At 36.0% G+C, this 62,421-nt stretch overlaps 1 protein-coding gene across 4 annotated transcripts; it reads left to right on the plus strand.

Moving 5' to 3' along the window:
- Window positions 1-26,810: 26,810 nt before the first annotated feature.
- RAD21 (RAD21 cohesin complex component) lies at window positions 26,811-53,555 on the plus strand. Of its 4 annotated transcripts, none has more exons than XM_036876323.2 (14): window positions 26,811-26,832; window positions 33,592-33,766; window positions 38,274-38,403; window positions 39,485-39,584; window positions 41,407-41,513; window positions 42,181-42,387; window positions 42,857-42,982; window positions 43,309-43,431; window positions 44,753-44,976; window positions 46,158-46,311; window positions 46,692-46,840; window positions 49,740-49,889; window positions 51,164-51,247; window positions 51,862-53,555. In XM_036876323.2, exons 2-14 carry the CDS (start codon window positions 33,623-33,625, stop codon window positions 52,051-52,053), a joined length of 1,890 nt encoding a protein of 629 aa, XP_036732218.1. In that variant the 5' UTR covers window positions 26,811-26,832; window positions 33,592-33,622; the 3' UTR covers window positions 52,054-53,555. The 4 variants fall into 4 exon arrangements, with proteins under 4 accessions (XP_036732218.1, XP_036732216.1, XP_036732217.1 ...); XM_036876321.2 differs by lacking the exon at window positions 26,811-26,832 and adding an exon at window positions 26,926-27,076; XM_036876322.2 differs by lacking the exon at window positions 26,811-26,832 and adding an exon at window positions 27,172-27,427.
- Window positions 53,556-62,421: the final 8,866 nt, after the last annotated feature.

The following is a 62,421-nucleotide window of genomic DNA, read 5'->3' on the forward strand; positions in this document are numbered from 1 at the left end:
CAGGTCCATTTCATACTCAAATGCTAATCATTTTTAGGTATCAAGGGAGAAAAGACACAATTCACAATACAAGAAATAGGAAGACAGTTCTAAAACTTAGGGGTATAAAAGAAGGCTAATAAATGGTTGTCAGCCCTCCCTAAATTAATCCATAAAGTCAATATAATCCAATTAAAATATATGAATAGTTGGGTTGGTTTTTTTTTAACGGAACCAGTTTTCAAGTTCAAATGGAATCATAAATCTGTAAAAGTATCCATAAAAATTAAAACAAAGGTAAGACTAGCCTCACCAATACTAAATGTACACCATATTCCATTTTATAAAGGTGGGGGGAGCTGAAGCCCCACTGGCTAGTCGTGGATTTTTATGCACTGACTTGGTTGTCTTGATAAATCTTTAGTCCTCCTCCTTTGTTTTTTCTTTTCAACCTGGGAGCATTGCAATGTAGTGTGATCTGGGATAGTTGAAATATATTCCTCTCTTTCTCTTCCTCCTCTTTCACCTCTTACTCCTGCTTCTAATGTAGAAGCGGTATTTTAAACTTGGGCATGTTATCCAACAGACTGGTTTCATCAGATCAGATCTGGAAACTGACCACCAAAGGTATACGTAATTGTTCGAAGACTGTTTAAGCTACATGAAAAAGGGACTGCTGTGCCAAGCAAAGGGGTTTTCAAATTATACCACAGCCAGGGTTGCAAAATTCCCACACTATTGACATTTTGGAAAATTTGGGGAAATTCTTGTTGGGACGAGGTCTACCTGGGCAGTGAAGTGAAAACTGTTTAACTGCATTGTGGGCCTTTAACCACTAGATGGAACTAGCACCCCCCCTCACCCCACCTCCCTGCCACCAAAATGCTGCAGATACTGCCAAATTTCCTCAGGGCACACAATCACCCCTTGTTGAGCACCACTGCCCTAGACCAAGTTAAGTCAGTGAAGGATCTGAAGCAATAACAATCAAAATCGCAAGACTATTTTTATTGCATTCAGAGCAATTGCAACATTAAAGTAGGGAAAGCCCTCATAAACTTTTTAAAGAACTGGTAGGAATGTTTGGGGATGTTTCCCTGACCAATATCAAAACATATAGTAAAGCTTTGTTATTTAAACTGTGGTACTGATGCAGGAATTGATAAAGAGATCTAAAAGAATAGAAGAAACAGTCCAAAAGTAGATTGCGAAGAGAATGGTAAAATAAGCACTCACACAATGCGATATCATAATGGTGTAAATCAGTACAGTCCTCGGAAAGCTAAAGCTATTTGTCTATATGTGTCAAGTTAAAATACATCTTTTGAGACTGTATACACTTGTTAACATAATGTGAAGCTGTTAAGAATTATTTTTATGGGGAGTATAACATGCAAACATGCTTATGGTACATTGATAAGTGAATAAAATACAGAATACAATATGTATGTACATACTGAATGCAATACAGAATGCAATATACCTTTTGAATGTATATTCAGTGTGAGCACAATGAAGTTAAAAAGTGATAAAAGTTAGGAGAGCATGGACTAACAGGGTGATCTTTAAGTAAGTATTTGCTATGTTCTGCTTTTGGTTTCCCTTTATTTGAAGATTTTTTCTACAATGAGCATATCAAGGAAAAAATTTGCAAAAAAATTGTAAATAAATTATGATTTTAAAATTGAATGGAAAACATTTAAATAGAAATAACCCAGTTTTTTGTGTTGGTTTGTTTTGCCCTCATTGACTGTTTCTCTTGGTAATTGACCATTACTACCAAAGCCTTCTTGGAAAGAGATTTTTTATTGGGAAAGCCTCATGCTTATTGATTAACCCAGAAGAAATTGAAAACTGAAGAATATATAACAAAGTATAGCAAAGGGTTTATTTGGCCTGAATATGAGAAGGTGTTTTGGGACAATGGTGATAGGCATTAATTTTAAACTTAATTTGTCTTCTTTCCCTTCTCAAGGATAGCATGCCATTCTAGGTGTTGCTTCACAATGGTTTACTCAACTTCCATTGTCATTCTTGACAGTGTTCATCATGAAATGGAGATATATTGCTGCAGTTCAGGGTAAGACTAAATTGAAATTTTTTGGTTTGCAGTTGTCTAGTTATAGTTATGAATTTGCATCTTTCTTTATCTGGAACTCAACTCTACCCATCCACCTTGCCTTAGATTTAGAATGCAATTCCTCCTTTTTATTTGACATTCACATTTTTCTTCAACTCATGTAATTTATTTTTATGATTGGCATCTTGGTTAGATTAACTTTTGTCATTTACTCTCAGATCTGTTAACACTTACAATTAACTTTATAATTTCCTGCCTTGACAGAGTACAATTTATACTTAATGAAATATCCTCCTGAGGCTAAGTGATATTAATTCAGAAGTATAATAATAGTATCAGAGAAATGAAATATATCAAGAGTTATTTTTAGAAAGTAAATCAGGATAAATTTTAGTCATGAATAACATTATTTTACCTATCCACCACCTCCCTAATAATACTGTCTGATTCCTATTACTATTACAGATGTCACTGTAGTGTTTCTTAATTAATATAATAAATTATTTCTACTGGATTTCATAATCTCGACTAGTTATTAGCAAGACAAAATTTGATTCCATAGTCTAAGAATCATAAATATCTATTGAGAGATGCTTAATAATTAAAATAACTCTTGGAAGAATATCTTTGTCTTTCAGCTTTCCTATTTAAGTAGAAATGTTCCCATTCTGGTGAGAATTGTTTAAGATAGAGGCTATTTATAATGCTTTGTGTATTTATGTATTATTAAACTTTACATATTATGTCTAGAGAGACACTGACCTGTGGAAGTTTGAGTCTCAAACCAATTCCACGAAATGGGAGCCCACAGTTTTGCTTTCTGATTTGGTAAATCAGAAGAGCCGCCTATTAATTTCTAATAAGAAATACAACTATCAAGCCAATCAGAATGTTCTGAAAAGTTAACATGTCATCTTGCAAGAAGAAGATCTAATTAGGACACCAGACTATTAGATTTTTCTACCACACATGGCAGCCCTGGGTGTAAGTGAGGTTTTGAGAGCCCAACAAGTAACACTACTTTCTTCCTCTCAAGTGTGGCACCCACCAAGAGACAGGGTTACTGACGAAAACTATTGGCAGGCGAGGCTGGGAAGCACAGCCACGGTGATCTTCCTTGCACTGCTCTTTCTATGGCCATAAGCACCCCTGTGGAGAAGTTACTCCTACCTTCCCATTTTACAGATGAGGAAACTGAAGGGGAGAGAAATCAAGTAACCTGCTCACGTTTGAAGATACACTAGATGGTGAGGCTAGAAATGTGACCAGGTAGTCTAACTCTACAGCCTACACACAAAAGTACTGTCTGCCTCACTTCACAATCCTGTTAATCCTGTTTTGATGTCAAGGGGATTATAAAAGCTTGAGAACAGAGGTAGAAGCAGTAAGCTCTTCTAATGCACTGCTGGTCTCAGTCATTTTGACAGTTGACAGTTCCTGTGAGAAAGTCACTTCCATTCAGTGATAGCAACTCCAGTGAAGGCAGAAATTGGGAGGGCCCCCAAGTCTAACTGACCACATACCCTCCGTGGCCATCTGTGATACAGCTACCTGTTTGTACAGGTACCTTTCCATTTACCTGGGCTGAGCCCTCCTGCATCATTTACTTCACAACTCTCAACCTTTCAAAACTCAGTTTGAGAGGAGTCAGTTGCCTATTTTAAAAAGCATGTTCTGATCCTCCAGGCAGTGCAGTGAGCCATGTTCTTGACTCCATAGCATTTGGGGATTTTACTCATCTAGCTCTACTACATGTATTTTGGATGATTTAGGTACCTGCCTGCATGCAAGCCCCATGGAGACAGGACTGGCATTCTATTTATCATGTTCTTCCTAGGACAGAGCACACCAATAATGGGCCTTTAAAAAATGTAGGCTGATGATCAATGTTGTGGAAGCATAAAATCTGAGTGCAGTCTGGTTCTGGCTTTTTTGAATTCATTCTACAACTCTGCAATTCCTCTAGTGTATCTGTTGCAGGCTTTGTGAGTGTGGGCCTAGGACTTGGAGGTTATGTGAGTATTTAGCTCTGGGTATGAGAAAGCTCAGGAACTGAGAAGAAACTAAGTAAACTTTAGATGTAAGATATTTCTACAAATGTTTATATAAATAGTAAACATACTAGTTTTAGAAAAATATAAAAATCATAAAACACAACTTTGATGTCATCACTTTAACACTGATGTATTCCTTCTAGTCTTTTTAATAGCTGTTTTTATTTTTTAAAAAATAGAAAAGAGAGTAATGAAGTTTTTTGAATAAGTAAAATATTTTAGTTAAAATGATGTGTTAAAAAGAGAAAAGGAAATATGAGATGATATGACACCCAAAACAGGGATAAGAAAGGTTCATTTAAGTCAGCAAATAAGTATTAAGTGGTTATGAAAGACAGACAAAAATGGTGATAGTAATAGAACCACCTTTGTGACTTAAGAATCCTCAGCTGTCAGATGGTGATCAATAGATAATTCCATTCATTCGTTCATTCATTCATCAGAGGACTGTGACTCCTCATAGTATCACATACTGGCTAGCCCATAATGGATTAAAAAGAACTGCAGAAAACATTTTATCTCCTTTATCCAGTAAATTCACTCAACGAAAGTTTCCAATTGCATTCTGAGCAAAAACAAAATAAGTCCCATCCCCACCTTTGGAGAATTTAGGTGGATTTATGTAGTAATCTCTTGTCATCCTTTGGGGTCTACCTTCCTGAGAAGGCTTACATTCATCAGACTTTGCACTGGCACAAATCAAGGTCTCATATAAAATAAGGAGCTAACAATTATTCACATGACATTAAAAACATTTTTAAAAGGATACCTAAATATACGAAAAAAGATCTGCTTCCAAAACAAACCAGATTCATGGCATTCAAATACAGTTATGTAGATAATGCTTAAATAACTCTTCTCATTAATCACCTTCTATTGTCAGGATACATTGCTGTGGTATCATTTTGTGAAGGCAAAATTGATTTCCCCACAATTTTTATATCTTGCAGGTCTTTCAGGTCTTCGTATTTTTAAATTAGTCCTTACTGGCTTGAAACGTAATGCTGTTAACACTTGCATTCTACCTGTTTTGTTCCAACATGCTCTGCAATACCTGCTTTGTCATAAATGATCACAGTGCTTGAGGGCACAGTTTTCCTGATCTTAAATCTGTAGAGAAAGAGGGTGGAGCACACACACACATAAATTCTCTCTAATATCATCATAAATACACACCTGTGATATCCAAGAGTGAAGAGCTAAATTTGGATTCATTAACAAGACTGAACTGAACCGCGTATTTTCTTAAAATCAGGGTTTTTTATATATGCAAGACCCCACCATCTCTGAAAAAAAAAAATTCCAAAATCTGGTATGGGACAGAACCAACCCTACTTTGGAATATTCCAGACCTCCCTCCAGGAAGAAATTGGCCCTTGAGTCTTAATGGATTTAAGGCTTGTTCTGAGACACCTGTCATCCACCTTCCCAGCTGACTGTCACTCAAGGACGGCTATGAAACATTATTTTTTATATTCCAACAGAGATTGAATAACCATTCTCTTTTTCCCATAAGTGTCCTTACCAAGAGTGAATCTTTGAATTGGCTTTCTAGAGGCCTTTTTGCTTGCATCATGCTGACAATTAAATCCTCCAAAAACTTTTTAACATCTCAAAATCTCCATTAGCAAGACATAGTTTACAAAAGACTCTTCTAGTAAAGAAGACAGCAAAATAACTCAATAATTACAGTGCAGTGTAATAATTGCTACATTACAGACACACCCAATGTGTCATGAGGATGGAGGAAAAGTGTTGAAAGCAAACTGGGGCCACTAGCTTAACACAAGAGAAATTGAAGGTGGGAGAATTTTTGTAACTATTTTATGAACCACTTTTCAGACAATGTGTTTGTTTCATTTAATAATTAGTTTTAAGAAAGCTAGCATTTCCGACCTATTTTTGCTAAAAGTACACTGTTTTATCCACATTTCTAGCTCACAAAAGCTTTTTCTGGAATACTGGGAATTTAACCACCATGGTAATATCATTACTAGAAAATGTTACAAATTCTAACCCAAAAAATCTTGCTAATCTGTATGGGAGAATACAAAGGATAATTCTTAGGTGAATTCAATTTGAATTTGTTCTGCAGAATCATTCTCAGAAAGCAACTTTCTGTCTATTAAGTTGGAATCTTGAAAATAGGAAGGAGAATTTGAGCTGGTGGACATGAAGATAACATTATTATTAGCAGGTAAATCTTATGTTACATAGCAATCCTTTGCCATTCTGGAGTCTGAATTAGTATTTTGTAAATTAGAAAGTATATGTCAATGCTAAAGTTGAGTCTATACTATATATGGACACATGGTTACAGAACCAAACTGCTTCAAATACATATTGGCTCTGTCCCTTGTGCTGCCCATTTAATATTATTTTGCTTTGTTATTTATGATTAATGACTCGAATAAAGTTTTACCCAAAAAATTTGCAGGAGAACACTGTTGAAAAAATCAAAACTGAAAAAGGCCTGCATGAACTAAGATGAACCAAAAAGCCACCAATAAGAAATTAACTAAGGATAAATGTAAGAAACCGTTGCACAAATACAAGATGTGACTTAGCAGCAGCAGGTATAATAATAATTTTTGAAAATCAGAGGGGTTTTAATTGACAATAAGCTTAGTATGAGTTAAAGGTAAGAAACAGCAAAAAAAAAAAAAAACTAATATGAACTCAGCCTATTTTCAAATGCAGTCAATATTAAATAAGTTCTTATTTTGCATGTTTGGATCTTCCATGTCATCATCATTAAATGTTTATAATGAGAGGGGATCAATTAGTTTTATTCTGTGATGGTTGGACACCATTTGGAGAACAATGCTATATTTAGAACAAAAGGTAAAAGTTTATATGTTGGAATTGCATGTTTGGGCTTGCAAGTTTTTAGGGAAGTTAGTTCTCCACACAAAGTATTTAATGGAGTATTTATTATAGAAAGTATTTAATAGAGAACTTCATGTTGACCATTCGTCTTAAGTTCTAAAAGGTGAAATTGTTATATAAAAGGAAGAACTGGTATGAAACAGTGTTCAGATTTTACCATCTAATGAGTGCTCTTGAAAAATATCTCTTAATTTCAGGTCACTTCAGCCTGACAGTCTATTGAGTGAGTCAACAATCTCTAATATCACCTGATAACTAATCCTTGTCTGCCTCATATCTCTGTTATAAAATAATCACTTAATCCCATAGAGACATCTTCCTAAAGTAAAATAGAATATGAATCACCTAATTAAGTCAATAAGCAAACTGCAATCTTAGGCAAAACCAATCTCAGCATAGCAGTGAAGGTTTTGTCCATCAGGGAAAAGGACTTTAATTTTACTCTGAATTTAGGACAAACTCTACAGAACTGGAGTTCCAAGAACTAGTAATTTAACAGATAAGAACTAACTCCCAGATGTTTCATGCTATTTAAAGTAAAAGATTCATTTGCCTCTGAGCTACACTCAGGAAATTTCAGATAGTAAAAGGCTTCTCAACATAAATGAACTAAGAAAATTACATGAAAGTCAATTTGGTTTCCTACTTGGAAACTTTGGACTTCTAGGATGAAGAAAATGAGTATAATTTTCTATAGGTTTATGGATTCAACTATATGAATGCAAGCACCAATAATATATCTTAACAGAAACATGAGAAATTATTGCTGGCATCCTCTACTTTCTCATTAGAAAGCCAAAAGACTTCTCCTGCTACCCATATTTCATGAAGCAAACTACTTGGTCTCTGTGGCCTGTATTTGTAAAAGGGGTAACAAATGCAATCTGGGATGAGTTGCAAAACCACACCAGGTGTGCTGGAATTGCACAATTTAAAGGAGACACTGGGTTTTTTTAATCTCATCTTTGGGATTATAATTATTTGCAAGAATTACCAACAATAGCCCAATGGTTAAAAGCACAGGCTATGAAGCTAGACTTTCAGGGTTTCCATACAACCTCTACCCTCTCCCAGTGCTCTTGGATGGCTTACTGGGCCTCTCAACTGTTCATTTCCTTGTCTGTAAAATGGGGATGATGATGGCACTTAATTCATAAGGATTAAATAAATGAACACCTAAAATACTCCTAGATTTTCAAAATTGGTGCTGGAACAACTGAACATCCACATGCAAATAAACAAAAAATGAAGCTACACACAGACCTTTTACTATTCACAAAACATTAACTCAAAATAGATCACAAGTGTGCATTGGTGGTATAGTGGTGAGCATATCTGCCTTTCAAAATAGATCACAAACCTGCATATAAAAGACAAACCTATAAAATTCCTAGATGATAACAAAGAAGAAAGTCTAAATGACCTTGGATTTGGTGATGACTTTTTGGATAAAGCAACAATGACACCATACACAAAAGAAATAACTGATAAGCTGGACTTCATTAAAATTAAAATTTTCTCCTCTGCAAAAGATGTTATTAAGAAAATAGACAAACCACAGACTAGGAGCAAATATTTGCAAAATGCATACCTGATAAAGGATTGTTATCCAAAATATACAAAGAACTATTAACAATTTAAAAAGACTACCTGATTAAAATATAGCCCAAAGACCTTAACAGACACCCACCAAAGATATACAGATGGCAAATAAGCATATAAAAAGTTGTTCCATATCATATGTTATCTGGGAAATGCAAATTAAAACTCCAAGCTTCCACTATGCACGTATTAAAATGGCCAGAATCCAAAACATTGACAACACCAAATGCTGGTAAGCAACAAGAATTTTCATTGTTGGTAGAAATGCAAAATGGTACAACAACCTTGGAGGACAGTTTAGTGGCTTCTCACAAAACTAAACATGTTCTTACCAATACAATCCAGTAGCCATGCTCCTTGGTATTTATCCAAAGGAGTTAAAAATGTGTGTCCTCACAAAAATCTGTAAACAGATGCTTATAGCAGATTCATTTGTAATCACCAAAACTCTAAAGCAACCAAGATTTCCTTCAATAGAAGAAAGGATAACTAAACTGTGGAACATCCGAACAATGGAGTATTATTCAGCACTAAAAGGAAATAAGCTATCAAGCCATGAAAAGACATTGAGGAAACTTAAATGCATATTGCTAAGTGAAAGAAGTCAACCTGAAAAGGCTATATATACTGTATGATTCCAACTATATGATATTCTGGAAAAGGCAAAAATTATGAAACCAGTAAAAACAGCGATTTCCAGGGTTGAGGGGAGAGGAGGGATGAATAAGCAGAGCACAAACAATTTTTAGGGCAGTGAAAATACTCTGCATGATAACATAATGGTGGATACATGAGAGCACACATTTCTGTTGCTCTAGCTTATCGTTATGTTGGACATGTTTAGAGAACTTTGTTATTGATCCATGTCAGATCCCTTTGTCCATTGAACACATCTTGTCCTCCTACACTGGCCTTTCTGCAGCACTTAATTCTATCAATTTAGTTATTTTTCTATAAAGTGATTCAAAAAGTGTAAACCATCCATGTTATAGCCACAAATAGAAATACAAGCTACAGAGTAATTTAACCTTCTCCTGTGATGTTTTAGAGCCATGGGAACTGAAGAGCGAAACTGAGCTCTTCATTCCCTTGTTGGATTTACTCAGCCTGATGACTTCAGGGACTCCTCAGACGGGCTGTGTCTCCTTTGTATGTCATAGGGCAGTAGGAAAATCCTAAGCATAAAGCATCATTCCTAAACATTTTATGATCTTGCGCTTTCTTGGTTCTCCTCCTTCCTCTTTGATTTCTTCCTGTCTGACCCATTTTGCTGTCTTTTCTTCATTGTCCTGTGCACTAACACCTGGAGTCTCCAAGGCTCTGGCCTCAGCAAGGAGCTCTTCTCTTGATTAATTCCTTTGCTAGTAGTCTAATTCGCTATCTTGGAAGATGATTTCCAAAAATACATTCTTCACCTGTATCTTCTCATGAGGGTTTCTGGTGTCATATACACAGAGCGTAGCTCCTTTTGGTTCTTTGATTGCCACACTCATATGTGGCATCACCTTCCTTTTCTAGCTTTAAAATGCTCAAAGCAAAGTCTTTCTAGGATAAAGCAAACTCCTATTAGCAGTAAACACTAACCATTCCATTGGTTAAACTTTGCTTATGCTTTTCACTATATCTCATAAGCCCTCACTCTTGTTTCTTGAACCCACTGGAAAACTTGTCCATCCATCAGGAGGCAGCTCCATTTCTACCCACTTCCTGAGAGTCCAGTTCATATTCTTTTGTCTCTTCTTTGAATAAGGGTCCTTAGTACCATGGATTTTATGGCTTATTCTATAAAGGGAAGGAAGATGTTCTTAGCATCCTGTAGGCAGAGGCAAGAGATACAGCTGAAGATCCTGGCACTGGACAGCTGCCCCAACAAAGAACTATCCAGCCCAAAATGACAGCAGTGCCGAGGTTGGGAAACCCTGCTCTAATGCCTTCCTTCTCTGATATGTCTTCTGTGTAGTTTTCTCCTCAGCCCACCTCCTGTGTGGTCCTTTTAATCCCTGGACTAATATGTCATTATAATGACAAGGCAATGATTCTTACAATAAGATCACCTTTGTTTCAGACAGAAACTAACATTGTTAGATTATGTGTATTACTTGTGAGGCTGAAGTATTTTATCAAAGGAAGATACATGTAAGTTTCTCTCTTCGATAGTAACTAGTTTATTTTCTCACTTTCAGTTTTTAGTTGGAAAGGTAGTGTGTCAAAGCCAGTCTTATTCTCCATTCTTAAGACATGTTTCAATGGTACATTTGATAACTTATACTCAGATTACCTCCAGATATAATAGCTGTACTATAATAAAGAGGAAGCCTACTGTAAGAATCATCCAAAAGGCAGAATTAAATCATGTAACGAATTAATTCTTCACACAAAAATGTCACATCAAAGACAGATATGAATCTTTAAATTTATGATGATAGCATCTAAAAAATTCTTTTGAAAAACACCAAACTAGACTGACATCTTTAATAGCACAAATTATTATTTAAAAGCACAATGTCTTTATTAATAGATCTGTTCTTTCATTTCAAGACATATATATTAGTTTGAATTCTGTCCAAATCTTTAAATATCAAAACACATGCAATGAATAGGCTCTAGCAACCAAGCAGAGAATTACTTAGGAACTCTGAAGAAATTTCTACTTTGCAATTAGTGTGAATCTCTGGCAGAGGGCTCATCACCTCCCTGCACTCCAGCCACGCTGGTCTCCTTATATATTCTCTAATATATGTTTTACTTATTTGTGTAGTAAGTATCCAATAAATATGTGCTGCATTCATTGTGTAAATAAAAAGGCAGGAAAGGTGGGGATGCCAGCAACATTTCTGTTGCCAGAGTGCATGTAGTAGGCAGTCTGACGCTGAAGCCCTAATGCTGGTGGCAGCCTCTAACTCCAGTGCATAGCTAAGGTGGTGTGACTCTGGAACCAAGTGCTCGGACAGTGCCTTGCTGATTTCCCCGCTTCCTGACAGGGGCAGAGGTACTCTTGGGAGTCACTCCTGGCCACAGAACCGGAAGCAGCTCTTCTCTGCAATCCAACTGACACATCTTACATTATCCAAATGTTTCATATCATCTACAACTGAGCCCTGATTAATATTATATCCCCATTTTCCAACAAGAAAACCAGAATTCAGAAATGCTAAATAATAAACTCAAGTCTTACTGAGACAGGGACCGTGGGTGTAGTCAGAGTAGGGTGAGGGCCTCCGGAAAAAAACAAGGCAGGATATTTGCAGTCAGAGAGCAATGTAACTAGAAGCAAGGAAACCCCCTACTGAAGCTCTGTGTTAAATATTCAGCTCTAGAGTCATTCTTCAGTGAGATCAGTTAATATACCACAGATAAAAAAAGAGTAGCACATGCTTTTATTATACTAATCATTTATAATAATGTGTAAGATTCACTTTAACACGCTAAAAGGGCCAGGCCTATGTGCTGTCTTTCCTCCTTCAGATCTGATGAAGTGATTTTGCAAACTGAGCAAACTAATTTAGCATGCAAGCCCAGCCATAACACAGTAAAAGGCAAGAAGGATTCCACCCTTAAAGATAAGATTGCACTTAACTTACTCTTTAGCAAACAATGCCTTAGCCCACCTTGGAGGCTGAGCAGGTGGCCTTGTTTCCTGTGCCTCCACAACAGGATGCTGATATCTCAGGGAGAAATCAACGAGCAGGAGGTTACTTGTATCAATTTAATTGTAAATATCCTGGGACCACTTAGTAAGTCCACACCCCTAGCACCCCCAGGGGCTGTCTTGTCTGCTCCTGGCAGGAGCCAGGAGCTCTGTCTGTTCTCTCACTGTATCTCTCAATAAGTCTCCCTGACTCTCCTACCTTAACTGTTTGCTAAGTTGATTCTTCGACTCTGCAAACAAGAACCCCAGCATCATTATGATCTCACAAACAGAATGAACACTCCTAGATTTCTCTTCCAATGACTCAGAATAGTTCAAACGTACTCAGCCCCAAAAATTTCTCCTAATCCCTCAGAAACATGAATTCTGGAACTAATGAATAAATATATTCTTTCTAGCCCAGCCCTCAGTCTGGAATAGTTTGCACCTGCTACTGATGCCTGTTTAGACTGCTCCCAAGAGGCAAGAAAATCTTACATCTCGATATTTGAGCATTTTATATAATGAATCCTGTGTGATATTTTTGTGGAATTTTCAAGATATGTTGTTTTAGGAAACTCAAAGTCAGTCACAAAAATCAGCTTGGTTTGGTTATGAAACATCCATTGTGGGATTACAGTGCATATTATGGATTCAAATCTTCCAACTAAAAACGACTTGTTTTTTCTTTTCTAATTACTCAGTTGATGACTTGTGTGATTTGGGACAATCAGCGACTGAAAATCTGGCTGTGGCTTCCTGTGTTTTATGTGTTCTGTTGAAGCAGCTACACTCTTTCTGTATCTGTTATTTGTGTGTGTGTGTATCTGTGGAGTTTGTTTTTGAAACTGGAAACATTTTTTGGAGAGAAAAACCACCTCAGGAAAACATCATGGGGGAAAAATCCTCTCCATTATTATATAACATTACACAAATAAGCCAAGGACAGCCTACTCCTCTGAAGAAACAAATTGTTAAGAGGAGAGTCCATAATCTAGAAAGCAAATGAAGCAGGAAGGATCAAAGGGTGAGTAGGGCCAACGTATTTTTTCAGGGGTATTTGAAAGTTACCAATACAAAGTTATCAAATAATGTGGGTTTTTTTCTGTTTATTTAAAGAGTTATTCCATGCGTTTTTAAGAACTGGTCCAAGAATGTACAGAAGGAATGAAAAGCCCTTTATTTAAAACTGTTAGTTAGAAAATTGTCATTATTAGTAAAAATTAGATTTTCTTTGCCATCATCAACAATAAATTTCCCACTGCTCAAGAAGAAATAAGACCCTAACAACAATTCCCGAAGAGAATACCCCTTTAAAATGTCAGTTCTCTTTTATTTAACATAATTTATTAGGTTTGAAAGAGAGAAGAGGGAGGGAAGATAGAATAAAATCTTTGCTATCATCATAAAAATTACATTTTAAAATGGTTTTAAATTGGTGAACTCTATCACAAAACACCATTGCATAAAATGTTATCCTAAATATATTATATAAAAAGGAGATAGGATAACTCCCAGAATGTACAGGAAGAGTCAGGACAGAGGAAGTGAGCTATGTGCAGGGGTTGGCGAAAGACCCCTACTCTGCAGAGTCAGACACATGCAGGGTGGAAAGGGAAACCCTACAAAGGTGAAGTCTTATATTTGGCTCTGTTGTAAGGGCCCAGAATGCACATTTTTTGATTGATTGTTAAATTCCACAGCCTGACACACAGCCATGCACATAAAGGTTCAATAAATATTTGTCAAAGTGTTTGATACCAATGATGTCTGCTGAGCACAAATGCACATAGCAACTCCTTTCCTCTTGAGAACGGTAAGGTGATGCCTAGAACAACAGGCATCATGTTCCAACCTTGAAGCAACAAGCCAGTATTCTAAGAATGACAGCACAGAAAGATGTAAAAGATGTGGGTCTTTGAGGCTATCAAGGACCTGTTTCCTGCAGGTGTTTTGTTATCTGAGATAATTAAAAGTATTTCTTTATTCCTGAAGCCACTGTGATGACTCACAGGAAAGAAAAAAAAAGTCATTTAGTGCAGGAAAAAAAAATTCTTAATTGATACACCCTTAAAAGGAAAGCTTGATCTTTTTTCCAGGTCCTTGAAAATAGGCGGGTCTGATTTCAAGGCTCCTTCACCAGAGCGCTCCCACACAAAACAAACAAACAAACTCACCTGCTTGCTGATACCTGCAATTCCTCATTTAGTAATCACTTTATCTAGAACATGCAATAATAACATATTTAATTGTATAGCACCTGCTCTCGGCATTGTTTTTGAGTCTGCTCTAAGAGAGAATTTCCTGTTTGGGGAAATTTTTGGCTCACAATTTCAGATAATTTTCAACATATTTACTTTTTAATTATTACAGGTTTCCTGGTTCCGCCATTACTAAGCTTTTGCACTCAAACCAATCACACACCTCTGAATTTTTTCCTCGTAAAACATTATTTTTCCTGGACTCTTCCCTCGAAAAGTCACAAAACACCATCTGTGCCAGTTATCCGTTCATTGTCTCCTGGTTCCAAGTCCACCTTTCTTTGTCTTGCTCTGTGATAGAGGAGCTAGACTTTGTAAACCTTGCCCCTTGTCAACTGGTGCAATAATAGGCTTTGTCAGCAGGGGATGTGTTGGGGACATGCTGGAGGAAGGGGCATCTCTTCCTGGATCTCGTGTGCAGGTTTTGCTGAAGCTTTTAAAAGCAAGCAATATGTGGGACACCCAGTGCACTTACCCTCCAGCAAGTTTTGCCAACACCACTGCAAAGGTTCACTAGTACCTCAAAGGGTGGCTTCCCAGTGAATTTGCCCAACATCCCAGAGGGTGAATTACCAGCAGATTCCACTGAGGAACAGGTGGTTTCCAGCCACCCAGGCTGGAGGCATTTCAGCAAATTTCTTTGCTATTAAGTAAGCCACAGCCAACCCCTCTCCAACAGGATCTGAATGTCAGTGTTCACCTCCTTTCAAGTCTTTTCCTTCCATAGGTACTTAGCCTCAGCCAAGAAAGTAATAGCTATTCCCTATATCTGTTATTCTTATATTCTGAATTTTATTTATTGCTTAGTTAATCCTCTGTTGCTAGTTAACTATACATTGTTTATCCTTTAGTAGTTAATTGCCTGCTGTATGTTCATTATTCATTCATTATTAAACAATAATTCTTTATGTTGAAATGTTCCAAACTACTGAGTGATTTCCATCTACAGGATACACCCTGACTGACCCATCATTTCTTCATTCATAGGAATTCTGCATGAGGTATCTATTTTACACAAATGTTAGGAGTCTACTGAGTTCCAGAATAAATCAACCTATCAGTTGTAAGGTTAGGCATGTAAGGCCAAGTTTCCAACTCTGGTAATCCAGTACTTTAAATTTAATCAATATATATTATTTTTAAAAGTCCAGGAATCAGGGAAGACTCAAAAACATAGAATTTCTCTGTGGTGGTATTCCTTGAATCCATTAACTTTTATTTTAATTGTGGTTCCAAGACAATATTTTGAATATCAGTCTGAGAATTAAGTTGTACATCTAAATACTTCAGTTTTAGTGTTTGGGTATTCCCAGTGCAGAAACTGGGAAAGATTTTGGCTGTTTCTCAATAATTATAATGTGAGTTAGCAATTTCAGTCCTCAGCATATATCCAAAAGAATTGAAAACAAGTGTTCAAACATATGTTTGTACATAAATGTTCATAGCAACACTATTCACAATGAACAAAAGAGGGAAACAATCCTAATGCCCATCAACTAATGAATGGATAAACAAACTCTGGCATATCCAGAATGTTATTCAGCCAAAAAAGGAATGTAGTATGGATACATACAATGTGGAAGAACCTAGAAAACATTGTGGATTAAGGAATCATTAAAGAATCAAACACAAAATGTCACATATTGCATAATTCCATTTATATGCGATATCAAAATAGGAAAATCCATAGATTAGTGGTTTCTAGGGTCTGGAGTGAGGATTAAATAGGGAATGACTGCTGAATGGGTATGGGGTCTCTTTTCAGGATGAGGAGAATATTCTAGAATTAGATAGTAGTGATGGTTGTACAACATTGTGAATGTGCTAAATGCCACTGAATTGCTTACTTTAAAATGGTTAAAATGGTGAATTTTATATAATAACAGTTTTACCACAGTAAAAAGATATGCGAAGGTAGGAAACGAGGTGGAAAGCATGAACAATTCTTTCAGGAAGTTTTGTTCTAAAGAGGAGCTAATAGTGCAGTAGCTGGAAGGGGATGTGGGGCCAAGGGAAAGTTTTTAAAATATTGAAGATAGTGTTATAATATAATAATAATAAAACAGATGCTTGTTGAATGGATGATAAGATATATGGTTACCAGACATAAAAGGTAGCAGAGTCCACCTCAGAATGAAAAGAAGAGGACTACCATTGATCTGTTAGATCCTTAACAGTCAACATAATGACCCACCTTGGCCTCTGGCACTTATGGCCTCACTGTGCTGACAAAAATGAATGATGGCTGCAGGCAAGCAACCTAAAATAATGGGAAACCATAGAGACGAACTGATACGTTGCTTAAAATATCAATTAGATTTCTCCCCAGAGAGATGGAAAAAAAGCTCACTGGTTTGTGCTAATAGTAAGATGTATGAATAAGAAATCTTATTTCCAATTGATTAATTATTGGTGACTAAAACAGATAAATAACTTGTTGAACTGGATGATTGCATATAAATATAATTTCATAAATTCCAAATGGTCTAGAGTAAATGCTGATTCAAAACCATTCTGTGAATCTTTAGAAATTTTCTTATTCAAGTTTAAAATCATTCTTCATGTCTCTCTTCTTGTTTTTTAAAACTTTTTATTTTGGAGAATTTCAAACATATGCAAAAGTAGAAAGGCAATTAAAGTGATCCCTCATATACAGTTCACCCAACTTCAACAGCCATCAACTCACAGCCAATCCTATTTTAGACACCCATCTACTCCTCTTCCTACTTCTTGGGGATTATTTTGTAATATATCCCAAACATCCTCTCACTAAACATGTAACTTTTGAGTATGAATCTCTAAAGGACAATGAGGCTCTTTAAAAATATAATCACAATAACTTTTCACACCTAAAATAAATAATTCCCTAATATGATCCTTTTAAACCTGACTTGCCATGAACTGGTGGTCAAAGAGTTTGTCCAGTTTGAAAACCTTTATTTTCTGCAACTTAAAACCCTATCAGTAGTTGAAGAAACACTTTAACGTAAATTAAATCCAGTTAAACCCAGGCAAGAAGTAAACAATGCAGATTACCAGTAATTAAATTGAATTGGTAATAAAAATAACCCCAACAAACAAAAGTCCAGTCTAACATTTAAAAAAGAGCCAATACCCAACCTTCTTAAAGTATTCCAAAAAATAGAAGAGGAGGGAATATTCCCAAACTCATTTTATGAAGCCAGCATAACTCTAATACAAAACCAGATAAAAACAATACAAAAAAGAAAATGACAGACCAATATCCCTGATGAACATATATACAACAATCCTGAACAGAATATTAGCAAACTGAATTTAAAACTACATCAAAAGGATCATTCATCATGAACAACTGGGATTTATTCCAGGGATGCAAGGATGGTACAATATTCATAAATCAATCAGTGCTATACACCACATTAACAAAAGGAAGGATAAACATATGATCATCTCAATAGATGTGGAAAAAGCATTTGACAAAAGTCAACATCAACTCATGATAAAAACTCTCAACAAAATGGGTATAGAGTGTAGAACCTCAACATAATAAAGGCCATGTACAAGAAACCCACAGAAGCATCATACTCAATGGTGAAAAGCCAAAAGCTTTTCCTTTAAGATCAGGAACAAGACAAGGATGTCCAATCTCACCACTTTTATTCAACATAGTACTGTAAGTCCTAGCCATAGCTGTCAGACAAGAAAAAGAGATAAAAGGCATCCAAATTGGTAAGAAAGAAGTAAAACTGTTACTATTTGCCGATGACATGATACTATATATAGAAAACCCTAAAAATTCCACCAGAAAACTATTAAAACTAATAATTGGATTCAGTAAAGTTGCAGAATACAAAATTAATACACAAAATCTGTTGCATTCCTATATACTAACAACAAAATAGCAGAAAGAGGAAATAAGAAAACAATTCAATTTACAATTTTATCAAAAAGAATAAAATACCTAGGAATAAACCTAACCAAGGAGATGAAAGACCTATACTCTGAAAACTGTAAGACACTGATGAAAGAAATTGAAGACACAAATAAATGGAAAATCTATCTTTTGTTCATGGATGGGAAGAATTAATATTGTCAAAATGACCATCCTGCCCAAAGCAATTTACAGATTCAATAAAAACCCTATCAAAATTCCAATGGCATTTTTCAGTGAACTAGAGCAAATAAGTCTAAAATTTATATGGAACCACAAAAGACCCTAAATGGCCAATCTTGAGAAAGAACAACAAAGCTGGGGGTATTATGCTCCCTGACTTCAAGCTATGCTACAAAACTACAGTAATCAAAACAGTATGGTACTGGCACAAGAACAGACACATAGATCAATAGAACAGAATGGACACTCCAGAAATAAACCTATACATGTATAGTAAGTTAATATATGACAAAGAAGGTAAGAATATACAATGAGGCAAAGACAGTCTCTTCAATAAATGGTGTTGGGGAAATTAGACTGCTACATGCAAGAGAATGAAAATGGATTACTCCCTAGCACTATATACAAAAGTAAACTCAAAATGGATTAAAGACCTAAAATAAGACATAGAAACCATAAAATTCTTAGAAGAAAACATAGGCAAAAATCTCTTGAACATAAGCATGAGTAATTTTTTCTGGACAAAATTCCCTGGGCAGGGAAAACAAAACCAAAAAAAAAAAAAATGGGACTACATCAAAATAAAAAATGAACAAGTGGGACTACATCAAACTAAAAAAGCTTCTGAATAGCAAAGGTAACCACCAACAAAACAAAAAGACAACCTACAGTATGGGAGAATATATTTGTAAATGACATATCTGATGAAAGGTTAAAATACAAAATATACAAAGAACTCATACAACTCAACACCAAAAAAAAAAACACCCCGATTAAAAGGGGCAGAGGACTTGAATAGACTTTTTTCCAAAGAAGACATACAGATCAGCAACAGGCACATGAAAAGATGGTCCCTATCATTAATCATCAGGGAAATGCAAATCAAAACCACAAGATACCACCTCACATCAGTCAGAATGTTCACTATCCAAGAAACAAATAACAAGTGTTGACAAAGATGTGGAGAAAAGGGGACCATCCTACACTGTTGGTGGGAATGTAAATTGGCACAGACACTGTAGAAAACAGTATGGAGTTTCCTTAAAAAAGTAAAATTAGAAATACCACACAACCCAGTAATTACACTTCTAGGAATTTTCCAAAAAAAACCCAAAATCTCTGATTTGAAAAAATATATGCACTCCTATGTTTCTTGCCACATTGTTTACAATAGCCAAGATAGGGAAGCAACTAAAGGTTTTATCAGTAGATGAATGGATAGAAGATGTGGTACATATATACAATTTAATATTATTCAGCCACAAAGAGGAAAGAAATCCTGACATTTTCAACAGCAGGTGGACTTAGAATATTATGCTACATGGAATAAGCCAGGTGGAGAAAGACAAATACCATATGATTTCACTTACATGTAGAATCTTAAAACAAAACAAAACAAACAACATAGCAGGAGACTCACAGACACTGAGAAGTGACTGGTGGTTACTTTGGGCAAGGGGTTGGAATGGGAGGGTAGAAGAGGTGAAGGGGATAAAAATGCACAAAATCTTAATCATAATATAAATAAGTCATGGGGATGAAAGTACAGCATAGATAATATAGTCAATAGTTCTATAACATCTTTCTATGTTGACAGTAACTGTACTAGTTGGGGTTAGCATTTAATTATATAACCATTGAATCACCATGTTGTATATTTGAAATCAATATAATATTTTATATAACTGTACTTCAATAAAAAAATCAAGAAAAGTACATAGTGCATAAGAAAAGAGTTTTATATCAGATGCACCTTTGCCAATGAAAGGTGGTTGATTCTGGACCATCCAGAGAAGAAGCAATATTTACTTCTACTCAATATAAGGCTAAGAAGGAAAAGGTGCTAGCTAGAAAACTCTATCCTAGGAATAATTCATGACCACTGAACCTTGATAACTCTTCAAGTAGTAGAGACTTTCCTATATAGACTTGACACGGCCAAAGAGAAATGCTGTTTGGTACTGGAGGCAGCATCTTGGAGAGAGATACAATAGTTTTCCAGGACTCAACAAAATCAGCAAGTACTAAACAACTTCAGATAACATGAAATGCTGCCTTCAAAAAAAAACCCTGTAAAGTATTGCCAATGAGCCTAAAGTCTAGAAGAGGGAATGGCCAAATCCTGAGATTAAACATGTAAATTCAATTATTCACCAGGAAAATAGTGACTGTGAAAGAAAAAAAAAATGCTGGAGAAGCTGGCTGTAACTTGATTTACAGTTCCTGATTTTCTCCTCTGTGATTTAAAATGTTGTGTTTTTAAAAGAAGAATGGAATGTATGACAGAGACTTGAAGGAACAGATTTGGTGGGAGAATTACCAGCATGCTCAAAGAAATAATGACAAGACTGAGGTGCTTAAAAGTGAAGTTTATAGTGGATAAAATTTTCCCAATTATAAAACAGTACTCTGTGAAAAACAACTAACAGGTATGACATGGAAGACTGAGCTACTTGAAATTAGAGACCATATATCCATTTTTAAATCCCTAGTATCTTGTGCACTTTAACCAAGTAAGTGTTTATATCAGTGAGGAGGAAATACAGCTTGAAATAACAAAAAACAAAAGTATCAAGACTGGACTTTATTTCTCAGTTATATGAAAGAAGTCTGGAGGTGGGCAGTTGAAAGGTTACATGAGGGCTCCACAAAATTATCATGGATTCAAGCCTGTCAATCTCACTTCGCCACTAGCCTTGGCATAACTCTTGTGCTCATGGTCCAAGATGGCTGCTGGAGCACTAGCCATCACATCCACCCTCTAAGCAGCAAGATACAGGAAAGTCAAGTGTGGGCTGCTCCTGTTTAAGAAATCTTCTAGGAATACTCACATAGCAATGAGTAAAATATATTCACTCAGCTACACCTAGATGCAAGGTAGGTTGGGAAATGTAATCTTTTAGCTGGTGCCACATGCCAAACTAAAGAAGAAGGGAAAGATGTCGGAAAACAATTTTCAGTTTTTGTCATGGAACTCAATATGGAATATAGATCAATAGGAAAGAAGAAATCAGCAGATCTCTGGAGAAAAGAAACAGTAAATATGTTGAGGAAAATAAATATGTCACTAAATATCTAAATATACCAATAATTGTAACTATAATAATATTAAAATAAAAACTGTTACTCACTGAGTTCAAGTAATGTTCCAAGTGCTATGCTAGATGCCTTATATGTATCATCTCATGTCGTGGACACCACAGCCATAAGGGTGTAGATATAATTAGCCTAATTTTGCAGGTGAGAAAAAGATTGTCAGAGAAGATGAGAAACTTGGTCTAAGTCACACAAGTACTATATGGAAGAGTTATGATTCGAATCCAGGTCTATCTGATAACAGAGTCTATTCCAGAAGACATGATGAGCTTGAAAATTGAGGAAATGCATCAAAATAGTCATGGACAAAAACTCCCAGCAAAAGAGTTAAAACTGCTCTGGCTTTGAAATGTTGTCAGCATAATGAAATTTTCTGAGAAAAACCCAAGCGATTGACATAGACCCTGACCCAGCTTTTGCCTCTACAGCTTTCCCTGGTTTCAGCCTCAGTCCCTGACAAACTCACAGTACTATTTGACCCATAGGCCTGCAGCATCCCTGAGCCAACTCCTGGTCTCCACTGATTTTTCTTTGCTGACACCTACCTGCCTGAGCAGACCCTTAACACAGTCTTGACAGAGATATTTGTGGCCCCTCCCCAGAGGAGCATAACACTGACTCAAACCTGAAGCCTGAAGTTGAACATGTTAATATAAATGAAATTTATGATTTCTCTGGCACACAAAACGCTATCATACTCACACCATTACCACTCATTTACTTAATATCCAGCATATTAAAAATTGATATTTCACTACTGATGTTTTTTCCTTAATTCCTCTGCTTCTAACATAACTTCAGTGGCTGATTATAATATTTTGACTGTAATTGCGGTTTTTAAAATGTCTTCCCTTTTTGGTCAAAATATTACCATCCCTTCTAGGGATAAAAAAATACATATATAGTGTTGACAGTAGACAAAAAGCCAGAGTCTACAATTGTTTTTCACTTATTTTCTTTCTCTGCTTAGCCCAAAATATTAAAGAGGCTATTCAGTCTTCTAGATTTTACTTTAATGAACTTTAGAAACTTCATGCAACAATTATTTTATACTTTGACTTTTCTTTCCTTAAATAAAATTCTAAAAAATTCTGGGCAACATGCTTAAGACCCACTACTAACACTGAAATACTCCTGAAAATCTGTTTGTCTTTTTTCTCTCTTAATCTAATCCCTCCTATTTACTATAATTTTATGTTATACAAAATTCTGTTTTAAAAGTTTGGCAATTCAGAGGAACAAATCTACAAATCTGTGTGTAAATCTTAAACACTCTACTACATTGAATAGGTCATTTCTAACAGTTTTTATCTCACCTAAAGTGTGTGTGTGTGTGTGTGTGTGTGTGTGTGTGTGTGTGTGCATGCATGTGTGTGTGCACACACGCTCACAGTGAAATAATGAAACAACACAGCTGCTTTTATCAACATACTGAAAACAGTGGAAGCATACAGTTCTTCAGACAGTGATTGTCCCAAATCATACAAGTAATCAGCTGGGTAATCAGAAAAGAAATGTAGATCACTTTCAACTGAAGGAAATGAAATCTACAGTTTAAGTCTTCCTGACATGGTTTTAATCCAACAATTTCACATTTATTAAAATTTACAAATGCAAATTCATCAAATCAGTATTTCCAGGTAAAGGAGATATTGACTGCAGCTAATTTATGTAACAAGAAAAGTTAACTGGACATTTTAGTACAAGGAGATGAATATGTTGCTAGGACGTACTTCAAGCTAGAACAGAATATATACTTTGTTCAAAAGAATGAATTCCAGCAGATTTAGGGGACTAGGGTTGTAAGTGAAGGGAGGTGGACTCAGGTGGAGAGCTATTAGGCAAGAATAACTGGTTCAAGAGAAAAGAAGTGATAGTATCATGGGAATTCAGTGCTGGAGAGAGATTGCAGTGAGATGGAAAGGATAACTTTCATCAAATAAGGATTACAGAGCAAAGTTTAGTTAAGAGCATTTGGAATATCTGGGTATTTGCTGATCTTAAAAGTTGAAAATCCGGTAAATATTTGCCATACATATCTGATGAATACTTGGTGACTATTTCATTACTCAGAAGGTACAAGGAACAAGAGTAATAGCCACAGTTTACTGAGTAATTACTCAGTTCCAAGCACTATGCTCAGTACTTTGTATGATGATCTTTCTGTCAACAGTCATGAAAAGTATTATCCCCATTTTTATAAAGAAATCAAAGCCCAGAGACATTAAGTACATTGCATATTGTAAAATACCTGGGAGGTAACAGAGACAAATTTGAACCCAAAGCCCATGTGCATAACATTCCTTCAAAGACCGAGGGAAAAAAATTCTTAGAGAAAAAAATATGCCTGTTGATTTAAATGTTAGTTAGAATCAGACTTGTCCCTAGAAATTAGGAAAACAATGGTTTTTATTCAAATTAAGAGGAAATATATGTGATTCCAATGGCATGTTTAAACTAAGAGAGATAGGAAGTGGCAATGAATATTCATCCTACCATAGTTTGAAACAGAGAAAATTAAATTGAAATTTAATATTAACAACAAAAGATTCATCATGTAATGTGGTCTTATCTATGTGATCATTAACCTGATAGGAGACTATCCAGATGATCATTTAGCAGCTGATACACTTAGCAAATTATTTTTAAGTGATGAATTAAATCTTTCACTGACAGAAATGGAATTTTCTCCAATATATTATTTCTCCAATATACCTGTTGGGTTTTGTATTTTTTTTCAGTTGATGCAACAATTGCGAGAGTTGAGTTTGTTTAAAGTTACACAATCAGGGAGGATTTAAGTGTTCTGGGCATTTAATCTGCATTGGTTGAGGAAAATCACATTGAAAACAGTGAAAGTGCTTGTACTTCTTCACTGCTCATCTTGGGATTTCAACAACTATCCTGTATGTCAGCATCATAAAGCTCCCACTGAAAAAAAAAAAACACAGAAAAGAACAAAAAACTGGCCCAACTAAAACAGGACATTCACTAAATGAAGCTTTGTGTTCTGGTTGCCAAGGCCACCTAGCTAATGAACTCCAGCCAGTGAGATGAACATTTCCCCAAGCCAAAACAGGTAACCCAGAGCAAGTAGAGCACAAAACTGCCCACTTTCTTATCCACCTGTTGCAGCAACATAAAAAGGGTAAAAGTAAGTTGCGCTGTGTATTGTTACAACCCTGGAAGGGTCTAGGATTGAAGAATAGTAGTTGCTGACAATGAGGAATGCATATGCTTAAATGTCAGTTTTTGTTTCTTACATATTTTTTATGATGCAACTACACTTAGAAAGCATGACAGAGAAGTAAATTATTCCTTCATCTTTTAAGAAATTCCAAAACAAGCAGTTAAAAAACTAGCACACCATTGGACTGGATTAAGTGCATTAGGTGTTCATATCAAAAGATGACAATCTCACTATCCTCCACTCTGGCTAGGAGTCTTTGTCTAGTTCTGGGTGCCATTCTTAAGAAAAGAATTTTAGAGAGGAGGAGGACAATGATGATTAAAATAGCAATAAAAATAACTCAGATTACTTGCAATATGCCATGCACTGTCACAAATGCATGTATTAATTCAGGAAGCCTCACAACAACCCTCAGATAAGAAATCTGAAGCACAGAGGGGCTAAATAACTTACTATTGGTCACACAGAGCCAAAAAGCCCTGAAATTTTGGGTGAGGAGAGGACCTATTTTACAGTAATAGTATTACCCTAAATAATACAGAGGATCAGGGAAGACTGTTGAGGAAGTGACTTTTGAACTAAGACATGTCTAATTAAGAATTAGACAAAAGGAGATGGAATTGCAAGACTGTTTCTAAGCACAGGGAACAGCAAGTGCAAAAATCTTGAGGCAGGGGTTCTGATGGTGTATTTGAAGATTTAAAAGGCAGAGAGATTGGAGCTCAGGAAGAGGGGGCAAGAGAAGAAGCTGGAGGATGAAGAAGTGGCTAAATCTTTGTATCATCATATGCATTCTGGGTACTAACCTAAAAGCTATGGAAGAGTTTTTAGGAAGAGAGGGGAGTGATTTTATATTTTGCAAAGGTTCTTTTTGGCTGCATTTCAGAGAATGGATTAATTGAAGGAGGACAAGAGTGGAGGTGAAGAGACTAGTTAAGGAAGCCAGAAAGAGAATAGAAGTTTGATGTTGAGATGAATGACAATAGACCAAAACAATAAGCAAACCAACTCTCCCTTATAACCCTCCTCCATCTGTCCTGTCTCAGTGTATGGCTCCCAGTCTAGTCTATCTAATCCTGCAAGCCCCAAACCAGAGGAATCATACTTGTAACTCTACCACAGTCCCATAAGGAATCAGTCACCAATTCTTATTGTTTTATTTCCTAGAAAAATAAAACAAATTACATCTGGACAGTTACTCTAGTCCTCTCCAATATACCTAGATAGTCTAGAGTGCAGAAGCCTTCCTTAGTGTCCAGACACATAAGCTTGCTTTCTTTTCCTCTGTCCCTGTCTTGCTCACTACTGCCACAGGACTTTTAACACATGCTGTTTCCTGGTGGGAAACTCAACCTTCACATTCCAGCTTCACTATCAGTTCCTGAGGGAAGACCTTCTTTCCCACTCCTCAGCCTCCTCAATATCAGGGTTCCCTCTATATCCAGCTTCTTTGTGGCACAAATAAGTGTTTGTAGAAATTTTAGATTGCTGCCCAGCTACATTGCGAGCTTCGTGAAGGCAGACACTATGTCTGTTGTATTCATCATTATATCCCAGACCTCAATTTACCACATTGTGTGGTACAGAGACACTGTAGAATCTATGGATATGGGTTGTTTGAGTAAATTAATGTACATTTTATGGGGCTTAAGGATTTTACGTTATCTTCGATGCTACAGATCCACTATAATGCATTTTTGCGTCAGGGGCAAACAGTTGCACAACAGCTTCTTAAAACAAGTGCAAGAATACAGCTAAACTCAGTTTACTAGCATGCACTGCGCGTGCGCTATTTCCCAATTCCGCAACGCTCTTAGACCCTCTTGCTAGAGAATCACCTTTTGCGCTTGCACGGATTGGGGATGCACAACCAGAGGGCGGGTTCCAAAGAAAAGGAAATAGTTGCTGCTCCTGCGTCGCTCTCTCTGGGTCTCGGGATGGCTGCGCAGGCGCACAGGTACCATTTTGACCGTAAACATCCTGCCGATTTGAACCGAGCATTTGGGCGGCAGGAAGAGCGGCGGCGTAACGGCAGCCATCTTGTTTGTTTGAGTGAATCGGAAGGAGGCGGCGGCCGTGGCGGCGGCGGGAGCTGCCCCGAAGCTACACCTCGCGAGGGCTCCCCCCTCTCCCCGCCCCCTCCCCCGACCCTTTTCCCCTCCCCGGCCGCCCAGCCTGCCCGGCTCCCGGCGGAGACCAAGGTGAGGTCCGCGGCCGAGCCCTTCCTGGGCCCCGGCTCCCTCCCTCTGCCCTTTCCCCGGAGAGCGAGGGGTAAGGCGGGCCTCGGGCGCCCCGGGCTGGGCCGGCCGGCCACCCTCCGCGCCCGGGCCCCTGCGCCCTGGCCCGTCCTCGCCCAGGCCCCGCGCAGCCGCGTCCGCAGCATCGCCTGTTCGGTAACAAATAGTTCCGGTCCGTTCCAAGGCCGGGAGCCGTTACCCTGCCGCCCCTCGGGAGCTGTATCCCCCCACGGCCGCGGAGGCGCGCCGGGCGGCGGAGGCAGGGGAGGAGGTTTGAGCGAGGCCGCCCCGGTTGCCTGGCCGTCTGCTCCTCGGGTAAACATGGCCGGCTGGGAAGGCGCGGGCTTCGCGGCGGAGGCGGGCGCCCGCGGGACCGCTCGGAGGGGCAGCCCTGGCCGCGGGGTCGGGGGACGTGCGCGCCCTGGCTCTGCGGGCTTGGCGGTGGCGGCGGGCCCATCGCCGGGACGTGCTGCTGTTCCCCCTTCCCTTCTTATAAAAGAAAATTTTTTCGTTGGTGGTATATTAAATATTAGACCAAGAGAAAACGCGACCAAGGGAAGTTGCCTCTTATTCTTAGGAAATGAGATAATTGATCCACCCCCGCCGCCCCCGCGCGCCGACTTTCCTAATGATGAAGGATGCTGAGTGTTGGTAGGGATGCTTTGGGGAAGTACGTGCTTCTGACAAATACTTGGGGCCTTTTTCCTCGCTAAGAAAGCCTTTGCCGAACGATCTGCTTTGATAGTGTGGGATGACACTGCCGAGTCGCGCTGCCGGACTTAGCGGCCTTCTTCAAATTGAAAGAGGGAAACGCTGATGGTTTGTCTGGCCACCCTATGGTTGGCTAAGCTCTCTTCAGCGTTCAAAAACGCGCTTCTGTTTTTGTTTCTGGTAAAATCTTGTGTTTAACGGCTTCTCTTTGCAAGCCAAAGTTAATATTTGTTCTCGTTACACTGTAAGAATCGTTACTGAATTCCGGGGGGGGGGCGGGAAATTCCTATTAAAATGAATTTAAATGCCAGTGAGCTGTATGCGTCTGTAGAATTTTGGAGACAGGCTGGAGAATCTTTCCTAAGTTGTAGAGTCATTAAATTCCTTTGTTTTACTGTTGGAGACAACTAATAATTATTTTTTAAAAACAGTGATGAGGACATACGTTACATCAGTGATTAAATTTCTCAACAGTTCGTAGGTGGTTGTAGTGACAGCAGTGCATAACTAATGGACATAGTGCTTTTTAAACGCCAGTTAGAATTACATCGGTAGGACAGAACCTTTATTTACCTTTTTGTTTGATAAAAGGCAATACATTAAGCACTCTAGAATTAAATTTTCCGTTTAGAATGGTACATTCTTAATGTTGAGAATTTATTTCCAGGTGATTTCCTGTTTACTGGAACACAAAACTGAGAGATTTTATCTTTTATAGTTTAGTGCAGAAGCGAAGTTTCTAATTTTTGAGAATTAAAGGTTGTTTTTAAATATTGAGATGTCATAATTGTTAGGTTATGGTCATAGGTTAGGTGGCGGCGGGCCCATTGCCGGGACCTGCTGCTGTTCCCCCTTCCCTTATAAAAGAAAATTTTTTCTTTGGTGGAAAATTTTTTCGTGACTGGTATTTGCTGTGAGATGTTTTTCTAAAGTTACTATTTGCATCTGCAGTGGCACTATTAGGTATGCTGTTCAATTTGATTCTCATAATCCTGTTTGGTAAACATTATCCTCTTTTATAGATGAAGCTAAGACTCAGATGTTAAATAACCCTTAACCATTACAGAACTACTAAGGATGGAGCTGAATTTGAACCCAGGATGGATTGTAAATCTCTTGCTCAAAGAATGTTAATACCCAGAGGGAGGTTTCTAGTGTACTGCACAGATACTTTATGCTTATGCAAGTGCATGTAAAGAGAGAGTGAGCCCTCTTTTTGTATACATGTATATCATTGTTTAAGACTTGGAATTTCGTTGTATGATTGCATTAATATCTTGTCAAAATAGCTTATTAGGAGGCAGGTAGGTTATTTCTAATATTTTGCTATTCAGAGTCATGCTGGCGAGTCATGCTGGCAAGACAGAGGTGTGGGCTCTGAAGTTCAAGTTGCACTTGGATTAAATACTAGTGACCTTTGAACATGTTACTTATCCTCTTCTGTTCTCTGGTCTGTAAAATGGGCCCGTATTCATCTTATAGGACTATCATGAAGGGAAGGGACAAAGTACTTTGAATTTAATAAGGTGTTTCTTTTTTAAAAATTCTGTTATTAATATTCTATATGTCCAAGTGTATCTGGCATTATTACTGGAAAAGCACTTTTATGGTTAGAAAGTGTGTTTGGAGTTCTCTTGCCAAATTACCCTTCAAAGAGTTCATACCAATTTATACATCCACTGTCCTACACTGTTTCTAACAGTTGAGTGAAATACTGAGATGACTAACATCACTGTAGAAACATGAGCTGTAATTTGACTTTGGTTTTCTGGAAAGATATTAAAGAAATTGGCATTTTTTACATTCCTGCTTATGTTCTTAAATATCAATATTAATGCCATTTCACATCAGATTTGAATTTATTTTTGGATCAATTGAAAAAAGTTGTTCGCTGCTTTAGAAAAAATTGATTGAGAAATCATGAAATGGCTAAGCTGTGCTCTGGGACCAAAAAAGTCAGAATCCAAAACCTACAGTTAGTCAGCTTTTTTTTTTTAAGACTGTTTAAAGTTTGGTATTAGTGAGGGGGAAAAATGGTTTAAAAAACAACAGGGGTTACACTATCTCCTTATTTAGCTATAGGCCATTAGTTGATCCACCACTGTGTCTCAGGATTCCTTTAGTTATTAGGGTGATTTCCTCTTGCTAATTATTTCCCAGATAAATTTTAGCAGCACGTTGCTTTTAGTTACTCCCCGACCCCACCCCCAATCTCATGCCAAGAAAGCATCTATTTAGGAATCTCTGCTGACGCTTAGCTGGGATATTTTAGGTATGGCCCTCTGACTAGCAACTGAATTTCTGGCCTGAGTTACTGACACCTGTTGAGAAATGCCAGTAGTTATAATTTCTAAAATCTCCAGAATTTTTTACGTACGTCAATTATGAGATCATTTGGTGTATCTCATTTCCTTATTCATTAAGCACATATTTAGTAGTCATGCTGCATGCAGTAGTTTAGGAGCTAAATATTAAGGAATTATTTGGAACACAACTACCTTCTACAGTGGAACTTTTGTATGACAGCAACTGCTATTATTTCTAAGAACACAGTGCTATATTGGATTTCTACAAAATCCTGTACATTTTATTTATAATGCTGTAGAGGAAGCTTAATTTTTGCACAAACTTTAAGACTTGAAGCACTGACTTATAACATAGGAGGCTCTCTTTGATTATGGGAAGCCATATTTGTAAAATTTACAGCCATATCTAAAATACTGCTAAGTGGAATATAAGATATGCTTTTGATGTTACTTAAGGCTTCTACCTTAGAGTGTTTGATTTTAAACCTTTCAGAGAGAGAGTTCACAGCATCAGGCAATTGATGAAACCCATTTTTTTTCTTGAGAACATTTCCCTAGTGTGAATTAATGATCCCACCAGGAACATGTTCAGAGAATGAGTGCTTCAGGACCCTTTGCCATTAAGTGACAGAAAATGGAAATGGTGCAAACCAGCCTGAATTATTACTGTTGCACCTCCATGCTCACAAACTTCTTTGACAGGCATAAAATCTCTTGCCTGTGATATGTCTAATATATATTTTCTGTACATCATTGGAAAGGAGAGGCACAGTTTTTAATTAGAGTACAATAAACAGGTCTCATTTTTTAAGTGTTACAGTCTCTCTGTAAAAACATGAAAATACAATCTGGATTTTCTTTTTAAAGTAACTCAAGAAATTTGATATTTCTACATAATTCAAGAGAAGATTTACACTAGCAGTATGAGAGATGCAGCTTCTCTGTATCCTTACTAGCATTTGGTGTTGCCATCAACAGTGATACCATCTTGTGGCTTAATTTGCATTTTCCTAATAGTGATGTTGAACATTTTTTCTTGTTCTTATTTGTCATGCTATTTTTCTTCATTTGCTGATTTTCTAATGGGATTTTTTTTAACTCTTGAGTTTTGATAGTTCTTTATGCATTCTAGATCCACATCCCTGTCAGATAATATGGTTTGCAAATAGTTTTTCCTAATCTGTATTTTGTCTTTATATCATCAGTGGGGGCTTTGATAGAGCAGAAGTTTTTAATATGATGAAGGCTAATTTATCGGGTTCTTTCATTTTATGGGACGTGTTTTTGGTGTCATATCTAACAATTCTTGCCGAGCTTTAGGTACTGAAGGTTTCCTCCTGTGTTTTTTTCTAAAAACTGTTTTAGTGTTACATTGTCTGCTATTTATTTTGAATTAATTTTTATAAAATGTGAGGTTTAGGTCAAGGTTCGTATTTTTGACTGTCCAGTCACAGCACCATTTGTTAAAAAGACTGTCTTTCCTCCTCCAAGTTATTTCTGCATCTTTTTAGAAAAATGAGTGACTTATGTATGTTCATCTATTTTGGGGTTCTATTCCATTGATCTGTGTGCTTTCTCTCTGCCACCCAATGTGTACTAGTGTAGCTATACAGTAAGTCTTGAAATTGAGTAGACTAATTCTTCCCACTATTTTCTCTTTTTTCCCCTGAAATAATTTTAGCTATTCTAGTTTTTTTGCCTTCTCATGCAAGTTTTGGTAAAATCTTGTCAATTGCTATTTTTAAAGTCCCACTAGGATTTCAATGGGGGTTAGTTTCTTTAAAAACTATAATATACACTCATGCTACTCAGCAGTCACACTTGTCCCAGAGAAATTAAACTTTAGACATTTGTCCCAGAGAAATTAAACTTTAGGGTCACCAAAAATCTGTATTTGCAAATATTTACAGCAACTTTATTTGAAATAGCCAAAAACTGGACACAATCAAATGTCCTTCAATAGGTGAATGCATAAGCAAATTGTAGTATACCCATCCCATCCTGTATTGATAAATGCAGCGGCTTGGATCTCAAGAGTATTATGTTATGTACAAAAAGTCACATACTGTATGATTCCATTTGTATAACATCCTCAAAATGACAAAATTAGAAATGAAGAACACAGTGGTGGTTGCTAGGCTTAGGAATGGTAGGGAGTAAAGAATGGGTGTGACGGTTAAAGGGATAGGCACAGAAAGCTTTATGGTGATGGAATATATTGTTCTGTAATTTACTGGTTCCTGGTTGTAGTTAAACAAATGTACATGTGATAAAATGGCATAGAACACTACCATACATTGTATCAATATCAGTGTTCTGGTTTTGATACTGTGTAAGGTATCATTTTTGAGGCCAACTGGTAAAGGGTATCAGGGAACCTCTACTATTTCTGGAACTCCCTGTGAATCTGTACTTACTTTAAGATAAGAAGTTTTTTTTAATTTCCTAAGTGCTTTTCATGTGTTATGGGTGTGCTTGAGTGTATTTCTGTAAAAATATGGCAGTATATCTTACTGTGGTGTCATTGACATTTTAGAAAAATTCATTTGGCAAAACAGACTTTTTAAAAATCCTCTGTGAAAGAGGGAAAATAATTCGCACAGTTAGTGTACTTTGCAAACTGGATTTTGCAGGCTGCCTTACTTTTTTCTTATGTATTAATACATTAGCTTGCTGAAAGAAAAGGGCTACACAGTATTATTCTGAATTTAATGTTTGTAAGTAAACAAGTATTTTTCAAGCTCCTGAGTTGAGAAAGATATTTAGGTATATATAGATACACGTAAATGAATGATACTCTACCGTTCAAAGCCTCAGTTTTCCCAAACTACTTACATATAAAATGGGGCCAACCCACCCACCTATCTCTGCTTGGTGGACTGAAGTGTTCAGCACATTGCTTGTCATGAGGTTAGCAATGGTTGTCTATAGCATTTATCTGAGAATCTCAGTTTTTAATGGGCTTCTAAAAATGGAAATTTGCACATGAATTAATATCTCTGCCTGAGTGTTTTTCTTCCTGGACATTCTTTTCTTGCCATAAAGACTAAATTCTCTAACTTTTGGCCAGAAGCAGACTATTGCCAGTCAGTATTCAGGATAAAAATGAAAGAATACGCATGATGGAGCATATGGGTACACGTGTTAATGGAACGTTTAAAAGAATAAATTTTCTGGTGACAGTTTTAACTTAAAAAAAATACGTGCTTTTAACACAATGGGCATGACAGTGATTTGGCTGTTTTGTCCCTTTTCCCTTTAGCTCTTAATATATTGGGTCTTGCTCTCCCAAAATTAAAGCAAAAGCTTTTTTTTTTTAAATGTGTACTGTACTTCACTTGAGCCTTTCATAGTTCTCATATTAAAAAGAATAGGAAACTTTATTTTCAGATTTCTTATGTGTCCCTGATAAACATTTCAATTCTTACATGGTATTTATATCAACTGTTTTCCCCCCTTCAGATTTCCTCCTGTTCCATAATCAACCAGAACAATGTTCTACGCACATTTTGTCCTCAGTAAAAGAGGGCCGTTGGCCAAAATTTGGCTAGCGGCCCATTGGGATAAGAAGCTAACCAAAGCCCATGTGTTTGAGTGTAATTTAGAGAGCAGTGTGGAAAGTATCATCTCACCAAAGGTATGTTTGATTTTGATATTTTTATTCACTTTACCAATTGTTTATTGATCTATAAAAGAGAATTCTATAAAACAACTTTTTTGGTAGGCTTCTAAAGGCATAATAGAATCAGAAAAAATCCATAGATCATCCAGAGTTCCAGTTTGATATTCTCTTCCCTTCAAAAATTCTGTAAGTACACAGATATTTTCATTTGTCTGTTTCAATGGTAGATAAGCATGAGGTTGAGCATTACCCAAATATTTCACATCTGGCTTTCTAGATGTTTTTATACTTAAATATTTATGTATAGAGTTATTCCTGACTTAGGAATTTACAAAATATTAATATTAATTAGAATAGGTTTCTATTTAAGATCTCAGGGGTGAGATCTATCTGTCTTAACCACCTATCAAATAGTATCCATACCACTTGCTCCATCTAGCATCATAGGTCCACTTGCTTATTTCTTAAAGAAACCAAGCTTTTTACCCATCTCAAAACTTTTGTACTTGCTATGCTCTTCCCCTAAATACTTAATTACTGTCTTCCTCCCTCTAGAATGAAAGCCTTATGAATGTCCCTACCTTAGCTTCCTTGTGCACGGCTGTGTTCCTAGAACAGCTTTGATTGACATCCTGTGAAACTGTTCTGAAGCAGTGGTTTCCACCCTTGGATTTCACCAGTAATGGAACTTGAAGTAATACGGGGTTTTTGTGTTGCCACAAAAGAACCTTTAAAACAAACAGACTCAATTATAATCTACTCTCATTAGCATTCCATTGAAGAACACACATGTTGATTTCAAAAAAAAAAAAAATGTCTGAAGGACTAATCTCAAAATAAAGGAAAAGTCCTTAAATATGATTTACATATAATATCTGTTTTAAAGGTCCTTAATTGGGCCTTGTATTTACACATATGCATGCGCACACATACACCCACCAATTGTCCTGTTGTGAGAACATTTCAGATCATAGCTGGACTAGCATTGTGATCTACTCTTCGAATTGGTAGATGGGACAATACTGGAATAATGTATTAAATTAGAGTAATTATTGTTGAAAGAGCAAGGGGATCTCAGTGGCATAAAGTTGGGATATAGAAGAGACTTGTTCAGATTAGTTATGTGGGAAAGGACATGTTTTAGGTGGGATAAGCGAACATTTGTATTTGGAATTAGTTGTAAACTTTCTGTATGCAGAGGTTTGGCTTGATTTAAAGTTAACTGGTGAGATTTACTGGTATTAAAGATATTCTATCATGTTATTTCTAAAACAATGCTAATTTGAAAACTTTACTAAAATGAAAACTTTCAGAGGAAAATAAAGTGACCTGTAGTCCTACCACTTAGAGAAACCTTTAGTATGCTTTTATGTATGCATGTTTTCTTACATACAATATTGTACACAAAAACTGCATTATATGTTTTGTAACAAGACTGCATTCAGGAAAAGCTGTATTCATAGCTTATCATAATTTTGAATGATTGCATTGTACAGTATCATAGTGTCTTATCCACAGAACTTAAGTACAAATAACAGAAGCAGACTTGACCAAAATTGAAGTGATGTCATTAGTGTGATCATAAATTCACTATAAAAATACTGATGTGTATGATTGGGGTGGGGGGCTGCTTTAGACACTCCTGGGAATGTTTTAATATACGGCATATGTACTGAAGTACATTTATTGTATCCAAAAACACACTTGGCCCCTATGATTTCAGATACAGGATTATGGACCCTGTAATTCATTGTGAATGTTTTTGAATTTTAATTACTCTGGTCCTGTTCAGTGTAACCATTCAAAATTATGATAATGTTATGAGTGGAGCTTTTCCTGAATGCAGTCTCATTACACAATAGTATGAAGCAGTTTTTATGTACACAAACGTCAAAAAAGGAGAAAATTGCATAAATGCATACATAAAAGCCTAGAACACATGCTAAAATACTAAAGATTTCTTCAGGTGGTAGGATTATAGGGTGTTTTTATTCTTCTCTTTTTAAAAATAACTGAATAAATATTACTTGGAAAATCTTTTGTTCACCTCTGTAATTCTTAATATTGATGTTTAGAAGTATAATTAATAAGCAAGGTGATATACTTTTAAGATTTTTGATTAATGCATTAACAACCATTTGCTGTGTGGGCAGATTGTACCAGTTTGCACTCCTGGTTAAACTGTATAAGAGCATCATGTTTTCTACTTTTTATAGGTATGCTTACTGAAATAAATGGAAAAAGAAAGAAATTGAGCTCTTTTCTTGATATATGTGGCTTTTTTTATAAGACAGCTTTATTCTTATACACAGAAAATCCTGGCTTCTTTATAGTATTCTTACATTTTCTTGGAAAACTTTCTAGTTCAACTCGTGTGTGTGTCTAATCTTAACATCCACAAGCAAATACTGAAGTTGATCTTGGCTTAAAAGGATAAGAAAATTTTTTCATAGTACTCTGCACCCCATTTGGGATGCTACAAACATACAAGACAATCTGCTATATGAAGGTATGCCCCAGCAGCCACAAAGCAAGGCATACGATTCAGGAATAATGTAAAAGACTATATAGAGTGTGTGTGAGAGGGAGAATAACACTGTAAAAACCATTTCTAAATGGGTTTTATTTGGTTGATTCTTTTTTATTGTGATAGGATATAAAGATATATCCATAGAATGAGCTGACCTAAAAATTTCTGTATGCTCTTTGTGCAGTTCTTGTTACAGGAAAATGTCGGTTTAGTTATTTAGGACAGGTGTCAGACATGACTCAATTGCAACTGCATGCCTTCTCTTAACCCCCTTGCCCTCTCTGGTTGGAAGACCCACTGGCAACCTCTGCAGAGCTTTCTCTGTATAAATAGCCTGTGTTCTTTATTATGCCTATACACCTAAAATTAGCTGGCTCAACAGCAAAAATTAACATACCTGTTCCTACACTAAACTATGAACAAAACTAATGCAGAAAGGAAGCCTTTGCCCAAACACCAATCTTTTTAGAAGTTGCTAATTCTGGACAAGATAATGGCATGCAAAGGTTGGTTGAGTTTTTTCCCCGCCTACCTTCTCCTTTTTAAGTTGCAGTCTATATCAATTTTAAATTTCCTAAGACCACATCATAAAAGTAGATTCTCTTTTTCCATTAAGAGCAATGTTTTAATTGGGTATTTTTCATATCAGCAATTATCTGATAAGTCCCAAATTTGATCATGAGTTTATTATAATTTTAGATACCTAAGAATTTATAGCAGTAAATTTTGTGATTTATTCTGTAAGGCATGTGAAGTGGCCATAAATATAAGCCCTGAGAGTCATCATAAATAGAATCCTAAGACTGCTACAGAGAGTAACACATGTAACCTAAAAATAACAATGTTTTGCTCTTTTGTAAGTAACAATATATTAATCATAATTTAAACTTTAGGCAGGTAACAACTTTCTTTGCTACCTTAGAAAGAGTTATATGGCATGATTTGGAAAACAGTCTGGGAAAGTTTGAGTTCATGTTCTCTCAACAAATTGTCCTTATTATAGCCAGAACATTTTGAGTCATTCTGTTTAGACTCGGTGTTTACTTTTTCATTCTCTTCTCAACTACTGCATCTCATCCCACACACTGTATTCCACATAAGCACTGATCAGGATCTACCTTGCATGAAACAGACTGGGGAGTGTTTTTTCTCATGAGAAACGATGGGTACTATTAGCCATGTCAATTAGTCTGCATTCCAGTCAGGTAATAAAAATTCAGTGAAAAGTTGCTTAAACAGTAAGGAAATTAACAGTCTTATTTAATTAGAAGTTTAAAAGTAGAAAGGTCTAGGATTGGTTCAGCAGTTCTGTGATCCTATCCAAGAACTCACCATTCTTCGTTTGTTAGCTTTTTGTCTTCATACTAATCGCCTTGTGGTTACAGAGTGGCTGCAGGCAGCTCCAAGTTCACCTACTAAGAACACTAAAGGGAGAAGGAAGAGAGGGGCACTCTTCTTTTACTGGGGAAATCTTCCTCAGAAACTCTGCCATGCTTTCCACTTCTCGTGGGCTGACCCGGATTGTGTACCCACTCAAGAAGAAGTATTAGCAGAGAGGAATGAGACGGTCAACCTTGAAGCCTGTGGACGTTCACTTCCCAAACAACTCAGGGTTCAGTTAGTCAGCAGGGACCAGTGGCTCTGGATTGGCAACCAAAAGTGCCACATAGTCCTTAGTGTGCTGGTGACAACGGTCCATGGAACGCCTTACTTAGTACCTGCTTCATAGCCACCTTTGCATCTGTGTTAATTGATGAATTACCAGTCTACTTTGGGGGTATACTTAGGGAATTTACAGGTAAAGGCATTGAGAAAATACAGGTAGTCATGACGTAACTTCAAATAAATGACAAAATGTATGAAGAGTAAAGTAATAAACTGCTTGTAAAGTAAATAAAGTAAAAGTTTCCTACAAATTGCACAAAATATAATCTTCGATACGTGATTTCTTCTGTAACTGGATTAGATTAATGTTAATGTTTTTATTTACAGGTGAAGATGGCGCTCCGAACATCAGGACACCTCTTACTGGGAGTAGTTCGAATCTATCACAGAAAAGCCAAATATCTCCTTGCAGACTGTAATGAAGCATTCATTAAGATAAAGATGGCTTTTCGGCCAGGTATTACTTTAAAAAAAGAAAAAAAAACTTTGGCATTTTGTTTAGTGTGGAAAAACTGATAAACAGATGTTCTAGATCAGCATATTTCTTTTAATTATAAGAAACCCTTTAAAAATAGGGCAGGGCTTGGAGACACAGTGGTTCAAGGGAGGAAACTCACTTTTCTTTTGTTCTACTTATGGAATTATGAGTCACCCCTTTTTTGTTCTTCCTTTGCCTTTTTCTTTTAACCTTTCTTTAGCACCTTACATAGAACTGAATCATCAGAGGTTGAAATGTTGAAAACTAATGTTCTCTGTAGTTACTTGTTTTGTCTTAGGAATAGCTGATTGTAAAACTGGACTTTAGCAAACTTCCAACTGCATAGGTAATAACTATCATTCATCTGAATTCATGTATCATTCTGTAATTTTTAAAGCATTGATTTAATTCTAACTAAAATAATGTATAGAAAATATGCAGGTGCCTTATACAGCAGTTTCTACTGAGGATTATATTCTAGTACTTTAATAGATGAACAGTAAAGTTGTTGAGATCCAAAATTTAATTTAAAAGTAAAATGTTTAGGCAGAGGCTATGATACTTGAATGATTTCTAACATGTGGCTACTAATTGGCATTTTGCTTGAGTAAAATGTGTTTTGGTTTTTTTTTGTCTTTTTTGTCTCTTAAAGCAGTGTATTTTTACTCTAGGCATTTTGAAAATATAGGGAAAAATTAAAATCATGTAATCCCACTTTCCATAAAATAAACAACTCTTAATATTTGGGGTACTCCTTTGTAGTCATTCCTTTTCCCCATAAATTTCATGCTTATTTAGAAAACTTACTCATATTTATTTGTTGATATGTCTTCTTAAAGACCAGGTTAATCATAATTAGTGCTTTGACGTTTTTTATAAAGCAAGTACTGTGGTTTATGATTATCGAAAACCAAAGTACTTGTGCTTCATTAGTACTTTGCATCTATAAAACGACTTTTCTAGGATATATAACCTTAGAAGATTATACCAGTGCTACCTTCCTTTGAACTCTAGAGACCCGTGATGTAACCAGGCCTTCTATTTACCATTTCTTTTCCAGGTGTTGTTGACCTGCCTGAGGAAAATCGAGAAGCTGCTTACAATGCTATTACTTTACCTGAAGAATTTCATGACTTTGATCAGCCACTGCCTGACTTAGAGTATGTCTGTCTCTCTTTCTTTTGTTTTTTAATTATTGACTTGGTCTGCAAAAAATGTTATTGGCTTCCAGACATAATTATTTTCCTTGGAATGTTGAGACATTGAGTTAACATGTAGCTAAATTGCATATGCTTTCATTCAGGATATTGTGTGGCTATGAAATGTGTAACCTAGAAGAGTTTCTTCTGTAAGAAAATTGTGTACAAAATTCACCTTTAACACAGCTAAGATATGATAATTCAGATATGCTTAGACCAAAGCTTGTGTAAACTGAACAGTTGTTGAGGTGTGTGTTTTACATGATGCTATCAGTAAACTTGAACTATCACGTCAAGACTTTTTCCTCAGAGGTACATACTAAAGTCATCTAATGGTTATCTACTTGGCTGAGCTATACACAGCCATAGGTTTTGTTGTTTTTTTTAATAAACACATGAGATACCTTTCTTGAAAGAGCAGTAAAGATCATTGTCACAACACACGTTTAAAAGGAGAAAGTGGTACAGAGATGGTCATTAGCAGCTTACTGTGGTATGTTGTTTCCCTTTTGACACCCTCAAAATCTAGCTGTTGTTACCATGATGGAATGTGACTGACTTTCCAAGTGACTTCGTAGCACAGCTGACCACCAAGAAATCCTTTGCACCCCATTTATTTTTTGACAAATTTCTCTGCTTTTTAAAATGACCCGTGACTCCTAGCTAGCATAAATTTATAGGATTTATTTTGATTTCTTGCGTATGTTAGTGCTAGGCACTGTCTAGCTGCTTCACTTTTTATTTCCCTCTCCTTATACTTCTATCATGTTACATTTTTCATCATAAAGTTTTTTAATGCAGGTAAGAGCTAGATTAGTATTATGAGCTCCATGTACTAATCATCTAGCTTCTTTATTTATCATTATATTGCCAGTTTTATTTCATCTGTATTTTCCCAATTCTCTTTCCACCCTTGCTTGATTATTTTAAAGTAAATAACAGCTATCTTATTTCATCTGCAAATACCTCATATGAAATGTATCTCTTTGGAGGTATGGAATGTTAAAAACATACCCATAATAACATCATTTTTAAATTAAAATTACTCCTTAATATGATATCCAAATTATAATAACTCTTAAATAATAGTGTCCATTCAGCATTCAGATATACCCAGTTAACACATAGGGCTTTTTTTCCCCCTCCCAGTTTGCTCAAGTTAGGGTCTATAGGAAGTCTGCAGACAGCATTTGGTTACTATATCTTAAATGTCTCTCTTAAGAGTGTAGAAGTCCTACATCCCTAGTATGTTTTTACTTGCCATTAATTTGGTAAACAAAACTGGTGATTTGCTTTGAAATATTTACATTCTTAATTTGGTACATGATATTCCACATTGGTGTTTAAAGGTATATGTGTTTATTTATTTAGTATTTTTAAACAATATGAGAGGTTTTTATTTGTTAGAGGAAGTAGGGAGTCAGAAAGGCCAGTAATATCAGAGTTAACACAGCCTCTAAGTTTCTGGGACCTGGTGAAAACCCATGCCTGTCTGGCCCATGCATTGCTGAGTTTTTCCTCTGTATTCTATGTTACTTTACGTAGCATTGTAGCATATTTCACTTGCTGGACATTGGTGGTTTTAAAACTTAAATACAAATTAATTTACAAATCGTTACTGAGATTATTGGGTTATATTTATGTAGTAGTAAATGTTAATTTAAGGCTTTTAAACCTTGATAGGTTGTATATGTTTTTCCCTTATCCAGAGAAATTTGTCCTGTTTTCTTTATAAGTAAGTTATAATAAGACTTGAAATTAAGAATTTGAAATTCTTTTCAAGTGACATCGATGTGGCCCAGCAGTTCAGCCTGAACCAGAGTAGAGTGGAAGAGATAACCATGAGAGAAGAAGTTGGGAACATCAGTATTCTACAAGAAAATGATTTTGGTAATAGAGAAAGAAATCACTAGCCACTAGGTGTAATATTCTAATTCTGTTATGGCATTACTAGCAATTTGAAAAAGAAAACCAGACATGTTACATTCACAATTACAGAGACTTAAAAATTTCATCTCATCAACAAAAAAATTTGCCTTTCTACAAGTATATTAAGCACCATTTCCATTTATACTCCAAACTTAAGGTTCGTTCTTTGCCTACCACTGCTCCCCATATATGGTGATAGAATCTACATACTGATTTGTGTAAAAAGTCTTAACAATGAGGTAGTGCTCATTTTTAAACTAATCATTTTGGAACTACATTATGTACTTACTATTCTTTTTGAAGTATTCAAAATTTAGCAAATCAAATTTTTTTCTTGATGAAAATACATTACAAAGTGTATCTGTGAATGTTAATGGAACCTAATATACATTCATATTTAGACTTAACACATGTAGAATAATCTACATTTGGATCTTACATTTGAATTTGCTAATCATGCCCCAAAATCAGTTTATGAAATGTAGATGCTAAAGACTTAAACTCAATATGACATTCAAAGATAAATAAGAATTCAGTAAGCAAATGTGACCTAATCATAATTATTACTGTTTTCTTTTTAACAATAGTGTTTCTAACTTTTTTCAACTAATGACTAATATTTGTGTAGGCGACTTTGGAATGGATGATCGTGAAATAATGAGAGAAGGCAGCGCTTTTGAGGATGATGACATGTTAGTAAGCACTAGTGCTTCTAACCTCCTCTTAGAGCCTGAACAGAGCACCAGCAATCTAAATGAGAAAATTAACCATTTGGAATATGAAGACCAATATAAGGATGACAATTTTGGAGAAGGAAATGATGGTGGCATATTAGGTAGGTCACAACAAGGTCGTTTGGTTATGCTGACATAATTTCTTTACCAGTTGGGGTGTTTTACAGCAATTGCTAATTCTCAGTCTTGAGTAGCTGTCTAGGTAAGTATGTGTGAGTTTTGACCAGTTGATTGAGTAAAAGTTTTCTGTAAATAAAATAATAATACATGATTTTGTTTAAAGGTACTTGTCTCAAGAGTTTTTAGTTTCTAAAGCTGCTTATTTGTGTTTGATATCTCTGTTAACTAGATAAATGTTTAAAATGAACTAGATATGAACTAGAAAATAAAAACTGAGAAAATTTTCATATCTTTTATATTTTTGTACACTATCTTGATGAGAAACATGCAAATTCAAATACAGATTTACATTTTTAAATTTAATCCATTTTAACATTTTTCTGGTGATTGGCGTTTGTTCTGTTAGCATTTCTTTTTCAAATGATAATTAAATTATATTCCTCATTTCAGATGACAAGCTTATTAGTAATAATGATGGTGGTATTTTTGATGATCCCCCTGCCCTGTCTGAGGCAGGAGTGATGCTGCCAGAACAGCCTACACATGATGATATGGATGAGGATGATAACGTATCAAGTAAGCATTTCAAGTTCAGTGACCTGGGCATAGTATGGTATTCAAAAAGATACTTAATGTAGGAGACCTCAAACTAACAGTTTCAGCTTTAAATGAACAATAAATCTCCTTAAAAATAGCACTTATGATCGATAACTAGTTCTGATTCTCATACGTGTTTAACCCTGGGCCCATCCCTTTGTTTGGCCAATAGGGTTCAACTCTGGAGGGACTTCCTCATAACTAGAAAAGTTTTTTTTCTTGGTAGCAGTGGGTTTTTTTTCCTGTTGGTAGTATATATATAAACTTCCCAAGCCTTTTGTGACCAGATTTCTGCTTTTATATAGTGGGTGGGCCTGACAGTCCTGATTCAGTGGACCCTGTTGAACCAATGCCAACTATGACTGATCAAACAACACTTGTTCCGAATGAAGAAGAAGCCTTTGCTCTGGAGCCTATTGACATCACTGGTGAGCAGACAGATTTTTCACTTACAAAACTTAGAACATAGGGTCCTAGTTCTGGCTGTTGTCCGCTAATCTGCTGCTTGCATTTTAAATAGCTATGCTGCTTTCTCCTTCATCACAGTCATCTATCATCATTGAATATTTAATTCAATTACAATTTGAGTATCAGACATCTGTACAAGTTGCTATGAAATACAAAAGTGTAGGACACGGTTTCTGTTAATATGTTTCTTTCAAGGTTCCCAGAAGGGTAGTAGGTCACATGTGTGACAACTAGAAAACACTGCAAGGCATTTTGCAGTAAAGTATAAGGTTGACTGTCTTCCAAAGTTCTAGTTCTGTAGAGTTGGGCTATAATATGAAAAAAACATAAGAATACTTTTTTTTGGTTTGTTTTGAACTTTGTCAAAATTTCTAAAATCAGTTAAGTATTCTGTTTGTTTTAGTGCTTAGTAAGAAAGAGCAAAATGTTTAATTGGATGTGCTACATCTGAGTTAAAAGAATCAATCTGAGATAAGTAATTTGGATGTGAAACTTAAAAATTCCTAGATGATTTTTGGGTACAGTGGGGTAGAGTACTTGAGATCAGTTACAATGTAATTCAAGGTATAGTTGTTACTTTTTAAGTAAACAAGATTAACTTTTTTTGGCTTCCTACTTAAAATTAGAATCTGATCACCAAAAATTGTGACTTGGGCTTCTGGTTTATACACTGTTTACTGTATATCTTACCCTACTTAGGAACTAAAAATGTGACAGTGAACAAGTCTTTATCCTCATAGAACTTAAATACTAATTAGGGAAATATGGCTAATTAAGTAAAATATGTATTATATTAATGACAAACATGAAGAAGTAACCATAAACAAGGTAAGGGGGGATATACAGCAGCATTTAAACTAGAATAGTCAGCCTTTGTCCACCATACTGGTAAGCAAGATGAAGTTAACTTAGTGGTCACTCAGGTAGTAAGTGGCTGAATCCAGAACGTGAGCCCATCTCTTAATCAAGTGTGATGTTCCATGTTTACGATATAAAGCAACATTGGCAAAAATGTATTGGTTCTTGGATTATTTATTCATTTTGTGCTGTAAGTCTATACATATTCATTCAGAGAATTTATCAAGCTCCTGTTGTATGCCATCCTCCAGTCTATATGGTACTTGGGAAACATTACTAAAAACAGATTCTGCCCTCCTGAGTCTTAACTTTAATACCAGGTGTGGAGAAAAACAAGGATACAATGAGACCAAGTTTGGTAGTTGTATGTTTCATGCTGGTCTCTGAAGAAAATGATCTTACTTCTTTCTTCTGTCATTCCAGTCAAAGAAACAAAAGCCAAGAGGAAGAGGAAGCTAATTGTTGACAGTGTCAAAGAATTGGATAGCAAGACAATTAGAGCCCAACTTAGTGATTATTCAGACATTGTTACTACTTTGGATCTGGCACCACCCACCAAGAAACTGATGATGTGGAAAGAGACAGGAGGAGTGGAAAAACTCTTCTCTTTACCTGCTCAGCCTTTGTGGAATAACAGACTACTGAAGGTAATACGTAGTTTGCAGAATTTTTTATTTCATACACTTCTGACCATTTTTAAAACTTTAAACCTTTTTTGATCAAGTATATTACATGTAGGTGACATTTCTCTTTTTTCCTCTCTTAAGTCACAGTTTACAGAGCATAATGTAATCTGAAATACTGTAATGTAAAAGATGTAGAATGAATTTTCCTATACTAATCCACTAACATTTTTAAATAATAGTTCTCTGTCTTCAACCTCCTATGATAAATACTAATTCTCTTGCCTCAGTATGTACTGTGCTTCAAATCTGCAATCTTAAAATGTTTTCTGGCTAAAATACAAGATGGTTCTACTTTTCCCATATAAAAAAATTTCTGGCTTTAATGAGAATTTTTTTCACCTACAAGCCCTTTTCTGCTCACTTTAGGTTCCAGACAATTCCAAAGTAAGTGACGAGAGGAGCAGTGCTGTTACTCAGTTGAAATGTGCATAGACAGTTGATTTTACTGTGTATTTTACTATATATTCTTAAGTGTTTCAAAGCAGCAAAGCTATGGTAAAACTGCTATTTATTGGAAGCACAGTCATTTGAAATAGAATAGGTCCTCAAAATATTTATGTTTGACTCATTAGGAATTTTTCTTAAGGAAGTAATTAAAAATACAGAAAACCACTTCTGTGGAAATTTCCATTACATTGTTTACAGTTCAGAAACGTATTGAAAATGGTTCAAATGTGATATATACATACATATAATATTTGCTGAGTAGAGATATACACACTACGCTGTCATTAAAAAATATTAAAAGTGATAGTTATTTTTATATTAAGTGTAAAAGTCACTGTGAAGGGAATTTGGTATGCTTCCAGTTAGGTTGATGTTTAAGTATATGAATATGAAAACACCGCAGGAAGATAAATTTAAAAACTTTAGTGTTACCTCCGAACTACAAGACAGTGGATAAAAAAAGGTTCTTTATTTTAAACTTTTCCAAAATTTGCTGCAGTTACCATTTGGAATCCTATCTTTAAAAGTCATTTTAAGATGGAATACAGTGTGAATATGACTTTTAAGTAGAAATCATGCTAAATCTTATATGTATATTGATTACAACTATATTAAACATACTCATGGAGAATATAAGTGGTGGTGGGTTTTCAGTTAATATGATTTGAGATTTTTCTTAATTTTGTTTTTTATAGCTCTTTACACGCTGTCTTACACCACTAGTACCAGAAGATCTTAGAAAAAGGAGGAAAGGAGGAGAGGCTGATAATTTGGATGAATTCCTCAAAGAGTTTGAAAATCCAGAGGTTCCCCGAGAGGACCAGCAGCATCAGCAGCGTGATGTTATCGGTCTGTTCTATTTGGAATAGTTCCCTTAAATTTTGAGTGATCATGTAGCTGAAAATTTACCTCTACATTACCAAAGTACAAGAAATAGGAACAAAAGAGTAAACTCAAATTTTCAGACAGGGGAATCTATGCTTGTATTGTCTGATTGTTACATATGGAGCTTTCTCTTTTCAATAAAGCAGCTTTCTGTAGTCCAGTATTGTCCTGCATTGGACTGGAGGTGGGACTTGTCCTTTTAAGGCCCCTTCCCACCTTTAAATATAGTGTTGCAAATTGGGTCAAGTACCCATGTCTTAATGAATTAATTTTAAAAGTGAATGTTTCTAGAACGTTATTGAAGAATCTGTGACCCAGGTTTCCTCTCATATGATCAATTGCAGATGAGCCCATTGTGGAAGAGCCAAGCCGCCTCCAGGAGTCAGTGATGGAAACAAGCAGAACAAACTTGGATGAGTCGGCCATGCCCCCACCACCACCTCAAGGAGTTAAGAGAAAAGCCGGACAAATTGACCCAGAGCCTGTGATCCCTGTAAGTAAGCACATCTGCCACTCAAGGCCTTTGGAGGTACTCGGTCATTTCAGATCCCTACTAATAGCAAGTTGACTAAGAGCCCTTTTGAGGTATCTTGGTTTAGGCAGAGAGTGGCCGCTGAGGATGTGAACACAGTGTGCCCTAAATGGAAGATGTCAGTAGTTGTCAGTCGTTCTGACTTTTCTTGGATAGTCTTGCTTCAGAGTGACCTAAAGTGAGCATCCTTGGCTAATGTGGAATCCTTGACTTTGAACTTCATTCTGATTTATTTTGTTCTATTTTTCCTTTCTCAAACATTCATCCAGGGTGAATCTAATAATTGTAGATAAATTAAGAAAAGTAGCATATGGAATCTGTTGAATTCTACAAGGGTTAAGTACGTTGTGAGTCAAATGAAACAAACTTTCTGCTTAAATAAAGGGGAATTTTTGTTCTTAAGCTAGTAGACTCTTGTATATTCCAGATGTCTAACCACTTTGATTTGTTTTCATTTTTGTCAGCAAGACTGAATGTTTTTTCTAGTTTTATTAAAATATAATTGACACATTACATTGTATTTAAGGTATACAACATGATGATTTGATACATGTGTATACTGCAAAATGATTACATTGCACAATAGGTTTAATTAACATTTATCACCTCACAGTTACAAAATTTTTTTTCTTGTCATGAGAACTTTAAAAGATCTCTCAGTAACTTTCAAGTATATAATTCAGTATCTATTAACTATAATCACCACACTGTGTATTAGATCCCCAGAATGTGTAACTGGAAGTTTACTCTCTTTGACTGACTTCGACCCATTTCATATACACCCCCCTACCCCAAGTAACCACCATTCTATGAGTTCTGCTATTTTAGGTTCCACATACAAGTGATACCAGTCAGTCTTGATCTTTGACTTAGCTCTCTTAGCATAATGTCCTCAAGGTCCATCCATGTCATCACAAAAGGCAGGGTTTCCTTTTTCATGGTGAGTAATATTCCATTGTGTTATGTATAATACATATTTATCCATTGACAGTCGCTGAGGTTATTTCCAAATTATGGATAATGCTGCAGTGAACATGGGTGTGCAGATAACTTTTCAAGATAGTGATTTTATTTCCTTCAAATAAATATCCAGAAGTGGAATTGTGAGATCATACGGTTTTTCACTCTTTTGAGCAACCTCCTTACTGTTTTCCATAGTGACTGCGCCAGTTTACATTCCCACCAACAGTGCACAAGAGTTCTGTCCTCACCAGCACTTGTTATTTCTTTTGAGGATAGCCATTCCAACAGGTGTGAGTTAATACCTCATTGTGGCTTTGATTTGCATTTCCCTGGTTAGTGATACTGAGCGCCTTTCATGTATCTTATCTTTATGTTGGCTGGCTATGTATTTGGAGAAACGTTTGTTCAGTCTTGTACACATTTTTTGTTTGGACTGTTCTAAGTTGTGGGTTTTTTTTTTATGTATTTTGAATATTAAACCCTTATCAGATAAATAAAATATCAGATATTTTATTTTCTCCATTCTGTAGATTGCCTACAGTATCCTTTGCAGAAGCTTTTTAGTTTGGTATAGTCCCAGTTACTTTTGCTTTTATTTTAATATCAAATCCAAAAAACTATTGCCAAGATCAGTGTCAAGGGGCCTACTCCATGTTTTTTTGTTTAGTTTTACAGTTTCTGGTCTTACCTTCAAGTCTTGCATCCATTTTGAGTTGATTTTTGTGAATGGTGGAAGACGGTGGTCCAATTTCATTCTTTGGCTTGTCGCTGTCCAGTTTTCCCAGCACTATTTATTGAAGAACCTCTTCCCCTAGTATATTCTTGGCTTCTTTGTTGTATATTGGTTGACCATGTAGGTGTGATTTTATTCCTCACTTTCTATTCTGTTCAAGGTTCATTGCTTAGCAAATGTTCCTGCGTATTTCCAGTACTGGGCAATTTTAGGCTATCTTAGTAAGTAATCACTGTATTTCTCAAATTACTGGAAAAGTAAAGCAACATTGGCTATTTTATGCAGACTGGCCACCATTAAATTCATTCAGTTTTCCTATCCTAAGTGTAAAGAAAGTAAGGTCTATTTTAAGGATTTCCCAACTTGAGTCTGTAGAATAAATTAATCTGGCAAAGGAGAGCTTTTTGGTTACCTTGGGCTCTTGGTTCAACCTCCATCAAGAGGTACTGACAGAAGAGAACTGGTTTTCTATGCCCTTTGGTGGTTAAGGAGTTGTCCAAAAGATCATTTTTCTGCTTGGAAGCAGGTAAAGAGTGGGTTCCTCCACTACTACTACTCTCTTGGTAAGTGTTGACCTGTCATTAATGTGGTTTGTTAAAAACTTTTTTTTTTAATGTTGAACAACTATTTTAAGACTGAAAGGAAGGAAATTGAAGAGATGGACCCAGAAAAGTGGTCTCCTCTTTCTTATTATTTACTACTAATAAGAAGAGTGCCAGGGCTCATTAGAGCCCAAGCTTAGTTGTGATATAGCCCTAAGGCAATATTTATGCAGCAATAGTTTACAGTACTAGGATAATTGATGATAAACGTTTTTGAATTGCCTTGGGGAATCAGTGGGTGGTTCTGTTCGGTTTGGCTTTTCCAAAAATGCTACTGTAGTATGTTTTTTGGTTTACTCTTTATAGTTTTTATTGTTTGTAAATTTCTGAGATAGACTTTAAGCATTTGATTAGTTAGTATGAAAAGAAGACATTTAATGGATTGGCTTCTTTTGTAAACTAACATTGCTTTACAATAAAAGAAAAATAATTTCATATACATAAGTGTTGCTACGGCCCTACTATTTCATTCCAACTTGAAAATTTCAAGTATGTATTAACGTATTTAAAGAAGCTACCTTTGAGGCAATATTAAGATGCATTTTATATTTATTGCTTTAAGCCTCAGCAGGTAGAGCAGATGGAAATACCTCCTGTAGAGCTGCCCCCAGAAGAGCCTCCAAATATCTGTCAGTTAATTCCAGAGTTAGAACTGCTACCAGAGAAAGAGAAGGAGAAAGAAAAGGAGAAGGAAGATGATGAAGAGGAAGAGGTAAGGAAACATCGGCTGAATAAATTCCCATTTCAGATTTAGCAAAAATCTTCAGCCAGCTCTTCTCCTTTTCATATTGGATCCTGGTTAGTTAAATGATATTGAGCATCAGAGTGATGAAAATGTTTGAATATAAGCAGTTTCACCAAGTTCTTAGTGATCCATCTACATCATTAGCAACATTAAACTTCGTGCTATACTGTTAATTCTGTTGACTCCCTCATGGGCTTTTGAAGGACATGGTACTGCTATTCCACTGATTTCTTGCTTGACTTTTAAATTGTAGCCACTTTTATTATCTTGTGTTCAATTCTTACTGCTGTTAGCATCTGCCTCTGTTATAACCTGTCCGTGGCCTAAAAATTAGATAACCAAACATTTTCCATTTGTGGGAGTTCTTTGTTTTCATTGGAATGAGGTGACTAAAATAGATTCAGTGATGACTCAAATGACTTTTTTTTTAAAGTAGTGGACCTTTAGGAATGGGTTTCTTCTTCATGGGGCATCTTAGAATGTATTTTATGTCAGATGTTTTATTTAGACCTTTATTTAAAATTTTAAGTGTCTTCCAGGTAACAGAGCATTTAAAGTCTCTTCCAAGACTAATTTTCATTAGCATCTGTGTCATTTGTCATTATGCCAGCTATAAGTTTCCTAAACTTGTCTTAAAGTCAAAATTTAGCCTCGGAGATACTCCAGCCTATGCACTGAAGTGTGTGCTATTATCTCAGACTTAGACTTACTGTGAATTCAGTATTTAGAATTGTTGTGCTTCCTGTTAGGTTTGAAGCTGTAATTCCTGGCTTTTCAGATATTTCCAGTTGCAGTATAGCCTGGGAGCATCTCAGCTCCGGCCCTGTGCCAACTTCAGAAAATCATTTAGGAATCAGGTCTATAATGAGTTTAGGAGTCTTCTGGAATGTAAATCTAGAAATTTGTGCCATCAAAAAAATACCTTTCTATTCAGTTGAAATAAACAGTGTGCTTAGTGGCATAGTTGGTTTATAGCCCAACATGAGTTCCCCGTTTTATGAGGGGCCAGTCGCTCACAGTGCACCCACCAGCTGCAGTCTGTATCCTTTTGGAATCATACTGAGCCAAATGTTTTCTTGTAAGTGCAGAGGAATTTAAGAAAACTCAAAGTTCATACTAGATACTAAGTGACTTTTCAGCAATTTTCTACTAGTCAAAATACACAATTGAAATGAGCTTTCAGGAGAGCTTTTGCAGCAGAGTTCTTTGTCAACTTTTTTTTGTGTGGGGGTCATTTTCAGGATGAAGATGCTTCAGGAGGTGATCAGGATCAAGAAGAAAGAAGATGGAACAAAAGAACTCAGCAGATGCTTCATGGTCTTCAGGTAGGCCACTGTAGTCTTAGAGAAAAAGACTTCATCAAGGATTTGGCACTGCTCCTTCCAAAAACAGTACATGCTATAATCAGAAGCCTGCCTTCTTCCAGAACTACACATTTTAAACTATTTCAATATATAAATTCTTAGGCCAAAAGTAAGCCTGGATAGCATTTAGGTAGCATTTTCCTATGGTTATCCTGTGCAAAACACAACTGTGGTGATGCTTATGGAACTCCTTTGTGTTTCTATACCTTATTTTGGGTAGATGTAATGCCTGTGTCTGATTTGACAAAGATTCAACACAAGATATTTTGAGTATATGAAATACCAGGCAAGTTTGCCAAAATAGATACAAAGGATAGTTGGATTTTTAAAAATGAACTCTTTAAGAACCATATAGGTGCTAGATTTTACTGTTAGATGTCCAAAGAAATGAGTCATTTTAATAGTCTACCTTCTTAATGAATGTCAGAATCACTCACTATTCAAAGAAGTCACTCCCAGGCCCCAGTTGACTATAGAGTATGCTTTTTCCAGTATCCACAATTGGCATCCTTTAAAAATTACTACTTTAGTGCGCAGATTACTTTCACTCAATTTTTTTTTTGGTCTTATTTCAGCGAGCTCTTGCTAAAACTGGAGCCGAATCTATCAGTTTGCTTGAGCTGTGTCGGAACACGAACAGAAAGCAAGCTGCAGCAAAGTTCTACAGCTTCTTGGTTCTTAAAAAGCAACAAGCTATTGAGCTGACGCAGGAAGAACCATACAGTGACATCATTGCAACACCTGGACCAAGGTTCCACATTATTTGAACAGCTAGAAGCATTAAAGCTAGTGTTCAATTCACTAGTATATACAAATTGCCCCCATGTGTAGGGCACACAAAACCCTTCAAGGAAATTTTAAGTTTTTGTCTGAATAAAAAGTCTCTGCCTTTTTCATTTTTTTTTTCCCAGTATTTTAAGGGAACTGCTTGTATGGATTGGATTGTGTTTGTGTTCTGATGGAGAAAACAAGCTCCCAGAAGATTAACAGTTCAGAACAGATGTGTGCAATATTCGTGCATGTGATAATGTTGGGTAGCAGTGGAAAGTCAGGGTTTTTTAAAAATCTTGGTTGGCCACTTAATTGCATTGGAACAGAAAACTTGTCAGGAAGAATGCCTGCCAATTTTAAGAACTGTGGAGTGAATCATGGACAGAAAGAAATTCTTTTCCCATCAGTAACACCAGCAATCTTCTTGGTAACCACTGTGTTTAGGGTTGGTACCCAAAGAGATTGTTCTCGAGATATGTTTTTAAAGTACAATTCCACAATGACCAAGGGGGTGTGTGAAACTGTGCTGTAACTAATCCCCCTCAATTACAAAAAGATAGAACTTGTTTTAAAGTGTTCTATTTTGTTAATCATTCCATTTGAAACTTTTTAATGAACCATATTACTATCCTGAATCTGTTGTTTTAGTGACTCTCTAAAATGAGCAGAAATAGACTTTTTAGAGTAGAATGAATATAAATTTGTACCTTTCCAGGAAAAGTTTTAAAAAGATGTTTAGATATATTTAAGTATTCAGATCATGAAAATAGAAATTGCTATGCCAACTAAGAAGATAGACTGATGGGAAATAACACACCTGGTTGACTTAACCATTAAGCAGACAGTGCTGTAAAAACTAATGGCTTCTCTGATATTTATTATAAGGTCTAGTACTGATGTCTTTTTCCAATGCTGCGCACTCCTGTGTTTGGACCTTTTTTAAAAATAGCTTTGCAACAGAACTCTGTATCCAGTTTCCTATAATTTAAGTGAAGAAAAACACATCCAAATAAAAGATCTAGTATTAACAGACCAGATAGCAACAGAAATTATGTGACTTACTGTGATTATCAAAACATATCTTATTACTCAAACTGAAAGTTCTAGCTTAAGTGTTGGCACCTTTGTGGGAAAAAAATCACTTTTGAAACTCAGACTCAGTGTATACCCAATTATTTAAAATCATGTGAAATGTTTTAAATTTGTGAACTCGTAATTACTGTTTTGATGATTCAGTTTCTTGATAATGGTAATTGTATAAAAGTGCTATTGCAGCTTTATTTTCAATATGATGTTCCTGTAAACCATGGGTTTTACTCCATTTGTAAAAAAACATTGTAGATAATTGAATGTTTGATTATAGAAAGGTCATTAGTTTCTTGTTAACACATTTTGTTAGTCTGGTTTTTGTTGCTTACCGGGTTTAATATTGTTCTTGAAAATAGTTGATGCTATGTTATGTATAACTTTTCTAATAAAAGTTGTGTTATAAGCTATAGATTTTGGGGTATTGGTTATTCAGTTGGTGATGTTGCCCCAGGAAAATGTTGATAAAAGAAGATATTTATGCCTTTTTGTTAGAATAATTTTAAAAAAGAACCATGTAACCTGAAACTTTGATAGGTGTATAGTCTTTATAATGTATATTAGAACATACTATTAAAATTAAACCAACAAATGGCTGGTGCTAAGGAATCAGGCACAGATACATATATTCCTGTAACTGTGAAGTATTTAAAAACCGTTGACATGCCTACATGTAAATGTCCTTGGCCCCTGAACAACTAACCAGTGATTATGTACAGAAGATTTCCTAGGTCCATCTGAGAAGCCTACACGTTAGGAAGGAATTATAGTCTAATAAAGTGATGGGAACCTAGGATACAGCATGTTAAAGTACCTTGGGTAGTTCAGAAAAGATTCTCAGGTGAGAAAAAGCTTTACCTAGTATTTTAAAAGTGGTTCAGCACAGCAAGTGAAATTTTGTTGTAGATACAGTAAAACCATGAGTATTTAACGTAGGATTCTTCTGTAAACATCCAGCGAGGCTTTTCACTCCCATCTCGGCTTCCTTCCACAAACCCAGAACTATCAGGAGAGTGCACTAGAGCAATGGGCCAGGGGTCTGGAAACCCAGCCTCTAATCCTAACTTGCTTTTGGAACCTAAAATTCAACTTTATTCTGTATCTGGGCCTACTTCCCAATTAAAATGAAAATCAAGCCCCACTTGTTTCTATCTAAGAGTTGTGAAAATTCTTTGAGAAAATTAAAAACAATTTGGGAAACAGCTCATCTTTGTATGGGGGTCATAAGGCTTACTCAGGCCGCTGGGTTGCACATGCTTGGACAATTTTCCCTAAACAGTTTTCTAGGGCACCTGCCATGAGTTACATGTCCACTTGGAGGGACGACATGCGTCATTCCATCTAAAACAATGACATCATGCTTCTTCAGACGACCTAATGCCTTAGGTTGGTAGGTGGTTCCTTCACCTTGCACATCTCCAGTATCTGGTGATGCTCTTTCTATGCATTGCCTTATCACTAACACTTGGTGAAGATAACTGCAACAGCCCCATTCATTAATTCCAAATACTTAATGAGTATTATCACTTCTCAGAATGTTAACAGTGTTTGTGTAAATATCATGTCATAGTTCTGTGTAGCTCAGTAAGGGAACCAGCTGGATAATGAAAATAATTTAGGAAAGGGGATTTTTTTTTAATGTCTGAAAAAGAACAATGTCAAAATAAGCTGATTTAAACATAAAACTAGCTCACGTTGACAGGACGATAAAAGTTATTAGACATCAGGGCCCCAACTGTGAATCCTGTTATATTCTTTCAGTGCTCTCAAATATAAGCCACTTTAGATAATTTTAATTTTTCTAGTAACTTTTAAAAGGAAACTTAATCTAGTATATCTAAAACATGTCAAACTAATTTTTAACTTGTATTTTTAAATCTTAAAACTCATATTTTACAACTCACTTCAATTCAAACTAGCCACATTTCAAATGTTAAATAGCCACGTGTGACTCATAACTACTCTATTAGCACAACTCTAGCATGACATCAAAAAGGTCCACTACCTTAAGTTAATTCCTAACCTATGCAAGGTGCTTAGTGTCCAAGAATACACAAAACAAACCAAGTTTTCTGCCTTCATAGGGCTTAAATCCTAGCACTGAGTCAGACAGCAAACAAATAAAAAATCTAGATAGGTTTTAGAATTAATAGGATTGTCAAGTAGGCCTCATTTAGAAGGGGAAGTTCTGAACAATGACAGAGGTAAGAGAGTCAAGAGTAAGTCTAGAAAAAACTTTCAGGAGTCTTACATCACCATCAAGGTGACAGAAAAGGACAGATAGAGCAAAGATAGGCATAAGTATGCTGGACATGTTCAAGATAAGCCGGACCAAACTGGTTAGAACAAAGAGTGAGAGGGAAAGTAGTGAGAAATTAGGTGGGAGATAACAATGGGCCAGACTCTCAACCTTGCTGCATTTGCAATCACCCAGGGAGTTTTAAATGATGTGTGGGTCCCACTCCATACAGAAGGTTTCTCTGGATTCCTGTTGCCCACTGAACACAAAATAATTGAATAGGTACATGGATGAAAGGAATTTATAAACTAATGGCTCTCCCACCACAACCCTTGAGTAACAATGCTCCTAGCAGTGTATCTAATTTACTGTGTGGTTTGGTGTAATTCCTGACATGCTGACACCAGTACCCAAATTTGAGAAAGATCAAGTGAGAAGTAAACTGGTATTTGTAAATGGTCTGAGGTTGCCTTGCAACTCCTTTTAGTCAACTATAAATCTGGACATTGGTGCAGAACTTGCAGGGTCTTGTGAAGGAAGATTCTGTGAAATAAAAAGTACCTAAAACAGTGGGTAGCTATTGTAAAAAATCTTTAAAGCGAGAGATTCATATTAGAAAACTGGGTTTCAGAATGTGAATTGAACAGAATAGGATACAAAATAGAATGAAAAGAATAATGATTATTATAAGCACTAAGGAATCTGAGATGCCAGAAAGAACCGAGAGGGTAGTCTCCCTCTGAACATTCCTTCCCTATCTGTCAGCACACTATTTTGCTTCTGTCTGCAAGGTCCTTCAAGGTGAGCAATCCTAGGCTGCAAAGATGGTGACATACGAGGTTCTTGAACACTGCTCCTCCAATGAACACACCAAATGTACAGCTACAAATGGAGCAATTTCCTTTGAAATGGAGCAATTCCCTACACATTGAGTGAACAAGAAAATACATCAAAATGAGTAGGAAAGGCTGAGCCACACCCTCACAACAAACTCTACCTCCAGCACAGCTATTTATAATTGAGAGGGAATTCACACCTCCCAGCTTCTTCCTGAAGAGCTAAGGACTTGCACCCTATATCTAGTGCTATAACTTGGGATTCCAAATTGAGGGATGGACCCAAAATACCTAACTCTGGAAGCCAATGGGACTTTGATCCACAAGACTGTAGCAAACAAATTCTTAACAGGTGCACAAATACCACAGCTGTCTACCCAGGGCTCAGCACAAAGGGAGCAGGCAAAATCATCCAACTCCTAGTCTTTCCCTGAAAGAAGTCTATTTGCTAATCTAAAAGCTACTGCCTATCTTCTAATTTAACATGCATATAGGGGCTGACTTGATCATCTCTGAAGACCAGGGAAAGCAGTGGACACCTCCCCTCCCCTCTCCTTTTAGCTTACTGCAAGTTGCCAGTATCTCCCTGAAAGAAGCTTGTACATACTTCCAGTGTGGAAGAGATAAGGTCCCCTACCCCAGATCACCTGACTCTGATAGCTTGCATTTTTGCATTGTAAGTCCCACAGGACAGTAGCAAACAACAAAGAAGTTGTAATAGGCTCCAGAGCATGCACTCACACACACACACACACCCAGCTGCTACAGACGTAGGCCCAGATCAAAGGAAGCAGATAAAACTCCCACTATCCCTTTTCTCCCTGTAAGAGAACAAAATGCATATTTTCCAGCTTCCAGTCATCCTTCATCTAGGTGCAGAGTCCTCCACCCCTTAGGGATACTAGAACAGATCTGGCACACCCTTAACTACTGGGTGCCACTAACAAAAAAATAATTTTGGACAGTTACAGAGGTTTACTGATGAGGTTCATCTACACAAGACAACTCTGTCAATACTGAGAAAAGTGTCTGTTTTATGTAATGTACAAAAAAACCAACACTGACAGTCAAAATAAAGAAACAGAGGAATATGTTAAAAATAAAAGAACAAGATAAATATCCAGAAACAGATTTTAATGAAACTGACATAAGTGATTTACCTGATGGAGAATTCAAAATAATATAAAGATGCTTACTTAACTAAGACTAGGAAAAAATGCATGAATAAAATGAGAATTTCAATAAAGAGATGGAAAATACTGAAAAGCATCAAACAAATCAGTGAAAGAATACAATAACCATACTGAAGAATTCAAGAGGGGTTCAATAACAGACTAGGTCAAGCAGATGATGATAGGATCAGGAAACTTGAAGACAGCAGTGGGACTCATATCATCAGGGGAGGGAAGAAAATAAAAAGACTGAAGATAGCTGGAGGGGGGCTTATGAAACACCATTAAAAGGATCAATATATACATTATTAGGGGTCCCAAAAAAAGGAGAGAGAGAGAAAGACACAGAAAGCTTATCAAAGGAATCATGGCTGAAAACTCCCCTAACTTGGTACCAAAGGACTATATATTTGCAATTTAAAGGCTGTTGCCTAAAGGTCTGTTTTCCAGTTCAGCCTCAATCAAGATACTGATTGAGATTCTTCCCTTTGGGATACTGCCTTGGCACAGTCTCAACCTCTGGAAGCCATTAAAAATAAAATTGGCTGCTTGGACAAGCACAAAAGTTTGAGAGAAAGAACTAAGGCAGGGTTGAACAGTAAGGTTCATCTCCCTACAAGTACACTCCTTAAAGACTGTTAAAGGTGGATCTTTTATCTAATGCATAGAAATCAACACAGAGAGTAAAGGAAAAAGAAGGAACAGAAAAATATGGTACAAGAGAAAAAAAAAGATAAAAACCTCAGAAAAAAGTACTTAATGAAATGAAGACAAGTGATTTACCCAGTAGAGTTCAAAATAATGGTCATAAAGATACCCACCAACTCCAGAGAGAATGGATAAACACAGTAATAACTTCACAAAAGAAAATATAAGAAATCACCAAATAGACATCACAGAGATGAAGAATATAACTGAGATGAAAATAACACTACAGGGATTCAACAGCAAACTAGATTAAACAGAAGAAAGAATCAATGAACTAAAAGGGCAATGGAACTCACACAATCAGAGTAGCAAAAGAAAAAAGTATGAACAAAAGTGAAGATAACCTGAGGAACTAATGGGATAACATCAAGAAGACCAGCATTCTCATTAAAGAGGTCTCAGAAGGAGAAGAGAGAAAGGGGCACAAAATTTGTTTGAAGAAATAACGGTTGAAAACTTCCCTATCCTGGTGAAGGAAACAGACATGCAGATCCAGGAAGCCCAGAGAGTTCCACATAAGAGTCCCAGAAAGACCTGCATCAAGATACTTTACAATTAAAATGTCAAAAATTAAAGAGAAGGAGAGAATATTAAAAGCAGAAGGAGAAAAACAACTTGTTATGTGCAAGTGAAACACATATGACTATCAGCAGATTGTTTTCAGCAGAATCTTTGCAGGCCAGAAGGGAGTGGCATGACATATTCAAAGTACTAGAAAAATAAAAAATATTCTACCCAGCAAAGTTGCCATTCAAAATCAAATTCAAGGTAAAGAGTTTTCCAAAGAAGCAAACAGTAAAGGAGTTCATCACAACTAAACTGGCCTTACAAGAAGTGTTAAAGGAACTTATTTCAGCTGAAAAAAAGAGGGGGGACTCATTAGTAAGAAGAAAACATATGAAAGTATAAATCTCACTGGTAAAGGTGGAGGATTAACCACTTATAAAGCTACTATGAAGGTTAAAAGACAAACAGTAAAAATAATGATAACTACAATAATTAGTTGAAGGATATACACAAGATAAAAAAATGTAACATGACACATAAAATGTAGAGTGGGAGAGACTCTAAAAGTGTAGGGTTTTTTTAATGTGTTCAGAAATAAGTTACTATCAACTTAAAACTGGCATATAAGTAGGATGATATATGTGAACCTTCCAGTAATCACAAAGAAAAAACTAAGAGTAAATACATAAAAGCAAATGAAGAAGAAATCTAAACATAAACGTAACATTAAAGAAAGTTAATCAAACCATGAGGGAAGAGAGAAAGAGAAGGCACATAGAGAAACTAAAAACAGCCAGAAAACATTTAATAAAATGGTAATACATATACATCTAGCAATACTTACTCTAAATGTAAATGGATTAAATGCCCCAATCAAGATACAGAGTGGCTGAAGGGATGAAAAAACAAGAACCATCTATATGATGTCTACAAGAGACTCACTGTAGATGTAAGGACATACACAGACAAAGTGAGGGATAGAAAAAGATATTCCATGCAAATGGAAAGGCAAAGAAAATTGGGTTAGCTATACTTATATCAGACAAAATATATTTAAACATCATAAGAGACCGAGGAGCATTACATAATGACAGAGAGGTTGATCCAACAAGAGGAGATAACATTTGCAAATATTTATTCACCTAAGATAGGAACATCTATATATATATATATATATGGCAAATACTACCAGAACTAAAGGGGAAGTAGATAGCAAAACAAAAGTAGGGGACTTTAATACCCCCACTTTCATCAATAGGTAGATCATCCAGACAGAAAAATCAATAAAGAAACATCAACCTCAATGACACATTAGACTAGATGGACTTAATAGATACATATGGAACACTCCATCAAAAAGCAGCAGAATAAACATTCTTCTCAAATGCACATGGAAAATTCTCCAGGATAGACTGTGTATGGGGCTCCAAAACAAGTCTTAATACATTTAAAAATATTGAAATCATATCAAGCATATAATGGTATGAAACTAAAAATCAATTAAAAGAAGAAAATTGGAAAACTCGCAAATATGTGGAGATTAAACAAGCCAAAGAACATTCAATGGGTCAAAGCAGAAATCAAGAAAACAACAAAAATGGAAATAAAATATACCAAAACTTATGGGATGCAGCAAAAGCAGTTCTAAGAAAGTTCATAGTGATAAATGCCTACATCAAGAATCAGGAAAACTTTCAAACTACCTATCTTTACACCTCAAGGAACTGAAAAAGGGGGTGAATCCCAATGGTAGCAGAAGGAAGGAACTAACAAAGATTAGAAAAGACCAATGACACTAAGAGCTGGTTCTTTAAAAAGATGAAGAAAATTAATGGACTTTTAACTCTACTCATCAAGAAGAAAATAGAACTGAAAGACAATCATGAATGAAAAGAGATGTTACAAGTGATACCAGAAATACAAAGGATTATAGAAGATGAACAACTATATGCCAACAAATTGACAACCTAGAAGAAATGGAAAAATTCTGAAAAACATAGAACCCATAAGCACTGAATCATGACAAAATAGAAAATCTGAATAAACCAAACACAACTAAAGAGATTAAATCAATAACCAAAAACTTCCCAACAAACAAAATCCCAGGACCAGATGGCTTCACTGATAAATTCTGCCAAACATTCAAATAATTAATACCAGTCATCCTCAAACTCTTCCAAAAAATTCAGAAGAGGGGGAATACCAGCAAATTCATTTTACCAAGCCAGCATTACCCTGACACCAAAGCCAGACAAGGATTCCATGAGAGAATTACAGGCCAGTATCCCAGATGAATAGACCAAATATCCTTAACAAAATATTAGTAAATCAAATTCAACAATACATTAAAAAAGCATCATTGACCATGATCAAGTGGGATTTACTCTAGCAATACAAGGTTCACACCTGCAAATCAATCAAATGTGATACACATTTAAAAAATGAAAGATAAAAAATATACCATCAGATACAGAAAAAGAATTTAATGAAATTTTAAATTTACCTATGAAAGAAACTTTCAACAAAATGGGCATAGAGAGAATTTACCCCAACATAATAAGTGACAGATACGACAAAGCCACAGCTAACATCATACTCTGTGGTGAAAAGCTGAAAGCTTTTTTTTCTTCTAAGATCAGAAACTGGACAAGGATGCCCATTCTTCACCATAGTTTTGGAAGTCCTAGCCAATAAAATTAGGCAAAAAAAAAAAAGAAATAAAAGGCATCCAAATTGGAAAAGAAGAAATAAAACTCACTCTTGGCAGATGGCATGATGTTACATATAGAAAAACCTAAAGACTCCACCAAAAAATTGTTAGAATAAACAAATTCAGTAAAGATACAAATACAAGACCAATATGAAAAAATAAGTAGCATTTCTAACAAAAAAATTAAGAGACTAATCTCATTTATAATTGTATCAAAAAGAATAAAAAAACTAGGAACAAATTTAACAAAGGAGGTGATAGACCTGTAGACTGAAACAGTGAGATATTGATGAAAGAAACTGAAGATGACAAACCAATGAAAAGGTATTCTGTGCTCATATATTGGAAGAATTAATATTATTAAAATGTCCAGAATACCCAAAGCAATCTACAGATTTAATGTAATCTATCAAAATTGCAATGTCATTTTACACAGAAATAGAACAAGCAACCCTAAATTTACATGGAATCACAAAAGACCCCAAGTAACCAAAGCAATCTTAAGAAAGAAAAAAGTTGGAGGCATCACACCTCCTGATTTCAAACTATATTACAGTGCTATAGGGATCTCAAAAATACTGGACTTTTATTGGCATAAAAACAAACCCATAGATCAATGGAAAAGAACAGAGCCCAGAAGTAAACCCACACATATATGATCTATTAATTATTGACCAAGGGCCCAAAAGTAGACAATGGGAAAAAGACAGTCTTTCAGTAAATGGTATTGGGTTAATTAGCTAGACACAGACAAAAGAAAGAAAATAGACCCCTATCTTACACCATATACAAAAACTAATTCAAAGTGGAATAAAGATTTGAATGTAAGACCTGAAACAATAAAACTTAGAAGAAAACGTAAGAGGTAAGCTCTCTGACATCAGTCTTGGCAATGAGCTTTTGGGTTTGACAACAAAAGCAAAAATAAGTGGGGTGACATCAATCTAAGAAGCTTTTGCACAGAAAAGGAAGCCATCAACAAAATGAAGAGGCAGCGTACAGAATGGGAGAAAATCTTTTCAAATCATAGATCTGATAAGGGGTTAATATCCAAAATGTACAAAGAATTCAACAACTCAGTAGCAAAAAAAAAAATCTGATTAAAA

The sequence above is a fragment of the Manis pentadactyla genome, chromosome 3 (genome assembly GCF_030020395.1).
Source record: "Manis pentadactyla isolate mManPen7 chromosome 3, mManPen7.hap1, whole genome shotgun sequence".
Taxonomy (NCBI): Eukaryota; Metazoa; Chordata; class Mammalia; order Pholidota; family Manidae; genus Manis; species Manis pentadactyla.

Excerpts from the sequence above, each read along its gene's own strand:
- RAD21 (XM_036876323.2), top strand. The coding sequence starts at position 33,623 with ATGTTCTACGCACATTTTGTCCTCAGTAAAAGAGGGCCGTTGGCCAAA. Across the intron at positions 42,983-43,308 it reads TGAGGATGATAACGTATCAA|TGGGTGGGCCTGACAGTCCT; the intron begins GTAAGCATTTCA and ends GCTTTTATATAG. Across the intron at positions 43,432-44,752 it reads GGAGCCTATTGACATCACTG|TCAAAGAAACAAAAGCCAAG; the intron begins GTGAGCAGACAG and ends CTGTCATTCCAG.